The sequence below is a fragment of the Anoplopoma fimbria genome, chromosome 21, assembly GCF_027596085.1.
Source record: "Anoplopoma fimbria isolate UVic2021 breed Golden Eagle Sablefish chromosome 21, Afim_UVic_2022, whole genome shotgun sequence".
Taxonomy (NCBI): domain Eukaryota; kingdom Metazoa; phylum Chordata; class Actinopteri; order Perciformes; family Anoplopomatidae; genus Anoplopoma; species Anoplopoma fimbria.
In genome coordinates, this window is record NC_072469.1 from 11969984 (window position 1) to 12042072 (window position 72089).

Genomic DNA, 72089 nt, shown 5'->3' on the forward strand with positions numbered 1-72089 from the left:
GCATACATATTCGTTAATAGACACAAGGCTGGTGCGGAGCTCAGCTGCTCAAAGCTACAGATGAGGTCAGGGACAATGGTGATTTAGAAAAGTTAGTTCACTTATTTTCCGTGTTAGAAATTTGTTACTACATGCAATGATCCACATAACAATTATCAGATAACCAGAAACTTCAACTATAATGCTAATGTTGCTCATCAATTTTTGAACCGATGTTAAACCAAATCTGATCAGCTCTTGTTGCAATGTTTTATTTCATGGGATCAGTTTTTTAAATACTTTTACTACATACTACATTCAGAAACGAGTTTGACGTTTAAGAACATTGAGGTGGAAACATAAGGAAATAATATCAAATGTTTCAATTCACTGCTTCTTCATGACGAGCAAATGTTCTGCACCTTCAAAAGGATAAACTACATTTTTGTGTGGAGCAAAACTCAAACAATTTCTCCCCTGCACGGCTTAAACTTTTTCATTTCTTTTTTTAAAAGAGAAGCGTGACTTTTAATTTCAACACTGGACCGATAACATTACATGTTCTCTAAAAACATTTTCTTAAAAAGACGTTTCACTCGATACGCCGTCACAGAATAATGACTGGCAAAGTGTGGAACAAAACTGCTGCATTCAGGGTAAGGCCTGTCAACAAGCAGAACTGCAAAGACATTTTGACACTGGAGAAGAATTATGGATAAAAAACCCTGCAAAAAGCACATATTTCAAGCAGACGTGTGTGAGTAACTTTTAGTCTGAATGGGAGAGACGTTCAACAAAACACACATCCCCGCTGCTGCCTTTTGGGCCTCTACAGTCAACAAACAGGAGCCAAAACAGTTTATAGTGTGAGGTCTTGTATTTATTATTATCTCAACATCTCAAAATACATTTTATTCATACTTTTTAAAATTTAACATATTCAAAAATGAAAAAAGCAATAAAGAGAAAAAAAAGATATCAGTACAAAAAGATTATTTAAGCATTCTGTTACAAAAACGTTGCAGACATAGTGAGTCTTCAACAGACATGTAAACGTGAAATCTCTTATCGGCACAAACAACCAAACATTCTTAATTATTATTTTATGAAGCTTTTGAGGCTCCTCTGCTCAAAGTTTAACAGGAGACCAGTAGTACTGTGTGCTATTTATACCATTCTGATCTCACGTTAGTCTGGAAATAGCTTTATGTGGATGTAGATGTCATCTATGTGTCATATTCAATGCATTTCTTCAGCTATTTATGATTTTATGTTATATTGTTCACTCTTTGCAAATCATTCTTATTATTTTTATTAAGAGTGTTTGATCATTAACTTCAGAATCAGAATATTTGAGATGTAATCTGGTTTCAGATAAGGGTGATCAAAATTTCTGCTGTGACTTGGTTGAAACGTGAACATTTTTGTAGTAAAAACAAAGTAGTGTTAAGAGAACCATGTGTGCTCTCAGTGTTGGTGTTTGGACTACAGCCAGCCCTCCATGCTGCTGTATGTTACCAGGTTTTATGAATAACAGTAATCCTGGAATCATCCATTGTGCATGGGAGCAATTTGGGTAAACGCATCTTGCCCAAGGACACATAGGCATGGACTGGAGGAGTGGTTTCAGGTTCACTGAAAACTCACTTGTTCCTCTTTCTCTTCTCCATAACTTCATTACAAGAGCACTCTGTAAATGTGCTCCTCGCTCTTATTGGTCACAGTCACGGAAAGACATCGTGGAAGTTTTGACATTGTGCCCCAAAAATCATTTTCCATTCCCAACAGCCCAGAGCTGTTGGATCACACCGTTGTCTGGCTGATATCTTGTACCTCTTGTTAAAACCAAGGCTGTGGTCTATGAATCCTTTTTAGCTCGAGATGTTTTCGTAACTGTGTGAAATGACCCAGAAGTATCTACATAGCAGCTGCGATAAGAGACGCTAGAACTCTCTAGACGCTAAGGGAAAAGTGCTTTACTCCTTCCTTATCTCCTTTAGCATAGGGAACACTGGGCCATCCTTCACCAAAGGGAAAGGAGATAATGTCGTCCCAAACTACCTTGAGGCAGCAGCATTTAAAGCTATGTACCATTTGGTCATCAATAACATTGGAGGTCAAGGAAAAGTTGTTCAGAAAAGAAATAGGACTAATTTTTTGGACTATTTGACTGCTGATCAAGTCTTAAAGCCGCACAGCATTCTGGTCTTTAGAGTAAAAATCCCTGTCACCTACAGGTTTTTTTTTTTTCAAACATAGCTTTATCCAGAATTACAGCCAGATGTCAGTGGAGAAAAAGCTAGTTAATGGAGCTAGAAGGAAGATTTTTGTCAAACTATTGTTGAATGTACTTTCACACTCAATACACAGATAAGTACCTTGAAACCATAAATACCATCTACAATGTGTTATAAGCAGACTCACAAAGCATTACAACATGCTCATATCACTGTTTTGTTATAGCTATAAGCATTTAATTAATTATGACTTATAAGATGAAGTATCATAATACTTCATAATTGTGGGTCACTTTTTTGTAAGCTCATGTCTATAATGCATTACAAAGCTACTTAAGTGTTATAATGTGCTTATTGCACTGTATGAATATACACGTAAAGTGGAATTGTTTTAGGTATTTTATATATGTATATTCCTCAATTAAATCTTAAGAGTGTTATTAGGGGGCACATTTGTGAGATGTAAATTTTATCAATATTTTGAGGGTGCTGCGGAAAACTACGAGTTGGCAGCATTATCTCGATCTCACAATAAATTATCCTTGAATTCTTTAATTACCTGCCAGTGCAGATATGAATGGAGTCGAATTTCAACATTTGCAATACAAATAAACATGCTGAATCTATTTTATATCGACAACAAGACGGGGAAACTGTGTCGTACCTCTCTGACTTCTTCCTTCTGCCAGTAGAGTTTATGAAAGTGTTGGCCTTTATGAACTGAAGACATCCATGACAGGATTTCAGTGCATGTTGTGACGGTCATCTCGCTAGCAGCGGGCACGTCATGTTATGTTTTGGTTGCTAACTAGATAGTATCACAACAGTAGCTTTAGTAGCTTTAAGTGCACTCCTAATTTTTTTGCATTTGTATCAGGAGTAATATAAATAAAAGCAACAGAATATTCAAGAATTCCAACATCTTTATATTAAAAAAGCCAAATCTGGGAAATGTCCATGGTCTTTGACTATGTTTGAGCACCAAGCATCATTGATGTAAACACAGGGTCTGCCTACTTTTGTCCTGCAAGTGCAGCTTGAACCGGGATGCCATGATGGAGCTAGGTCAGGGAGCAGGCAGGTTGTTGGAATAGCTCAGAACCTCCATCTCCGCTCTCCTCCTGAGGCGGTCAAATCCGCTTTAGCTGACGTTAGGTCCTGCAGGTCTGGCTGGTCGGTAGGAAGATGTCGTGAACGGTGATCTTCTCAAGGTCCGATGGACTTTATCCAATCTCCACGCTTTAGTTTTCAATTTTTTATCTCTTTCATTTGCCTTAACTGCTCCAGTAATAAACACGAAAAGACAACAAATTCAAACAAAAATGTAAGTTCATGGGAGATAGGCCGCTGCAGAAATTTAAGCAGCCTTTACCGTAGCAGTGCAAAAGTTAAGACACAGCTTCCCTGTTTTCTAAATGTTTGTTGTTTTCATAAAATATATTGCAATTGTTGAAATTCTATACTCCATTCATATCTGCACTGGTAGGAAGTTAGTGTTTACAATGATCGGGCTGAACCTTGCGGTTTCCTGAGGGTCCCTTGCAGTATGCACCTACATGAGCAGGTTGCAGTTTTTTTTTTCTTCGTCATAAAGCCTCCAGAATCATATCAATGTTTTAAAAAATTGGTTGCTTAGAGTAACTTACAATCAAATTATAATGCATTATTAATAGTGCACTATGCATTAAAATGCATTAAAATGAATTACAACAACCATGGTAATATAATACACTACTATCCCTGCAAAAAACAAACAAACAGTGGTATAAGCAGTTTATAACACATTTTGAGTACGTTTAATATGCATTTTTAAAAGGCAGCTAAAGGCCAGATTTTTTATGTATGATTTCTCCATCTATGGTTTCAAATGCATTCAATTTAAAAAAACTTCTTCTAGCTTTTGGCACCGCACAAGGTGGACTGTAAACACCAGGATGTGGATATTTGGATGGCAGTGTTGGTTTTAGTGATGCACAATCAGCACTGGAATGGTGGGCTGGGATTTACTTCTTTGGCCAGACAGAAAGTAAGAAAGTAAGAAAGAGAGAAAGAGAGAAAGAGAGAGCGCTTGTTTCGTGCATGGTGCATGTCTGAGTGAGTGGGCATCGGTTCAGAGTCTATATTTAGATGTGTTGGAGAGACAACTGAGAGTCTGTTGTTAAGACGGTTCCATCCTCTCCACACTTTAAGAGGCGTCTTCCCCGTCTCTCTGCTCACCGGGCTCCACTCTCTGAGACAGGAGGAAGGACTCCCACACAGCCAGGCACTGGAAGAGAAGACACATCATCATCATCATCATCATCATCATCATCATCATCATCATCATCACCATCATCATGATTGAGGTTTTGGGCCTTTACACTTCTGCTGCGCAATGAGTTGCCAACACGAAAATGCGGAATACTGCACTTTTTCAATAAAAGGTTCCTTAAGATTTACACAGGCTGAGACCAACTTACAAGGATCCTGTGTTAGATAAACTGCTGTATAGCCTGAGCTACTGTAAAGTAGTTTATTGAGATTCATTTTTAGCAAACTGCTTTAAGTGAATTTGAGTTCTCTGGTAGACAGTTACACAGTGTATATGTCTCGGGCTTTTATTTTGAAAGGTAAGAACGGAAGGAGAGGATCTGGTCTGTGCTGCCTTTGTCAAGGCTGTAAGGAGTTTTCCACAAAGCGATTGGTTGATGCCTAAATTCTGCAGTGTAAAGTTTGCATTCTGTGTGAATGTTAATATAAGTGCCCTGTTTTTTATGAATTAAATTGATTTTGAATGGAAAATAAAATCGTAATCGAATCTGTCACAATGATTAGAAATCAAACCTAATCGTGAGACTCTGTAGACCCCCCCCCACCAACACTGGTCTTTTGCTGCATCATTACCAGCTAGCTATGGTTGTTGCTACATGCTAGCTTCCCTCCACTAAAGCTTTCTTCCCTTAAAGTCCTTTACACACCGGGGGGGCGTTATATTTTCAGGCATTCATTTGAAATTCAATATATTGTGTATGTGTTTTGGTATTTCTGTTATTTTTGGACATGACTACTTTCACACAACACAAAAATATTATGCAGCGTTAAAGCAACATAGTTTTATTCGGTACAAGGAGGATTCTTCTGAGCTTTTGTTCTGCGAATAAAGGAATTAACCAAACACGTTGTACAGAACGTGTTGCGTTATGAAACAGCAACACAGAGGCTCTGTTGTCATAACCAAGACAGAAAACTTTATAACTCCATTCCATCTTGACAAAGACAGCGCATTCCAGATCCACAACTTCAGTTCTTACCTTTCACAATAAAACACCTGGACGCATAATATTCTAAGGCAAGTTTTTTGCATCTTTGTGCCATTTATTCATTGCTCCTCTGGTGTGTACAGCCTTATCAACACTGGTGGTCTGTCAGAGTCTGAAGAGCTTTCCATATCATCTCTCCCCTCTTTCTCTTTGGATCTGCCTCACTCTTCTTTCCATCTCTACCATCCTCGCCATCTCATCAGTGATTACGTTATTGCACCGACAGAGGCTCTGAGGGAGCCCCATTGTGAGGATGCAATTGTGGATGTGTGTGTGTGTGTGTGTGTGTGTGTGTCGCAGAGGACTTGCCAAAGCGAATCACACTTTTATGGCATAAAAGCAGTTATCTAGAAGCAGAGGCAGGAAGCCATGCGACCAGAAAGTGGAAATGACAAGCACACACCAACAGGCACAGACACTTTCAAAAACTAATCTATGAACTTGGGTTCCACTCTGTCAGCACACATCAATAAAGCTCAGTCAGTTTGTTTGGAGGCGGCAGTAAGTCAAAGCCTAGGCCTGTCAACTCTCCATTTAACAGACAATTTATTCCAAAAGCACCCACAGCAGCTTGGTAGCACAGGTTGTTTGGAGGCAGAAATGGCTTTGGTCAAGTTAAACCACAATTTACCTTTCCTAAGTCCAGCCCCTTTTTAGTCTGGGCTTCAATAACAATTTAGCAATCTTTGAAACTTTGAAACCTCGGTCAACTTTCCCCTTTCATGTTATACTTAGATAATCTACGTCCGTTTGAAGGGTTTCAAACTGATTCAGTGGCTAAAAGATAGAGATGTAATCTAAAGCCTACAGATCCCAGTGTAAACGAGTATCACCATTACACAATGTTCCACCATGACTAGCTCAAACCAGCTTGAAATTGAAGAAAAACTGGTACGATTGCATAAGATTTTAATGAGCAGAGCCAGATGATTGGCAGACCTTGGTCAGAGCTGGCCAATGCTAAGTTATGATTGGCCAGTCTGCGTCGAGGGGCAGGCCTTAGCAATGGGTCACCTAATTCATTTTTGGCAGAACTGGTTCTTGTGGCTCGAGAAGAAAGATAAACCACCAAGATCCTGTGTCCCAACAAGCATTTTTTCAGCACCTTTACATCAAAATATATTGTTTCAATAATTTATATTTTTGATAAATTGTTCTGCACTCTGGGACATATATGCATTTATCCAATCAAATGTTATTTGAGACAACAAGCTTACCCCTCCCTTCATTTGAAACTACACTTGGCTGTTTAGCTAAAATGCCCAATATTCAAGTGCAAATATCAAGCATGTTTGACAGTAGCGGATTCTTTCAAGTACGTTTCAAAACAAAACTGCCTGTACACACAGAACAGACATAACCATGAAAAAAGCCAGGTTCATTCAGCTACATGTTAACACACATACACACACACTGGCTGTAGCAGACAAACCCAGCTCTAATTACAGGGTTCATTAGGAAATCAGGGGCCTGAACAACTGACAGCTATCTTCCAGGCTCCCCTGGAGCTGAACAGGTAAACACAGAGAACCTGGCCAAACACACACAGATGGCATGGCGACACACTGCCACCTCTCTAACACACACACGCCACACACACACACACACACACACACACACACACACACACACACACACACACACACACACACACACACACACACACACACACACACACACACACACACACACACACACACACACACACACACACGGTGGAGTGGCAGAAATCCATTTCACTCAAACACTTGAAATCAAGGCCTACTTTGCTCATTACAGACTCACAAAGCAGCTACCATTACAGTGTTCAATATGCTCTCTCGCTCTCTCTCTCTCTCTCTCTCTCTCTCTCTCTCTCTCTCTCTCTCTCTCTCTCTCTCTCTCTCTCTCTCTCTCTCTCTCTCTCTCTCTCTCTCTCTCTCTCTCTCTCTCTCTCTCTCTCTCTCTCTGCTCAGTGAGGTTATGGGCGCGCTGCAGCGTCCCCACTTAATTGCTCACTCGACCCGTCCGGTTGTTTGAGCTGGACAGAGCCATCGGAAGGACATCGGAGGCGCATATTACTACCAGGTATAACTGTAAGCAGACCTGGATACACGGTGCATTTTAATACAGGCTGTAGAGGGAGGACAATGTTTCTTACAATGTGGTCTTAAAGTCTTATGGTCATTGTACGATAGGGTTGCACAACGAAATTAAGATTGTAGTCCCAATTTGCTTTATATAAAGAAAAAATATATACTATATATGGAGGCTGGAGATCAAATTAATGATGAAAGAATTAACCAATTTGTTAGACTCCAATGACCCCTTTAGGAGCTTGCAATGAAATATGTCCCATATTCAGATTTTATCAAGATATGATTTAACGCTGTTAATTTGTGTCCCCCATCTAATTGAGATTCAGTCACTGTCCAGCTCTGCTGCATACACACTATGCTTGCTTTTTGGGGTGAGGGAAGAAAGCGAGGAAAGCAGAGGGGAATGCTGTATAATTGGGGACGGCCCATGAAACCCCTAATGTCCGAAAATTGTCCCATGAGGTCGAAAAAGCTAATTTGTCCCCACAGCCTGTTATTCTGAAAACTGCAGTTGCCTTTGTTGGTAGGGTTGGTCAAGCTTCGGCATTAAAAGTGAGATGGTTAGGGTAAGAATTCCAGGGATAGTAAATCAGAGGTAGAAAAGGGCAGGTCAAGAAGGTCCGATGATGTCATTCTGTATAATAATTAGCCATGTGCTTGTGTTTGTTGCAGAGAGTTTGTATTTTCAGAGCGGTGGTAAATTTTTCAGAAATCAGGGTTTTGAATAATTGGCTGTGGGAACAACGGCATGGCACAGATTAATGCAGCTGTTTCTATTTCAGCTGTGGACAGTAGCTTTGCTCGCTCACTGGATTATGGCTGGTTTGGAAAGGTCACACGTCATATGCATTTCCGCCCACGTACATGTATGTGGATTGAAAACGCGATTGCATTTATACTTGTGTTCAATGTGGTCGCAAAGTGACCCTGACCACCTCCGGACGTAGTTTGGAGGATCGGATCACAATCAGTCCTCGATGTTCTTTGGGTGTAATTTCACCTGTACTTGAATGTGGTCAAGCACTATTAGATGCAATCAGATCACAAAAACTAATTTTAATGCAAGGTGTAAAGGGATCAATGATAGATCAAATGTTGACTACAAGCAAACTCCAAAGGGTAGGGCAGATAACATGTTCCATACAGCCTTATACTTCCATCCCTGGTGTTTTTCTACATTTATTAGTTTTAAGCGAAAATAATGTAAGAGCCAATCAATCAGCTTGCCATGTTAAGAGTTTGTAAAATCTGAAATAAATGTTTGTTTATTAACTTATCAGAAAAAGAAAAATGTTATTCTGACCAGAGTTGACAAACACATCCGGATCCCAAAACTGACATAACATAGTCATAAGACCAGTGGAAAATACACAGCACCATGATAAACAACAACTATGCATGGGCAATGGACTTATAATGATACATTAAAATGTTTATGAAAGCATCAGGGGTGGCAGGGTGTTATAAAAACTATCAAAAACAAAAATTTCAAGTTGAATCCATCTATCATTTGTTTCACTGTGCCATCCATCCATCCATCCATCCATTTTCCTCCGCTTATCCGGGGCCAGGTCGCGGGGGCAGCAAGCCAAGGAGGGTCGTATTAGGAGCCATATTCGTATTAGTTTGTTGCACTTATTGCATTCATATTAGTTTGTTGCACTTATTGTATTCGTATTAATTTGCTTCTGCACTACACTTTTGCTCTGGTTTATGCTTTTAGATGCTTGTTTAAGAAAGGAGATGCACTTATGACTCCTGGTGACTAGTAGTTCTCTTGAATACCTATGTTGAATACACTTATTGTAAGTCGCTTTGGATAAAAGCGTCTGCTAAATGACTGTAATGTAATGTAATGTCCTCCAGACGTCCTTCTCCCCAGCAGCACATTCCAGCTCCTCCTGGGGAACCCCGAGGCGTTCCCAGGCCAGACGAGATATGTAATCCCTCCAGCGTGTTCTGGGTCTACCCCGGGGCCTCTTACCAGTTGGACGTGCCTGGAAAACCTCTAAAGGGAGGCGTCCAGGAGGCATCCTGATCAGATGCCCGAGCCACCTCAGCTGGCCCCTTTCGACGCGAAGGAGCAGCGGCTCTACTCCGAGCTCCCTCCGGATGTCTGAGCTCCTCACCCTATCTCTAAGGCTGAGCCCAGCCACCCTACGAAGGAAGCTCATTTCGGCCGGTTGTATTCACGATCTCATTCTTTCGGTCACTACCCATGATTATGTAAATGTTGAAGCGGGGGATTTTACATCTAACAAACCTATAGTTTTAAAAGATACTTGTCTCGGTTCAGCACCTAAATGCTCATTCTGCAGTATACGAGCACAGCTGTTGACACCTTCAGGCCAAAAACAAGAACATTGCCCTACAACAGATGAGAACCCCCCCTTTAAGCAGTCCATGTTGCTATGAGGTAACCATGACAACACGGACAATGCTCTGCCTCTGCAATTCACGGTGGAGGTAGAGCACCAGCTCATCACAAACCTGCATCTGAATAATGATCACTGCATCCGCAGTGTGTGCTGGATTTGAGGAACATATTATGCTTTTCCACTTTAGTGTGTTATATATATTTTTTTTTTTTACATGTAAAAGGTCCGTAGAGTGTCAAACCTGAAGTCCACGCCTAAAAGGAGTTACCCTCCCCCTCAGAATCACTGCTCCTGAGCTGCCTGGAACGGCTCCATTGAATTCTCTCCTTCACTTCCGTAACTTTATGAGGTCATAATGTTACGGAAGTGACGTAAAACTCCTTGAGGCTAGTTTGGCCCACCCTCAAAGAACAAAAGAGAGAGACGTAGCTGGAGCTCTGGAGGAAGAGTTTTTTGAAATGTGAAACGTTGAACAATCACAACAGAGGGGGCTAGGTGACCAATCAGGGCAGACTTTGCTTTCTGGAGGGAGGAGCAAACGCTACAACGGAGTATTTCAGAGAGAGGGTGAGAAGAGGTGCAGCAGGACAGCCAGGATGAGAAAAACAAGGCGGATTATGAGAATTAACACATGTAAACATGTTGTAACTGTAACTTGAGATAAAAATATGCAACTGGAAAATAGCATAATAGGGCCTGTTTAATACATCAGATCAGCAAAGTTCTCAAGCAGGGAGCAGGAGGTTTGTCACATCCATACATGAACTGAAGATAATCGTCTCTCCATTATGTACTACTACCACTAAATGAGTCTGTCCTCCATCGACCATCAGTGAACATCATCAAGATCTTCTTCATAATGATCTAAAAGAAAAAACGAGGATTGATGCATGATGGTTCACCACTGCACATCTCCAAGCACTGAATGTTCCAGAAACTCTCCAGACACGCTGCATTTGATTAAAGATCCACCAGATTGACGCATACCAGCGACAGCACATTTAAGGACTAGTTCAACATTTTTGTAAACGCACTAATTCACTTTCTTGCCCATGGTGAGATGAGAAGATGTTCACCACTATCATGTTTTTGTGCCAAGCATAGAGCTGGAATAGGTAGAAAATTAGTTTAGCTTTGCATAAAGACTGGAAGCAGGGGGGATAGCTAGGTGCAAGTAGCTCTGTTTGTCAATCGCTATTTGTATTCTTTACTCCATGCAGTCTAGGGCTGCAAATATCCAGTTTTCACTATACTGTATGTCAATCTGTACATCATGCAGTCTTTCTTATTTTCATTACCCATTATTGTGCATTGTTTAGTCAGAAAATCATCCATCTGGTCCATCACCAGAGTCCATGGTGACGTCTTTAAATGTCTTGTTCTATGATCACTAGTCTTTAAACCTAAGCTATTCTGTTTGTAAAATGAAATACGAGTGAAAAGCAGCCATTCCTCACATTTGAAGTTGATTGACAAATCAATCAACCAATCAGCCCTTATGAAAAACTGACAAATAACATTCCTGTAGTATATCAGCATATTTAAAGAGCTTGGTTCTTGAGGTTGCATTTTCAAAATGTATTACCTCAGCTAATTGAGTATCATAGGGTGACCATCAGGACCATCTCAGGTTGACCATGGTCCACTTCTTCGCCTTATGTTCAACGTTCTCAGGGTTTTCCCCAATAATATGTATGGTTTTCATTCTAAAATGCGGTATCACCTTCCTCATCGACCTTCCTGTCTACAGCCATCTCTACATTACGCCACAACACTGTAAGAAGGGCAATATACTATTTGTGTGGGTATGCAGAGGTCTGAAGGTACTATAAGGTCATGGGTGCACTAAATGCTAATCTGAAATAGCATCTAAGGACACCCTCGGGGTGTTTATACAAAGTTTAAACAGCTCACTACGCTCCTTTAACACCTTTTCCCTTGTAAATCCTGATTCGCCCTTTGGTCTCCACTGAATTGTCGGTTCTCCCTGTGATCACAGAGCAGCCATAAACCCCATGAAGCCACCCCCCACTCCTGCTAGGTGGAGATAAAAAAAACTCTGCAAAGCAAAAGCACTGACTGATCGACTGCCGCTGATTCTGAGGGGCAGTTAGACCAGACACACCGGATGTAATCTCTGTAAAAATACATAGAATCGGTTTCCGTTGTAGTATTGACCAGTCATGTCGAGCAGGGTTCGATTGAATGAAGAATAACAGTCCGTGTGGAGAGCTAAAGAGTACACATTGGCAGAATCTAAATCTGGGAACCCTCCTCTATTGTCTGAAAATGATTTGGCTTTTTATTGGTTTAAAATTAGCTTGTAAACTGGCTACTTGGGAAATTCAATTCAATTCAATTCAGTTTATTTTGTATAGCCCAGAATCACAAATTACAAATTTGCCTCAGAGGGCTTTACAATCTGTGCACAAACAATCCTAGTTGCTAATTGGACTGAAAACAATGAGCAGCTTGCTTGGCCTGAAGTCTTCCATGGGAATCTTGAGGCGTTTCCGGGCTACACCAGATGAATGATCTAAATAAGAGGCTTTATACCTCTTTATACCTATAAGGGGTTTTGGCCAACTGGATCAAAATGCTTCCTCAATGCGTTTTGGGTGCATTAACACCTGTACTTGCATACGGTTAGGCACTAACGGATATCAGTCTGATCAACAAAAACTTGTGATAAGGGATCAATGATAGACTCAATGTTGAACGTCAACAAACTCCAGGGATCTAAAGGGTACCTTTTAGATCACATGTTCCATACACCTTAACACGTTCATCCCTGGTGTTGTTCTGTATTTGTTAATTCAAGGACAAATAATATAAGAGACAAGCAATCAACTGACACATTAGATTTAAGGAAATCAGAAATGCATGTTTGATTATAACAGTTTCTGCAAAATTTTAATTGCAATGCATTGTCAGTCAAACATTTATATTTACTGACCAGAGGCCACCAACACACCTGGCTTTCTGGGAACCCTCCGGTTATCGTCTGAGGATGTTTTAAGATTTTTATTGGTACAAAATTAGCATCTTAACTGGCAACTTGTTTGACAAAGCGACCGTACACATCGTCTCTCAACTCTTTACACCTCTCTCCATTGCTTTCACGTACATGGTGTGATGGTCAAGGCGACTTGTTTTGTTTCCGGTTGGCTACCTCTACTTCTTCTACTGTTTACTGGTGGAGTACACTTTGCGTAGCCTACATTATTTGCTCTAAACCACTGGCTGGAAACGTAAGTTTGCTTACAATTGTCTTGACAATTGTGTTGAAACCTTAGTATTGAGACATTGGTCTGCGTGAGGGGTTTCCTGTGCATTGAGGTCAAGGAATGACTGCTTACCAACCTGTTCATTAGTGAAGTGATGTTATTGATGCTTCGGGTGAAGCTGTTGATAAGGGAGCAATGGTGTCCGATGGGGTGGTAGACGTTACCAGAACGATCTGATCAAAACTCAGTTTGCTACAATAGAGGGGATTGGTGACCCTATGGCTTTATGGTTTTATTCAACTTCTAACGGCTGAGCCAAACAGAGCCAAATCAACAACAACAAAAAAAGAAAATCGTTGTGTAAGGTAAGGATTAGATTGTCTTGTCACTCACTTCACACCTGTCATCCCCTGCCTGCTCCTCTGTCATTCTGTGTTACTGGTGCATGCATGTCATATGGGAATAACTGTCAGAAGGACTAAACAGTAAAGAGGGATGACTTTGTGGTGTTGAAGCATTGACAAATGTCTACATCCCTCAAGATGTCATGACTGAAGCTCTTTGTTGACACAAGTGCTGCAAATAACCATTTTCTTTATTGAGTTATGTCTTGATTATTTTGTCAATTCATTTTTACAAAGATTAGTCTATAACATGACAGTAAAAAGAGAAGAATACCTAGTAAAATGTTCAAAATCCTCACATTTGACAAGATGGATCAAGCAAACGTTTCAATTCTACTTGACATTGGTCACAAATCAGCTTTCATACTTAAAACACTATGCCCCCCTACTCACTTTACCATTTTCCTCGATCACCCCATCTACCGGCATTAATCCTCGCTCTCTATCTGCTAGTCCTCCCCTACAGTCCGCCTAGGTGGTATCAAACCCTCCAAGGTGCAGGGGTCTTATTAGACTCTTACAGTCCTCCACTCCAATAAATCATTCACGGGCCCCGTGGCTACACTAGCCTAGCCCTGAACCTGAATAACAATATGAGCACATAGCAGAGAGTGATCGCATCCTTTGGTTTCACTCTTGCCGGAGAGTTATCGTTTGCTCGCTCGTTGCTATGGAATATAAAGAGAATAAAAGAGGTGAATGCATTTTAAATTCATTGCAACTGGTCTACTGTGTGCCATATGAGTCACTGGGATGAAATCAATTTTATGCAGTTATCAATTGTTTTCATAAAATAGTCTGAAGCCCTATCTGGACAGGAAGCACATTCTTAATTGAGGTGTGGGCATGAAAATATGAATTGCTCCTTGGTAACTAGACTCATACTTTTGGATGGCACCCAAAGGACACATCATATTCCTCAGCTCACATCTTATTAATTGGTTTATAGGAGGACAGCCTATTACTTCATATCTTAGACCAGAGGTTTTCAATGTCTGACACTGTAGGCCCCCCTTCAGACAACTGCTCAATTCCTATGATATTTTGGGAGATATTAACAAAAAGCATGATGCTGCCACAGTCAGTGGGTTATCTGTGGGCTAAAAAAGTATTCGGAATTCCAATGGATGCTCAGGCAACCATCACTTAATTACTTCAAATCATGATGTCCAATGTCTTTTTATTTGCAATAGACATGGATGCACCCTCAGAAACACTGTCACTGACACTGATTTACATATAAACGTGTGTATATGTGTGTTTGTGTGTTCAAAGACGACAGAAAGAGAAAGAGTATGATGTTTGATGCAAACGGCACCCAAGGTTAATAAAGTAGCTAAATTGCTTCCATGAGCTATTAGTCACAGCCACTGCTGCTGCTCCAACTGCTCCAATCAGCATTGGTATGTAGAACAGATCAGAAGGATAAACTATAATAACCAACTTACCTGCCTAGCTGTATATTTGCCTCACGTCCAGCCAGACCCCGGGAGAGAGTTCACTCTAGGCAGCTAAATACACGAGGTAACTGCTCTTACTGTCAGTGTACATAGTTATACAATAGCATGTGTAATCTGGTTATAGTTCTTGATTATCAAATTGTTCTGGCAAATACAACTCTTAAGGTACGGACGTTTGGAGACTTGATTAATTTACATTGTATTACGTTGCCTCACATCTATAAAGTCCTGGTTGGAATTCACAGTGATTTAGGAAGCTAGGCTGTCCCACTGGCCCCTGGGTAATGTTGTCCATTAACATTTCACCAGTTGGAGTTAAGGAGCCTTCTATGCAGGGATAATATTACAATTTGATCCCCGGCTTGGATGTAGCAGATATGTGTAGCTTGTATCATTGGAGACCTCAGACTCAGCTGATCAAATAGAAACAATTCTACCCTCCAGTGGGTCGGAATAATTCTTCCCTCTGTAAAGCTCTACATTTTTTCAAAATCCATCTTAGTTTATGCATAGGTTTGGAAAACTTAATCAAATCTTGATAATGACACGTATTCCTCAGTTCTCCGTTCTACACGCACCATTTCCTCATTCCTTCACCTAGATTAATAGTAAAGGGCTAACGGTTTATGTTGGTATGTCATAATTATGTGAAAAACATCTTGTTATAACAATAAACTTTTCATGTCAAAACGTGATCCCCATCCAGTGTGCTGAAATGGCAATGTTCATCTCAGGCAAGATACAGGAATTATTAATTAATCCATTAATTTAAATGGTTGTATGGAACACCATTTTTTTATTTTTTAGGCTAAATTCGACTTACATTCAAAATAGTTACTGCATTTACACCTTTAGCACCAATGCAATGGCGTCAATTGAAAGTTAAATTCACTGGATAAGCCAATGACTAATATATAATCAAACATTTTGTAGACCGACTTTCTAAAAATATGCACCAGATTTTAATATACTGTACACTATTGATAGAATACAAAAATTGCATATTCTGAAGGCCTCTGGATCTAAAGGTGTTGTTCATCACAACACAGTATGTTGGGATTCCAAAGAGGATTATTTTGTTGGAAATGTATATTCACCAGGTTATTTAAAAAACTGTCAAATTGTCTTTCATTACACACCACACACCAACTCAAACAAGTATAGAGTTGATGATACAGGAATTTCTGCTTTTCATATGCTAAAATTGTGAATATATTTGGAGAAAACAGGTACTATCCAAGTAGAATAAATCCTCAGAGGACCCACAAGTGTGCCAAAAAACAGCAGGTATTTGGGGCTGTAATTAATACTGGGGGAAGGGGTGGGGGGCGTAAAACATACACACATGCTCTGGATGGGGTTTGAAATCATTGAATATGCAATATTAAAATCATCCTACCAACCATACAGAACTAAATCCCGTTTGAATAGGGCTTGGAATTAGAACTCAATGACAAGATGTTCTCACCAAAGATGGGGCAAAATAGAATCAATCTTAGGGTATAAAGGATTGTCTCCCTGAACATAGCCAACTATCCATCAAAGAAATAACTATTCAATGCCTTAATCAGATTTAACCCTTCTTTGGACAAGATGTGAGATCCTCCTCCATGCACTGTTTTTACACGATACATGCTCCATTTTAGCACTGTCCTGGTTTACACGCATTAACATCAGATACATGCCCAGTAGAACCAGTCAATCGTCCCCTACTTCTACACAATATTTGTGTTTTTGTACATTCATGTAATTCCAATTGAAGCCACAAAAGTTTACCCTCATGTTAAAGTGATTTGTTTTTAAGTCTTTGTTCACATATGTAGACTCGAAGTAACAAGTTTTCTCTTGTCTCCTACAGGTCTGAAGCTTATTGATGAGTTTGTGTTTTGCATTGCCTGGAAATAAGGGGGGGGGATGCATCATCCATTTTTATACAGTACATGTGGTTAAGCATGTCATTTTAAAAACGCAGGTCTGATGGATAGCTATTTTGCCACGACATTGGGCTCAAGAAAAAGGGACTTTTCTTCTTTGCTGGGTGCTGGTTGCCTGTTAAGGTTTATGAAATAGAATGGGGAAGCCAAGGCCTCAACATTCCGTTTTTATCTCCATGTTGTTTGGTTTACTTTTACGTAGTTGAGTGGATTAGAAACCAGCTGTCCTGCGTGATTGTTAGTCTCCAGTTTGGTGCTCCCGCACATTCGAAGGACGTTTGCATAAATCTGAATGTTTCTCAACTTCTCCAGGCCAAGCCATTGGGCTACTTCTGAGTCGGGAGTCACTGTGGTGGTGCCAAGATGTTATTTGCATGGCATCCTGCCATGACCAGATTTAACTTTAACCGAACCATCTAAACAGACTCATGTTTGAGTTAAAGTTCAGTTCAGTTTCAAGTTTTTTTTAATCTGTTCAATGAGCTGAGCTAGCCTGAGCAGCTAATTAGCCATCTAGCCTGCAAACTAACTTTAGCTTCATTTGAATTTCAGTTGGACTATACATAGTCTTTATTTATCCTTTATTAAGAGAATGCCAGCGCAGGGGGGTGGGGGTTAGCCTGTTAACATTAACTGCTGAGAGTTTATAACCTACATTAATTATTGTACTGGAGTTTCTGTCTTTTCACTGTGACCGAGCGGTTTTCTTGCAGAGGCCACTGCTGCATTATAAATTCTTGTTAGCGCTGTGTTTTCTACAAGTGAGTGGCCGAGCTGTGTCAAACAGATGTACTGACTTGGCAGTGTAAGCATCTAATAATCAATATGGACTCTGTACTTTGTGTTTTTAATTTGTTTTTTTCTGTTTTTTCTCTTTAAAGGCTGGATTGATTAACAGTCTGTGCTAGTTGGCAGAAACAAAAGGAGTGACATTATGGTCTGGTTTCCAAGAAGCTGTCAGGTAATCGGTAATCATTTAGTGCTGAATTTACTCAGGCCGCAACAATAACTTTGGGCCCAAAAGCTGATGCAGGCAACCAGGCATCCCGAAACTGGAAGTAATATTTTTAGTCACCTTATATTTTAAGTAACTCAGAAACTTTGAAGTCCTATGTCAGTTCGATGTATAATAATGAAAATGTAACATAAAAGAATGAAAGCGTTATTAGAGTAACTGAACAAACTTCTTTGTAGGTTGTGTTACATCTGATATTTTAAAGAATTTAATAAGATGTCCACCTTCAAGTCCTGCTATGCAAAATACCAGTAGAGCAGCTGTTGTCCTGGTTTGGTTTTCTAGACCTTTATGCCGATTCCCAGAGACACCAACATCAGCTTGTCTATCATCTCCACTTTCAAAGATCTGCCAGTCTGTCTTGACTCTGACAGACAGCTGAAACCCCTCTCACAAAAAGATGAAGGGACTGGGGTATATTACATTACATTACATTACAGTCATTTAGCAGACGCTTTTATCCAAAGCGACTTACAGGAAGTGTATTCAACATAGGTATTCAAGAGAACTACTAGTCACCAGAAGTCATAAGTGCATCTCCTTTCTTAAACAAGCATCTCAAAGCATAAGCCAGAGCAAAAGTATAGTGCAGAGGCAAATTACTACGAAAACAATAATTGCAACAGACTAATCCGAATATAGTAAGTTCTACAAACTACTACGAATAGGATAAGTGCAGTAAACAAATACGAATGCAATAAGTGCTACGAGGAAGGCTCCGGGTAGTACTTCTTGAAGAGGTGAGTTTTCAGCCTGCGCCTAAAGATGGGCAGCGACTCTGCTGTCCTGACGTCGGTGGGGAGTTCATTCCACCACTGAGGGGCCAGGACAGAAAAAAGCTGTGACCGGGTGGATTGGCCGCAGGGACCTCTGAGCGACGGGGCAACCAGTCGCCCGAGGCAGCAGAGCGAAGTGGTCGGGCGGGGGTGTAGGGCTTGACCAAGGCCTGGAGATAGGAAGGAGCTGTTCCTTTCACTGCCCTGTAGGCTAGCACCAGAGTCTTAAACTGGATGCGAGCTCTTACAGGGAGCCAGTGTAGAGAACGGAGAAGGGAAGTTGTGTGAGAGAACTTGGGGCGATTGAACACCAGACGTGCTGCAGCTTTCTGGACAAGCTCCAGAGGTCTGATGGCCGACGCCGGGGCTCCGGCAAGTAGTGAGTTGCAGTAGTCCAGGCGGGAGATGACCAGAGCCTGGATGAGCACCTGCGCCGTCTCCTCAGTGAGGAAGGGGCGAATCCTCCTGATGTTGTAGAGGAGGAATCTGCAGGAGCGTGTGACCGATGCAATGTTTGCTGAGAACGACAGTTGGTCGTCCAGGGTCACACCCAGATTCCTCACAGTCCGAGTTGGCGTCACCACGGCATCATCAATGGTGATGGACAGGTCTCGGTGCGGGCAACCCTTCCCCGGGAGGAAGAGTAGCTCGGTTTTGTCCAGGTTCAGCTTCAGGTGGTGTGTCGCCATCCACTTCGAGATGTATATGTTAAAAAGTTGTTGACTCTGAACCAAAGGCCAAGACTGGGTTGCCAATGGCAACCATGATACTCTTTCTGTCAAGCTATGTTACTACCCACAATCTGATGGATTCCTCATGTCCTTCTTTTATGATATACAGTGGGTACGGAAAGTATTCAGACCCCTTTAACTTTTTCACTCTTTGTTTCATTGCAGCCATTTGCTAAAATCTCTTTTTTTCGCATTAATGTACACTCAGCAACACATCTTGACAGAAAAAAACGTAGAAATGTAGAATGTTTTGCAAATTTATTAAAAAAGAAAAACTGAAATATCACATGGTCATAAGTATTCAGACCCTTTGCTGTGACACTCATATTTAACTCACATGCTGTCCATTTCTTCTGATCCTCCTTGGGATGGTTCTACTCCTTCATTGGAGTCCAGCTGTGTTTAATTAAACTGATTGGACTTGATTAGGAAAGGCACACACCTGTCTATATAAGACCTTACAGCTCCCAGTGCATGTCAGAACAAATGAGAATCATGAGGTCGAAGGAACTGCCCAAGGAGCTCAGAGACAGAATTGTGGCAAGGCACAGATCTGGCCAAGGTTACAAAAGAATTTCTGCAGCACTCAAGGTTCCTAAGAGCACAGTGGCCTCCATAATCCTTAAATGGAAGAAGTATGGGATGACCAGAACTCTTCCTAGACCTGGCCGTCCAGCCAAACTGAGCAATCGTGGGAGAAGAGCCTTGGTGAGAGAGGTAAAGAAGAACCCAAAGATCACTGTGGCTGAGCTCCAGAGATGCAGTAGGGAGATGGGAGAAAGTTCCACAAAGTCAACTATCACTGCAGCCCTCCACCAGTCGGGGCTTTATGGCAGAGTGGCCCGACGGAAGCCTCTCCTCAGTGCAAGACATATGAAAGCCTGCATAGAGTTTGCCAAAAAACACATGGAGGACTCCCAAACTATGAGAAATAAGATTCTCTGGTCTGATGAGACCAAGATTGAACTTTTGGCGTTAATTCTAAGCGGTATGTGTGGAGAAAACCAGGCACTGCTCATCACCTGCCCAATACAATCCCAACAGTGAATCATGGTGGTGGCAGCATCATGCTATGGGGGTGTTTTTCAGCTGCAGGGACAGGACGACTGGTTGCAATTGAAGGAAAGATGAATGCGGCCAAGTACAGAGATATCCTGGAAGAAAACCTCCTCCAGAGTGCTCAGGACCTCAGACTGGGCCGAAGGTTCACCTTCCAACAAGACAATGACCCAAAGCACACAGCTAAAATAACAAAGGAGTGGCTTCGGAACAAGTCTGTGACCATTCTTGACTGGCCCAGCCAGAGCCCTGACCTAAACCCAATTGAGCATCTCTGGAGAGACCTGAAAATGGCTGTCCACCAACGTTCACCATCCAACCTGACAGAACTGGAGAGGATCTGCAAGGAAGAATGGCAGAGGATCCCCAAATCCAGGTGTGAGGAACTTGTTGCATCATTCCCAAGAAGACTCATAGCTCAAAAGGGTGCTTCTACTCAATACTGAGCAAAGGGTCTGAATACTTATGACCATGTGATATTTCAGTTTTTCTTTTTTAATAAATTTGCAAAAATTTCTACATTTCTGTTTTTTTCTGTCAAGATGGGTTGCTGAGTGTACATTAATGCGAAAAAAAATGAACTTTTTCGATTTTAGCAAATGGCTGCAATGAAACAAAGGGTGAAAAATTTAAAGGGGTCTGAATACTTTCCGTACCCACTGTACAACTGATGGCATCAGATAGGATGTCATACGGTACCAAGTCAGTGATTACGTAGCTACGCTGGCTTTCCAATGGAGCATGAGAAATGGAGGTCAACCATTTTGCCCTCCAAACAATCGCTGTGTCAAGTCACGGTGTAGAACTCGGCACCAGATGAACCCAGCGACAGAGGAAGCTGGGATACATTGTAATGTTCTGTTTGGAGTCATGGTTTCTGTCCATGGACTGATTTGCGGATTCTGCTCAGCACTCCCTGTTAAGTGATGCACAAGACACTTTGAAATCGGATTATTGGAATCGGCCATTGGAATTGGAATTCAAACCACCTACAAATGGGGTTTGATCCAATTTGCAAAAATCATGTTGTTTTTAGCTGTCCAGACCATAAATGAATCTGGATGCAATCTGGCAGTCGGAATTCAGCAATAGCGCTTTGAAATATAGTTTGAAATAATAGTTTATCTTCCATTATTATTATGTTATTGATGAACACAAGACGCCATTCATGCAGCACACAGATCTGCTCTTCATTTCTGAGTGCTCAAAATAACAACCTTTGACAATCATTAACATATCATTTCTCAAATCTTCAGAATTAAGAGCTCAATGTGTCTCATGAATGCCTCAAAAATATGCTGAGAGCATTAGCCTCATTTGTATTGCTATTTCCATGGCTGTTCAATTGATCAGGCACAGTCAATGAAAGTAAAGCTCAGTTTCTAACAAATAGTTTCACCTGTATAAGAAATGCTGTCACATTCAGAAGCCAAGAGCCCTTTTGGCTGCTTCTATATACGCATTTTCACATGCACAGTCCGCCATGTGCACACACACCCGTGCTCATTTGCTTTCTGGGGGCCACTGTGCTATGTGATGAGTGGTTTTGTCAGGCCTGCTGCAGGGAGCGGCTAAGGAGAGACGGCCTGCACCCTGCAGGGAAAACCCAAATATATGACAAGGACACACACTCCACTCTAAATTATTCTTAACCATACCCATGTACCATTTTATTCTGATGCATTACCAGCACTAGACAACCTGAAACTAGAAAGGCTGCCTCTCACGGTATCAAAGTAGATACAAAACCTCTCCGTTGTACATGACAAGGCCAAAAGTACACGGATAGTCACCCAAAGTATGTGGATACCTGAACATTCCAGACATAAAGTCACAAAGATGTTGGATGTGATTGAGGTCAGGTCACTGTGCAGGCCAGTCAACACTTCTTCTTCTTCCACACAAGCAGGATAAAAAAAACATTTCGATTTTTGCTATTTCAGATTCAGAAATTCAGCTTAAAGTGTTCATCATAAATGTTGATTTCTGAAGAGGTGAAACGCTAAGTCAATGAATCATTCCAGGATTTGATCAAATTCACATGAAGTACTTGCTTGATTTTTTGGGGTTTTGGACTGTTGTTGGGGAAAAAAAGAAGATTGAAATATGTCACTTTTGACTCTGGGACATTGTGACATATTAACATACGTCTAATTAGCGTTTCTCATAATCAGCAGAATTGAAAAGTCATTTAACAGCTTCCACAGGAAATAGAGTGTAAATAGAGCTGGCAACCCTTTTTACAGGCCGGCTGTTTGAGGAGAAATAAAACATAAAGCGCCGCTACCCTCTGCTGGCAGAGCTCCGGCCTCCACGACCAGAATACCTCCAGAGCAAATAGAAGCATATTTCTGTCATCGCTGCATTCTTAGACTCCAGCGTGACTAACAAAACCTTTAAAAGAGTAAATGATGGGAACTGTAACGCCTTCATTGTCTCCTTCTCCTCCTGCTGTAATGCTCTCTCTTCCCATCTAGCTCCATTGTTCTTTTTCAACATCTTAATTCCCCCTCTGTCTCTGCCGGGCTGCCTGCTCCTTAATCTGGATATCGGATGTCTCTTTTACACTTCTTTTCTCTGTTTCACTACACTATGTATATCTCCCTCCTCTTCTCCCAGGTTAAATCCTCTCCCTCTGAGATTGGTCACAAAATACACGAAACCAGGAAGGTTTCTAGTTCCATTATTTTGTGCAGATTCCCAATACAACAAGCGGCCAGTGTTCCATCAAAAAGACTATTTACAGAGAAATATCAGGACTTGCTCTGAGAATTTGACAAACTTCTGCTCAAAGTCCACTTTAAGAAGAGCACCTTATTCTGGGGCTTTCTGATGCATCTTATGGTCCTCATCAGCATACAGTGTATTGGCTTAGTTGTCATCATGTGACCAGCTGAGTTACATTAACAGGGGGTCTTTTAAACATGTTGTTCAAACATGGTTGTATGTGAACTCCATGATACCAAACTCACATGATCCATCTACATGACAGCAGAGCAAACCTCCCCTGCTGATGAAGACCATGAGATGTGGTTGAAAGTTGGTGCAGAGATGAGTAAAAATCAATAAAAAACTTTTACATTCTAATTTAGGAATATCATAATGATATCACAAATTACATATGAGTATATTCAATTACTGAACACTATAGTAATAATATATAAGGATTTGGTTGGTGAGCTGACTATGATGTATGAGCGTTACTCTACTGAAAAGAGAGGGAGCGGTGAACAGGTGGAAGTGATTGGACATGTGAAAGGACAACAACTTTGGGGCAAATTTACCTTACTTGACAACTGTGAATTCTGAGCTCCGGCTTTCACTGGAACGCAGCATTACTAATCACTGTGGACTTAAATGATCCAATCAGCTGCTCCTGTATCACACAGTCTTGTAACACAACTAGCACTTCATGCTGATGTGTAAACTTTGTTCCCCATTCCTACAAACCATTCCATTGATTTGTGAAGACAGAAGAAGTTACAAAGACTGATGATGGGTTATTATAATAGGGAATTAGCTCCAGATGGAGCCCATCCTAATAGCGCATGTGTGCCAAATCAATAGACTGTTGGCCTCATTAATTCTAGTCTACACTGAAATACCTCCCCTTAAGTTTTAGAGCAGAGTTTAACAGTGTTATTTCATCTATAGGACTGTTTTTTCCGCTCTACATCTTGAGCTTACCTGCTCGTAGTACTCCACGTTCTTCTCAGCGGTGGATAGAAAGGCTGATTTGAGGTCAGATCTCATGCTGTCCTGCCAGCGGGACCAGTCTCCCTTCAAGGCATTGTTGGCCATCTCCACACGGTCCGCCAGACCATCCACCTCATCCTGCAGCTGTCAGTGAAACACAAGGAACAAACGTCACAGTCTGACAAATACATTATCTGTTTAGTAAAAATGTTAATACCAGAATAAACAGAAGATATTGTCCATTATTCAGAAATAGGACAAAATTGATTGTCTTGCAAGTCAAACTTAAAGTCTAAAGTTCTGGTTATGGAGACCAAGTTTAAGGGGGATTCCACAAACTTTGACTCATCAAAGTGTGTTCCCTGGTGTTGGGTAGGTCTACTTTGAGAAAAGTAGCATAACGTGTCTCTAGAGGGAGCTGAGTGGAGAGTCTTGTACCAGACCTAGAGGCTTCAGGCCACTCTTCAGTTCCAAAGCTAAGTCTCCATGGACTGAGCTCCTGCTGCCTGACCGCTTGTCCACCTCACAGTCAAATTGTTGCCATGGCGTATAAAAGTGGTTATAAAACAAAGGATCATTGTATTGCATTGGTTATAAGTGGGGGCTGAATGTCTGATTTTACATAGAACTGCTTGGTTTCTCCCAATAAATCAGGATATAGATAATGTTGGTATAAATATCAGCCTATTAATCACCATGTTGACCAAGTTGCACTATCTAAATTAGCTGGACCATCAGAGCAGCATCTTGTCGATGGCCTCAGAAAGGATGTATTTGTAAAAGGTGAAATGTGTCAAAAATAAAATAGCCACAAAAAAATATATAGCCCCAAACTGTTATTTCGGATTCAAGCCCTTTCACGCTCAATCTGGTCGGCGGACTTACATGGTCCTGCAGCTTTTTGTTGAGCACCTTGAGCTGATAATGTATGTTCATTTTCAAGTCAATCAAACGTATCTTGCGAGGGGTAAGCCGATTCCAAAATTGCATCTTTTGGGCATTAATTACAGCACCACCTTGTGGCCGCTACAAGTAATATGTTTGCATTATCCGTCAAAATAATTGCAGTTACACATTTTTTCTAAATCATTCAGAATTTAGGGGACTTTAGCTGAAAGTAATACCCTTTCCCAACCCTCATTTCCTCTCCGTCTCAACTATCAGGTTTCCAATGATGCAAAAAACGAAAAACGAAAAGACGAAATGCAAAAACACTACTACTAATAATACATTTTTACGCTTTACAGTCCCATTATGCCAAGTAAGAATAATTGATATGGCTTCCTCTGTCAATCTTTATTTTTGGTTCTATTCATTTATTTATGTCTTAACATTAAGGCTTTAAGAATGTTGCTGAGTAAGCCTCTTGCTCTGATAGGAGTGCCAAATCTGACAAATAAACCCAGACAACAAAGTGAGAGAAGATGTTAAATATTTAATGTGTATGTGTCATTTAGAGCCTAAGATAGTTAAGTCTATCCTAGATGGGCCTCTACACAAATACACACAACTCAACTAGAAAACACATACAGAACAATACCAAGGACACAGGATATAATAAAAAAAGATATAATGTAAAATATAAATAAAAGTACCGGATCAATCATGACTGGATGAGTGATCCCTTGTCAAAGCTGCACTAGTCAATACATTCATATAAACAATGGTTCCAATGACCATGTAGTCTATGATAGTCCTCCAAGTCTGAAAAGTGAGTTCAGTGTGTGAATGGGTGAATGATATGTAATATACTACTGACTGTAAGTCGCTTTGGATAAAAGCGTCTGCTAAATGACTGTAATGTAATGTAATGTAATGTCTGAAAAGTGAGGCCAAAGCTGAAGTGTCTTAAAACTTGCACTCTCTCTACTGGCCAGCAGGAGGCGACTCCTCTGGTTGTATAGAAGTCTATGAGAAAATGACTCTACTTCTCTCTTGATTTATTCCCTCAGTAAACATTGTAAACATGAGTTTATGGACTCAATCTCTAGTTTCAAGTCTTCTTCAATACAGCAGGATGTTCATTTAGTAAATTATGCTCCATTTAGAGTAATATAGACCATAAAGCAGGGTATGCTTTAGGGCGGGGCTACACAGTGTCACTTCTACAGTTTCGCTATCACAGCGTTGATCAGAATTAAGTTGTCTGTTATTGTTTTCCCCAAAGTCTTTTTTGTTTTAAGCATGCTTTCACTGGCCAAATTTAGCATCCCAATTAATATCACAGTTAACGAGACGTATGGATGCAGCTTGCTAACCAAGCTAGCTTAGTGGGCCTCGCTCTACCCCAGCTACACCCTCTCGTCCTAATCTGGTCACTTCTGGCTCCAAAAAACCAAGATGGCGATGTGACGGTGACTACTTCTACTTCAGTCTATGAAGTCTTAGTCTAGTCTACAGTCAGTCAACACTGTAAGGCTATATTAAGTCAATGATATGTATAGAGATTGTCCTGCTGTGACCAAATAGTTATTCCATCACTTAGATGTGAAACTAGAGTGGAATGCATGAAACTAATTTCAGCATGGAACCGTAAGCAGTCTCCGATGAGTCTAAATATATGTGAATGTACGTTTGGAAATCTTGCTAACCATTTGAATAAAAAAAGATAAATGTTCTATTTCAGTTGGTGTAGTTTTTCTCTCTACGCACAAAGTAGGTAAACTGCAGCTAAATAAGAGGAGGAAGTCGGGGAGCTACAACTAAACGTGTATGGCTCACAAGATAGTGGCCTACAGACCATTAGAGCAGAATTAGATAACCAATGGAGGATTACTGGAGACACTGAACAAACATCCACTTTATCAAGCTGCCTTCGTTTCAGCGACGAGTTAGCCTCACAGTAAACCTGAGTGAATAGTAGTTATTAGGTAATAACAACTATTAGGTGTATGTCAGCATAAATAAATGAGCGCTATGTTTAACCTGACACTGTGTGAATACTCTGAAGTACACATCATATTAGCTCTCCACTGGATGTTGTCATGCGGCTGGATTCACTGAGACTCAGCAGGGATTAGCAGTCTGACATTTAGACTGACAATATACATTTACTCAAGTTCAATAAACTATGCATGCTGAACATGGACTTATACCCAGCACACACACACACACACACACACACACACACACACACACACACACACACACACACACACACACACACACACACACACACACACACACACACACACACACACACACACACACACACACACACACTGTGGAAATCTCAGTGGCCTGCTTGTTACTGCAGTGATATCGATCCAGCTATTGATCTCTGAAGAGATCTGTCTGTGTGTGTGTGTGTGTGTGTGTGTGTGTGTGTGTGTGTGTGTGTGTGTGTGTGTGTGTGTGTGTGTGTGTGTGTGTCTGTGTGTGTTTGGTTTTCACCCCCTGTGTGTGGTGAAACAACAACAAGTGTTGTTGTCCTCCAGTTGTAACAAAAGAGCCAGGGAGAGTTTCAGCTGTGAAGCAGTGTGAACGGTGTAGTACAATCCGGCAGTACAGTAGAAATACTTTTAGGTTGCACTAAGAGGCCAATTCTCAAAAGGGCTGCGCGGCTTTTGAAGAATCTGAACCTGCACACATAAGACGACATGAGGCCATATTCTCAAAAGTAAATACAAGCAAAACAAATAGCGTCTAGGAGCTCTTGTGCAAATGCGCCTATATAAATGAGGTAAAATGCGCAGAATTGTCCCCGTTCTATGCAAATGAGCCTCATAGCAAACACAGTCCAAAGATCAGTACCAACAGTCACACACTGTTACAGTGGAACTATTAGCGTCTACAGAGAGTTGGTGGGAACTAAAGCTTCTTCATGAATTAAATGAATTAATAAAGCTCCCCTACATGTCATTTTTCATAATACGCAAAGCGTCTTTATAACAGGGAGAAGCACTTGACGTTTCTGCTGCAGTGGGATCGATTAAGGTATTCAGTAAACTCAAAATAATGTCTTAAATGAAAATGTATGAATGTAAGATCTTTAGTGAATCAGACCTTTAGACGGGGCAGATAGCGGTTGCAAATGATGAATAATTGTGAATTCTTCCCTTAGTCACTGTATAAATGTGAAAAGTAGAAAGAAGAAAAAGCCATCATATAAGAACGCAGAAGAAACGAAGCTAATAACACAATAAGACACTGTACATGTTGGTGCTATGCCTCTGCTAGGATTTCTCTGCACAGTCAATTTACATGCACACTAGTATCCAAGTTATGGTCCTGATTATGGTCCTGATTAGGATCCATTTTATGATCCTGGTTATTGTCCTGGTTTTGGTCCTGCTTATGGTACTAGTTATGATCCTAGTTATGGTCCTGGTTATTGTCCTGGCTATTGTCCTGGTTATGATCCTAGTTATGATCCTAGTTATGGTCCTGGTTATGGTCCTGGTTATTGTCCTGGTTATGATCCTAGTTATGGTCCTGGTTATGGTCCTGATTAGGATCCATTTTATGATCCTGGTTATGTGCTGTGCATGTAAACATCATATCCTGGCTTTTGAAACCTGGAGAAGCCCCTTTCCTAGTTCAGTGAAACTTGCTAGCTGAGGTTCAATTCTTCACATTTAATAATATATTTTTTCTTCTTTTTTTACTGAAATATGTATTTTCTTTAAGTTACAGTACTGTTTTCTAAAGTCCAGCTAAATTCTCATTAAGTCGTCCCTTTGTGTAATCCAAAGTAATGTCAAAGTGTATTGTTAATAGTTCAGTATCATTAAAAGGAGGCTCAGGCTGGCAGAGTGCTGCTGTTCCACCGTAGGGAACGAGAGGTGGAGAAATCACAGGAGCTACATGTGGTGGTGGGCAGGCAGCCTGCTGTTGGTGCTATTGAAGAGTGAGGACCACAGCAGCATCCACCCAGATTCAAGTAAAGCTGAAGGACAAGACCAGTGTTCATGTTTGTAAGATAGATAAGGAAGAGACGTTGTTGTGTAGCAGCTGCTGTCTGCTTCAGTGTGACCAACAGCTCTGACTTTGAGACAACGCTGACATTACTGCTGTACGAAGGATTTGATTGGCTGAATTGAAATAAGTTCTCCATCTACTCAGACGGAAACATGATGTTATCTGTTGATTTAATGCAAAACTAGGGGGCGCCATCATGAAATCAAAAAATATGAAATATTCATTTCTGATTTATTTTCTGAAAGGACACATTTACAGAGCAGATATGGACATAGTAGATGGACATCTATATAGGGATTTTCTTACAGATAGTTACTATCAACTTACATTATAACCAGTTACAAAGACAAACACATACAAATAATCTCATGTCCATGAGTCCTTTGCCCAGATGCATGCTGGGAGGCTTCCCTACACACCTACATCAGGGGGCTACAATATAAACTCAATAACATGGACACACAAGGACTTCTGATCCCATTTTTACCATTTTATCTATTACTTTCTCTTTTTTCTGAACGAACAGAAAGGAGTTTCCTTTTGGGCCTATATGAACCATTAACTCAGCCGGGTCACAATTACATCAGTGTCTTAAGAGGAGACATCCTCATCTGCTCTGATGAAACACACCGGGTTCCTCAGTGTGTGCTGCTACTTTAGAGCGACACTGCCCCCTCCTGGCTGTGTTGTGTCCTAGAAACACACTCGCATAAAAAGCTGAGTATTTTAATGATATTGAAAGGTCAAGTAAATGTTTACAGAAGGCAGGAATTTGATTCTGCGCTGTTTGGGGTTTAGAAGGATTGCCATCATACCGGTCAGAACAGTCTGACTACAGTCTGTAGTGCAGACCTGACGGCAGTGTTAAAGACACACAGCGGCCCACACAGTGATGATAACAACGTGTCACACGTTTAGTGTTTCAGACGGCTCGGTCATGGAATGTGCCTCCCAGTTATGACTGAATAGATGCCACAAACCGATCAGATGTCTCTGTTGTCCGTGCTGACAACGCTGGAGCCCAGCCGCTTTTGTGGACCACTTCTAATTATACAATCCACTCAGCAATTTGTGGGTCACGTGAGAAAACATATGATCACATGCAAGGAAAAAAAGAGAAAGAACTGATGCTCATTACTCTTGTGCATCAGTACAAGGAACACAAAGCCAAACCCAACACAGAAATAGATTTTTTTTTTTTAAAAGACAGCAAAAATAGGTTACATTTTTAAGTCTATCTTGTGTCGTGTACTATTAAATTTGACCTGAAGCCAACTATAGATTAGGCTACAAGTTATATATTTGTGTGGTTGTATTTAAGAATTGTAACGCAAATTGGTACGTCTGAACAGAGATGTGCAGCAGCAGTAAAGAAGTCAATGCGCATTATAAAAAAATGAAACATTGTAAATTGGCATGGGACAAGGGTGGCTGATCCGCTCTATAATCTGTGACATGTTGTTTATCTCGCATTACTGATGTGCTTGTGAACTAAAACTATGAAATGACATATGTCAGTTTGGGGGAGGGGGTCCCATTCTCTAGTGTGTAACCGGTAAATTCATGCTTCAAATTCATATTTAAAAAGACGCTCCTTATGACTTCAAATATTGTCTAATATGTTTCAGTTTTTTTAGACCTTTGTTCAGATTCGCCAAACCGTACATCAAATTTAGGCTAGAAATAATAATAAAAAAAAAATATATATATATATATATATTTAAAAAAATCGAAATACCTGAAAAATATATTTTATAGTAATTTTCTTTGCCAGAAGTAACATGGTTTTTATATAACACTGCCCCCACAGTCCATTTATATAAACATATCTATAGTGTGTTGACATGAAGCCTTCTTTTCATAATAAAAGTCCTCAAACACCTATCGTATCCATGACGTGCCCTCCGATGGAAGTGATGCGGCCTGCTGATAACACATGTATCAACTACAAAGAAGACTCCATCTAGTCCCATTAAACTGCACCCTGAGCCCTGCTAATGAGAAATACCGTTTTTATCCGGTATCGCAGGTGGCCTTCCCGATTCCCTTTCAAATCAACATTTTCCCAACCTAACTAATACGTTAAATAAATCAAACTGAGGCCGGGCGAGAGCCGCTTTGTGTTTCCTGGCTCTCGTTCAGTTCGGCGTGTGGCCACGTCGTCTCTTTGACAAAAAAAAAAACCTCCCGTTGGAAGCAGTAACAAAGGCATCTCTTTGACATTTCCCTTCTCATTAGTGCAGATGTGTTAAAGGCAGAAGCAGACTGATACGCATTAAAGCGCGCACACACACACATACACACATAAAACACACACACACACACACACCTAATTAAAGCAGGAATACAATACAAGTCTGTGGGGGGAAATCTCAGTCCTGCTTCTTAATTAAAACCTCACAGATGGATTTGATATCAGCTGGGTGAGTGGGGATACACACCTGCAAATCTACACATCCACACACACACACACACACACACACACACATACAAAACATTCTCTCAGATCCAAACACCTCAAATAAAAGCTCCTAAAAATAGCTCTGTCCTTTTGCTCGCCTAACTTTCCGTCTCCCGTTCTTTGTCTCCTGACATTTTGAGGCGAGTCGCCATCTACAGAGGATGTGGGAATTTTCATTACGCCGCGATTAGCTGCCGGGCTTACGGCGTGAAATAATATTGACAGCTCTTATTCCCACTGAGCTGAAGACCCTCTTCCAAGCAGCGAGCCTGGATATTTCGATAATCCCTCCCAGGAAGCCCTGTTTTCTCCCCAATATGAGCAGAGCGTGGTGCCCCCCCTCATGGGAGAGGTCCCACTCCATGCTTCACTTTATTACACCTAATCTCTGGGAAGATGAGTGGGGGACACACAAACACAGTGCTCATTTGATGGGACGCGAGGAGGAGTAGGGGGGGGGGGATGCTAGGTTGCTCTTACCGCTTCCTGGTCCACCCTCCTGGATGTCAGGGCCTCGTTCTTGGCTTCAAACTCTGCCTGGATGTTGTCTCTCCGTCTCATCACAGCCTAGGACAGATTGACACACAACAGTTGAGTCTCGGCGAGCGTTTTGAAGTTGAGTTTCTGTGAAGGCGCTCTACGGACGATAACCTGCGTCTCTGTTAACGGAACCCAGGAAGGAACAAACGGGTCTTTGCGCGCATCTCTGTTTGTGTTCCCAACACATCTGAAGGATTAGGCAAATCACACAGATAACAGGCTGGAAAGCTGTGGATTTGTCGAAGATGTGGTGAAACAACAAGTGTTGTTGTTCATGATGCATGGAGTCATGGAGAGCTGTAAAGAGGAAATACAGTCCTCTGTCAATCACCAAACGGTGTATCAACATACTGATGGCTCTATAAAGGTTATGTCAGTCAGTGTGTTGGTCATCTACCTTGGTCCAAAAACTATTGGTTGAAGCCCAATCTTTAGTACAGTTATTGAGGTTTCACAGAGTCCTAAAGACTTTGGTGATCCCCACATTTAAAAGGTGTAGCTGTTAGAGGGATCTATTGTTAGAAATGGAATATGGATATTTTCTTATAGTATATAACCACCTGAGTCCTTGTGTGTTCGTTAGCTTAAAGTGAGTCCTTTGTATCTACATGGGGAGCTGGTCCTCTTCACGAAGTCTGCTGTGTTGCACCGCCATGTTTCTACGGTAGCCCAGAAAGGACAAACCGAATACTGGCTTTCGAGAGAGCCTTTCAGGTTTTCGCATCAGCAGTGTAGTTCTCCTACACAGGCTTGGCATGCAGGAGGAGCTTCAATTAGTTGGTAGATTGATTTGCATCAATTTGTTCATGTTCCCCTCTCAGGATGATTGATCGTAACTTTTTCATCCTCAGGTCAAAAATTGTATTTCTCTGGTTTGTGACTAAAAACCTCTAGCACTGAAGACATCCCCGTCAGCCCCAGCTTTACTTTCTGTTCAGTGCATATTAGCTACTGTTAGGTAGCACCAACATGTTTTGTGTGATGACCATTAAAATATTTTTTCCCTGTTTTTGTGTGAACACAAATATGACTTGGCGAAAAAGTGATGTAAACATTTGTTTTGTAGCGTGACAACTGTTGCAAAATCTCAATACTACTAGTAAGAATATTTTGATGCAAACTATTTGCAGCAGAGTATTTATCATTTTTGTGTCGTTTAGTCGTCACACTCCTGGTGTGTTAAAGGCCTGCAGGCGACTACTTGGTTCTGAACATCATTGAAAAGGGCGAGATTCAATATGTCGGTCTGTTGATTCCAATGGCAAGCCCACTGTTTTAATGGCTTTGGGTTTGACTAAACAAAGTCCAAAGTGCAGTACTGTTAACTTCCTGATCAGGGGGAGGAATTTCTGGCACCAGACTCCGCAGACAAGGGGATGTCTGGTTCATCCGGTAAGAACACAGGTAAGATCACTAGAAAGAACATATGACCTGTTTAACTTATTGGCAGTAGCCTTAATGATCTTATAATACATAAATAAAACTACTAATGCCTTTTTTTCTTTTTTAAATCAACTGAATTGTGTTTTTATCCACAAAATCACTATAGATGACAATAACAAAGAAGAAGAAAACATCCAGAATTTTTGACGGTTTACACTGACTTCAGGACAATTTAAATTATTTAGAGCAACAGTGGTGAAAGAAAGTTAGTCTTGAGCCTTGAATACCAGCGGCTATAACAAAACAAAAAACTAAAGATATATACGGGTCCATATGGCTCATTGATGATTGGCGGGGCATCTCTATCTAGAAGTAGACCAGGTCTTATCTGTTGGATGTATGTTTTCATCTGCAGTTGCTTCCATGCATCAAATAACAGCTGGATTAGTATATTTAATAACGTAATGTAACAGAATAGTGTGGTGTAATAGTGTGAACTTGTTGGTTCTTTCCTTCCCTTTAACTCAGGCTATTTCAGATGAATGTTCATAATCCACATAGGCATGCATTAATATCCCTGGCTCCACTGGATTACCACAGAGGCTTTGCTCTTTATTGACCCGTGGTTTGATTAAAAGTGCTGACAGGGCCGGTTCTCAGCGTGGTCTGACTCACCTTCAGGGTCTCAGCACAGAGGACGTACTCGTGCAGAGCGGGGACGAGGACATCAGACAGGTGGTGGATCTGCTCCTCCGTTTCCTTACTGCACCGTTCCACGCAGCCGGCGACACCATTCAGGGGCTCCGTCAGCTCCTCCTCTGACCCCGCCCACTGGGCGTAGGTGGGGCTGTACTGCTTCAGCTCCTCCAGATACTCTGAAGGTAACAGAGGAGATGTTTAAACAAAACCAGCTGGATGGATTCAACGGTTACAAATGGCTGACAAGGGGTGGAATGTAACAAGTACATTTACTGGAGTACTGAACATGAAGCTACTATGAGAAATTATCATTTGTGTTGATCTTGGCGGTCCCTGTGGACAAAAGGGGTTGTGTTTCCGAGCACCAGAGTCCCTTTAGAAAAGCTCTCATGGTCTGCCCTGCGCTTAGTCCTGGTTCCCCCGTGCCTTCCTTCACTCCAGTGGGCCCAGCAATACGGCCTGGGTCTCCAGCTCATGGTGTTGGTATTGGCTCCCAGCAGGGAGAAGCTCTGCTCCTTGAGGAGGAGACTCTACAGCAGCCTTTCACCACAGTCAAAGGCTGCTGTAGAGTCTCCTCCTCAAGGAGCAGAGCCGATCTGGGTCCGTCCCAGGGGGCTGATCACGCTGGAGTGAGCCTGACCTGGTGGCCCCAATGACGAGCATTAAGAAGAACTCTATGGAATTAGCCAAACTTCTCACTAATGGTCTCGTCGACTGATGTCAGTCATAAAGACAAATCAGTATTAGGCTGTGACAGTTTCATAACCAGTTAAAAGTTCCTCAAAAAGAAACTTTAAATTAATGTTATTTATCAGTAAATGTCAGAATTGAAATTGTTTTTGTACAATCTTTCAATTTATGAATTACTTTTCAATCGTTATTAATACGTTATTATTAACATTTGGCCCCGCTTGGTTCCAATGCAGTGCTTCTGATTCTTTACAGAGCAGAAATTGTGTGAATGAACTCCTCAGTACCTCTCTCTTCCTTGATGATCCTCTGGGTGACTTTGTCCACGGAGCAGATCTTGTTACTGAAGTCCTCCACATACTCCTGCATCATGGTGAACTCCTCCGGCCGGCTCTTCAGGCCTCGCACCGAGTTGGCCACGGCCCTCACCGTCTCCCCCATCCTGCTCAGGAAGCCGGGGCCCTGTTTCTTGTGAGACAGCAACTCCTGCCAGGGTCAAACACACCAGGGCTTTAATTAAGATGTGCACCAAAGGTGAGTTCACAAAAGTCACACAGGTCTCAATGCATTTCATATTAAATGGTTTATAGAGACCATAAATAAGATGCCTGGTTGGTAGAATAAAGCTGAATGAAGAGAGAATTTGTGATGAGCTGCAAAGATAAAAAATACACCTAGCAACAGCTCTAAATATCACTGATAAGAGTGTAAAATACTAGACTACACTAAGTAAAATAGCTTTATCAGTAAAACCAACTCCCTGGGAAATGGAGTTTAAGTGTGTGTGTGAGAGAGAGAGAGAGAGAGAGAGAGAGAGAGAGAGAGAGAGAGAGAGAGAGAGAGAGAGACCTGTGCTGTGAGGAAGACTTTGAAGTGCTGGCTGTAGGACAGTATGGGATGCACAGAGATCTTGTTGAGGAAGCGGTGCAGGGCTTTCCTCCTGGTCTCGATGAAGTCGTTGTTGAAGCGCTCCACCATGCCCTTCATCACAAACTTCTCCGGCAGCGGCTGAGGACGCAGCGAGACAATCACCCAGGTGTTATTATTTGTGCTTGGTAGAACGCGCGGCATGTATTCGGCATTCCATTCATCTCAAAACATAGAAACCAAGCGTGTGCATGTGATCGCACAGAGCAGAAGTCAGGAGCGGTAGTAGTCACCTCCCTAGTAATAAGAGTGGAGGCACTTTCAACACCCACAGTCTCCCACCAGGATTTTTAAAAGTTTTTAATAATGAAAATGAAATGTTTTAGTTTTTGAAAGAACATCTATTAAAATTGCATATGAATATTGTATTATGTTCATGCAGGTGTGTGAATACATATATTTATGCAGGTGTGAATATATAAATTTACACAGGTGTGGATATATACGTTAATGAGGTGTGTGAAAATATATGTTTAAGCAGGTGTGTGATTATGTGTTTATGTAGGTATGTGAATATATGTGTTTATGCAGGTATGTGAATATATATGTTTATGCAGGTTTATGGATATTGTCAATATGTTATGCAGGTGTGTCAGATGAATGTGTTTATTTTTCAAATATTATTTGAAAATGTTAGTTTCTGGAAAGCCCTGAGGAATATTAGGTGGAAAGAAATATACAGTCAGAAACCCTAAACTCTAGTGGGTGTTTTGGAAAACTTCTGGCAGCGATGTCAATGTGTGACTTGCGGTAAATGAGCAGCAGCCTGTAGATGTGTGGAGCTGACGTGGCTTACTGGTACGTACATGGACAATGAGTGTCGGGTGGTTTTCTTCCAGTTTACTTCGGAGCCACAGGAAGTCCTGGTAGCGCCGGCGAACCTCGTACTCGCTGGAGTCAAACTCGCCCCGTGTGGTCTTAAGAGAGAGAGAGAGAGAGGATACAAATCAGGACACAAGGCAGCATGAAGCTTTATCCCTGGTCCCCCTCATACTTGCTTGCTTTGTGTGCAAAGAATCACTGTTTTGAATAATTAACGTTTAACAACACCACATTATGCATAACAAAAAAAAAAAGTAATACATGTTCACTTCATTATGTAATAACACCAGCATCTTCGCATAGTCTGCCGCATTTTGGAAGAACAGTCCGAACGCAATATGCAATAAAATACCTACATTTTGTTTATAAATTATTACGGATTGCTGTGACAAAATGTTGGTGTTATTACATAACTAATTGAACACAACAATTTGTCTAGTTATTGTATAATGTGGCATTATGTGATAATAGGCACTTCTGAGAACTTGGTTACCTCGGTTACATGCTAATAATATAAACCTTAATAATGATGAAAACCAATGTCATGTGTAGTATTGTAGACTCTGAATATTGGTAAACCATTTGGTGGCTCACAAAAATGTACGTTTGTATGTATGTATGTATGTACAATGTAGGAAATTTGACTCACACTCACTCATCGTTTTACAAAACGTGTGTAAGGGAACAAATGCTTATCTGAAGCTAATCAAAGATTGATATATTACTGCCAAAATAGTCGACAGGACAGAATCATCAATGAATCCTCTTCCCCAAGGAAAGATCCCGTTCCTAAGACCAGCAGAGACGGGACACTGGGTAAACGAGGACCGGCTCACCTTGGTAGCGACCCTGTACATGATGAAGGTTTCGATGGCAGTGACGTGGCTCTCTGGGTTATCCACGGTGATGAAGATGTCGTCGGCGTCGGCACCCTGCTGCTGCCCTTCATCCTCCTCCTCCTCCAGTCTGTACTGGTTGACCATGGAGCTGGGAGAGTTGGGCATGGGACTTCCATCGGCCAGTGATGTGTTCTGGACCAAAGAGAGGACGCTACTGTTAGTCATGTCTGGGACTTTTCATGTGAACAACAGAGGGCGACATGAATGTCTTTAAAGGGAGACCGTCACAAGGTGTGTGCGTTTTTTTTAAGGGGCAACGTGTAATGTCAAGCCACATGCTCCAAGCTAGCTGACCCAGCTGGTTCGCATGCTCATTCTCTGTGACATAACACATCTTTGACATCGCCTCAACACTGAAACCTCATCACAGTCTGGTTAAAATGGAATGTTCTAAATTTACATTCTGGTCAGATCTTACATGTGGCATCTTTGAACTAAATTGAGAGATGTCCGGCACTTTCTGTCAGGAAGTCGGTTGCAAGATAAGTTTATAGAAAAAACTTTTTATTACATGCTGAACAAAAGCGCAGGAATCAAAGACTGATCTACATATTACAACCTTTCAATACCCAGAACTAGCTCCTGGGGTTCATGAATGCTTTAGTGTAAAATTGGCATAATAAGCATTTGAATTCTTGGGTTGAGGCCCAAAAGGTGCTTTGTGAGTATTATCAGTTCAATCTTGAGTGCAAAAGTACGTTTGTGCCAAATTTGAAGAAATTCCCCAAAACAACATGGGTCGGACGTGAGGTCCCTGTGACCTTGACCGCAGGAATCTTATCAGGTCCTTCGGGTCTATGTTTTTGCCAAATTTGAAGAAACTTCTTTCCTGAGATACCACCTTCATGAGAACGGACCGGTTGTACGGACAGACAACCCAAAAACATAAAACAGGATATAAATTCAAGAAAAGCTTTTTCCTTCACTTAGGTCTTGACATGAAAAACAGCACGGGCAGCTAAATCTCAAATCACAGCTTTCCCAGCAGCTCGGTCCGTTTGTCACGTCCGCCCTACAGCATGAACTGTCAACAGTGTCGCCTTTGAGGAGCTGTGATAGCACAGTTAAAGAAACAATAGTTCAAATTTGCAGAAGCTTTTAAAAAGGGGTGTAGTGTTGGTAGTTAAGAACTGATGCTCACACACACAAGAATGCTGCTAATCAGATCTACACAGAGGTTTACAGATTGCACTGGAAGCAGATTTCTACTCTGTGGGCATTCTTTCCACCGCCATCATAGCAAGAACCGTTAAAAAGTTCTACATCTTATTGGCTGCAGTATGTGGATTTATAAGTGAATAAGAAATCTGTTCTCTATTCATACTATTCTGTTGGCTGACCCATTAGTTGATTTCATCGACGCATCTGTGAAACTGAGATTCTCCGCTAAGATCACACAAAAGCGCCACTTTCAATCTCATATTTACCAGGGATGTGCTCTTTTTTTTATTTGGACATTCGTCATTAAAACGGAATTAAGAAATGACTGATTGACTAAAGAAATATTAGTAGAAACAAAGTTTAATCTTTGCAAAAAGTGTAAAAGAGACATTTCACAGGGGGTTGTGTGCCAGACTGTTTCTTGGCTGAGGTAAAAACTTCCTAAAGTCTCCGCTGGTTGGCTCCTGGAGAAATGTTAGAAATATCAATACACTTGAGTATGTAGTTATTATGTTGTGTGATACTTTATTGATTCTCAAAACTCTCTCCCAAAGAAATGTGCTGGATGTCACTCAGACTTTCAGGTTCAGGTTTGTTCTTTATACTATGACAGTTTCTCAAATATCACAAAATTCTAATTGGTTATAGTATATCAATATTTTAAATGGTAAACCCTATCTCTGAGTTTTGCTGCCCTCTTTGGGATACCTCAGGTGGTAGCGCTAGTCTGTAGAGTTACAGCGACGGATGCAAACACGCTGGAATGCTAACATTAAAGGCTTTGCTGCATTGCATCAAGATTGTGATCTTAGAAATGACAAAGATGTGTTTATGGTCATTAAAAAAAAGTTTGTCCACCAGAAACTACTGACTAGTACATTAAACTTACTGCAGGGTACTTTGGGCAAGTAGCTGAGGTGTTGGACTTGCCAAATAGCAAAACGTACGAAAATATACGCCTATAAACAAAAAAGTACATTCAACAGAGATTTGAACATTGAACAAAAAGAACGTCAAAAAACAAAATGTTATCATTCAACTTTATGACTGTCATTCTATAGTGGTTATTTACATAAAACACACAATTCAAAGGATTAGGAAATAAATTATTGTATTTTGATATTGAGCTTGAACGCACCATAATGTGTTCAAGCTCATAACAGAATGGAACCTCCGATAATGCTAGCCGTTAGCTATTTCATAAGCAGAACTGTGCAGACCCGATATTTGCGTATCGGCCCCTGATAATGATCACATTCTTTTTTCTTTTTTTTTTTTTATTACTGGATGAGACATTCCACTTTTCCAAACTACGGGGTTTACTTGTCACAGGTAAACGTAATGTGGAGCCCCTGCTTAATGATTCCATCCAAAATGTGCTGCATGGAAACACACAATAAGACAACTCCCACATTTTAAGGAGCATATTGTCGTTGTAGAAGACTGTGACTGGAAGTTTCCAACAGTTATGCAGCCAATCTTTGACTGCTAACTGAGGGAGCCATCTGGGTCCTCTGGCCACATTTAGAAATGTACAAACCCATCCAGATGGTGTGTGGGGTAAGAATATGATGGAAGTTAAATATGCTCGGGATTAATCCCCATTTAGTGGATTCAATCTTACACACAAAGACTGTACTGAACAGCCAGTGATACGGAGTGAAACTGTTGCCGCGCTTAAAGTTGAGAACATTCACAGCAACCGATACTGAGGAGCAAAGCCTCCGGTGAAAAATCCATCCTCCTACATGATCCTCAATGGTGCACTGCAGGTTTCACATTTGAAACGCAAACACACAAAAGCAGAAGTATTTTAGGAAAAGGTCTGTATTTAGGCAACATTGGTGTATATAATAGATACACCTAAACATATTTTTTCTAATTATTGATATATTGATATAACATAGATGAAAAGTATAACTAGATATTGTGGAATTGGCGTCACACGATTTGCTAGATGGAAGATTAATCACTCTGTTTGGAGAGTCTTCTAACTGTTACACAGAGTGAAGCTTCTTTTACCTCATAAACAATCTTTGGCTGAGTGCAGACATTTTCGCAAGGAGCACACCAACCGAACATCAAGTTACAAACTGAGTTTATTTCCTTAACTTTTCATTCATTTCAGCTCCCTCCAAACCGGTAACGCAGGAAAAAAAGATACCTTTTCTTTAATTTGACGCTCCAAAATCGGTCTGACACTTGCTTGGTCATGCACCCTTTTTTTGTCACTTGCCGTGTGCGATCAGGTGACTGTCGGTGTGTGTCATCTGATCTGGGATGAGGATCAGCACCGGTAAAGAGAGGCATGTCACCGACCACCATGGATTGCTTGGACTCCGGGAATAGGAAATCCGGAGACCTTAAGCCCCAGTAGTGCGGGTGAAGGAGTTCAAGGTACCTCGGGGTCTTCAACTCACACCTCCGAGTGAGGTCTATGGACACATAGTTCACTGATAAAAGCACTGTGTACATGAGAAAATTCGTTTTTTAGATGCTTTAAAAAGAGGAAGTCTTAAAAATCTACATTTGAATAAATATATTGCAGCCAAATCAAATTGTTTCAGGATATTCAACCTTTGTTTTTTAATAATGCATGTAATACTTGACTTGCTTCTTTACAGGGCTTGTAAAAAAGTAATAAAGTAGTCCATGAATATGAAATATGAGTTTACTGATATTTGGAGGTTGGTTTTCAGTGTTTTGCCAGTCACACCTATACTCTCTGGGCATATCTATGAGTTATACTGGTTGTCTTTTTGATTCTTCATAGTGGCGTTTCAGAAAATAATGCAAAGAACAGCGTGTTGAGCATGAACGCTTCCTTTTTATTATTCTTTAAACCCAGTTCATCGAGCTGAGAAAAAGTATTTTTTCATGATTCCAATATCATATGAAAACAATACTGAGTTTGAGATGGTACTTGTAGATTTTTCATGTGGTCAAGAGAGTTTTGAAAGACTTTATGCAGCTATGGGGGTGGAAAATTGTATGAACTGATAATAATAATAATAATTATCAAATGTAATATGCTGTACATAATAACTTACGGTAACATTCATACAGTATATTTTCACAGAGGACTTTTCACATATCAAATGATCCAATAAGTGTGCTGCCTGCAGGTCAGTTAGCTGTAACATCAGCTGAGAAACTGCTGAGGTAAGCGCTACCACCCTCTTGGATTACTGCACACTATAAAAAATAACTACAAACCAGATGGCAACCTCCAGTTCTGCAGAGTGAAGCCGATGTGTCTTAAAACTTGCATTCTCTCTACTGACCAGCAGGGGGTGAGTCTTCTGGTTGCAAAAAGAAGTTTGATTGTATAGAAGTCTATGAGAAAATGACTCTACTTCTCTCTTGATTTATTCCCTCAGTAAACATTGTAAACATGAGTTTATGGTCTCAATCTCTAGTTTCAAGTCTTATTCAATACAGCATGATGTTCATTTAGTAAATGATGATCCATTTAGAGTCAAACAGACCATAAAGCAGGGTATGCTTTAGGGCGGGGTTACTGTGATGGACAGGTCTCTACCAGAGCCGTATACGGCGTCTCTAAGACACTCCTCCAAAGCCCACTCCTCTGTTCATATGTTGCAAAAAAACAACATGGAACTAGATGGCTACAGCGAAATTGCCTAACTAACTAACTGCTTCAAAACGGCAGTCCACAAACCAACGGGTGACGTCATGATTACCAAGTCCAAATCTTAGAAAACTTCAAATTCAAATATCAACCTACTATTCATACTAAGCATGGCATTTTATGAGTATGTAGAATGGATGATTTTCAATATTTCGCATAGTCTAAAAAAAAATGTAATAGTTTAGGCGACTACCGGCTGAGTATTGATGGTAAAAATATATTTTTCCATCACAGACGCTGCCTGGTAGTAACGTGACTTCCAGGTTCAACTGTGTGTTTATGTGTGTGTACATACAAACACACACTCCCTGCAGTCCTCACTTGTTTTGTACAGAAACAAACACTGCTGTATGTGTGTTAATAAGAAAAAAACAACTAAAGGTTATTTAACCCAAACACAATGCAAAGCGTGGCCACAATAACCAGCTGTCTCTGCGGTAAACTGGTTATTTTGGTTTTTACCTCCAGTAGCCACAGATATCATGGTGACGTGTGGCAGAGCAGACTGGAGCTGGTGGAGGTTTGTTTGAGGATTTTTGGTTTTTGCGCCGTGTTGTCATAAAATATGACGGCAGACGTTTAAAGCTTCATTCTGGAACCTCAAACGAGGAATCATAAAAGTGGACTCTACAGCAGAACAGTTGCACTGGATTGTACATAATAAAGTGGCCACAGAGTGTATGAGGACTGCGACTCCGTACCGGATCATGGAACCTGACTGGTGTTGATTTGCAACTAAGTAGACTGAGGCTGCACTTCTGTTTGAGACCTCCCTTTGTTCAGTCTGACCTAAATTGAGCCCGGCACAAACACACACACAATAAAGACCACTTTCACTCTGATCCTCCAATGACTCTAAAGTTACCCTACCATGTTCACACATTTCAGAATCTCACATTGAAGTACATGTATATTAAGTAAATCACAGTTGCCAGTAAAATGCATTATATATTTTAGTTATTATGTTAGTTAGAGTCTGATGGTGGCACCTTGCATGGTAGCCTGTCATCAGTGTGTGAATGGGTGAATGACATGTAATATACTACTGACTGTAAGTCGCTTTGGATAAAAGCGTCTGCTAAATGACTGTAATGTAATGTAATGTAATATTTCATTGTCATTTGTGGACAGCGTACATGGAAATGTTTGATTATTTATGTTGGTCTTGATTGTACTGTCATAACTGTCTGTGAACCATAAACTATATGAACCAAGAAAAAATGTGTTCAAAGTTCAATTATCAATGAAATCAACTGTAGCCCAACATAATTATTATTCTTTTTTTTTATTTTTTTTTTACAGTCGTGTGATTCCTCTTCTTCAACATTTACAATCTTTGAATCCAGTGTTTAGCTCGCATTGGAGCTAAGGAAGAGCTTGGCAAGAATAGTTATAGGATTCATAAGTGAGTCGCTGCAGGAAAAATCATTTGCAACTTTCTCGCGTTCCCCAAAAAATGTCTTACCAGGCTGCATAGAGAAATGTCACAATATAACGTGTCCTCGTTATTTGACATAATACACGACCCAAAAATCATAACTGTGGGCATCTGGTAACTCTACAGAGGGGCTTTTGTTTAACTCAGCTTGTATAAAAGAAACTTTCTTCAACTTTTTTTCTTCCAGTTTCCAACTAGTCTGAGAGTTAAAAGGCGTGTTCATTATTGTTTTGGAGCTACACGGAATTGAAAAGGGGGGAGTCTTGTAGAGAAGTAAAAGCTGTTCAAAGTATTGTTTTTACCTGCTGTAAAGTTTTGAAAAAGTAAATAGACACTAGTATTAATCAAATATTCAACAACTGAACGGACTTAACGTTAATGTTTCTATATGTATATTTAAAAAAAAAAAAAATCATCTATTACAATATGGTTCTAAGGTCAGCTCATCAGCTGATCCGGGACATTTGGCTTCCTTCCTCTTTAAATGACAGTATGTTGGTCGGTCACTACAGACCGCACGGACCGCAGAAACACGTAGAAACTACCATGACAGTCTCCTGCAGGTTAAAGTTAAAGCGGGTGTGTTGGTACCGGGGGCTTACATCCACGTAGCAAGAAAAGGCAATGGAAGCTGTGGAGAGTCCCAAGCTTTCGCCTCATTTTCCGGCAGTGCTTTTACTTTACCTTGCTGAAAACCTCCAGGTCGTCGTCCTCGTCCAGGTCCAACATGTGTCCCGAGAAGTCCGCGGGGACCGTCTGTCCGCTCATCTCGCTCTCAAACTGGTCAAAATGAACTCAGCTCATCGGGCAAACCTGGAAAAAGGTAAACTTCCAGTAGAACTTCGGAGCAGCAGAAAGACTCCGAGAGCAGCAAGACAACCGCACTTCCTCTAACTGATTTCAAAATAAGAGCCCTCACTACAATCACTTAAGGGATAATGACTAGTTCAACATTCACAAAATTGTTTAAGAACCTATTTTAAGGTTAATAGAGCATTCATGAGGTGTCACTTCTTCTTAGCGTTTACACGGTTCGAGATATGGATTAGTATAACAAATAATATTTATTTTTTATTTGAGTACTACAGGTAGCATGATTATTGTCTACTCTATTTTCACTGGAAGTGTGTGTACTATTGATAGCAACGAAACCGGAGTCAAATTTCTTTTTTTTTTTTTTTTTTTCACATACACACTTTTCGCCATTAAAGCTCATTCATTCCGATGAGCGATAATAAAGCGAGTCGTTAAAAATAATCAAGACTTTTATTTTGACGGGAAATCAGGGTTCTTCCGGCACAGTGCTGGAGCTGGACTGCAGCTGAACTGTTGAGCGCGCAGATGCGGAAATCACTACATGAACATCTGAAGGGTTGTTTAGTTTTCCACAAGACTCAAACCACAGAAAATATAACCACGATGGAGATATTATCTACTGTGACATCGCCTCAAATAAATAACGTATAATTATTTATTTGAAAGAATGACATGCAGTCCACAATTACTTGGGGGGAGCCTCCGAACTGTCCTACTACTGCAGTTAAAAACATCAGTTAATGTGAGCTCTAAGCACGACCTTTCTGGGAAAAAAAGGATAAATGAGTGCTCCAAATTCAGACACATAATGAAATTTAGAAATAACTGTATATTTTTCAAAAAATAAACTTAGTTCAAATAGCCTACCTTAGCGTTTGTTTTTTTGTAGTTTGGTTTTTCTAAACTACATTTGATGCAGGCAGGAAACTGCCCGGTGAAGCCGATAAGGAAGTGTCTTACAACTTGCATTCAATGTGTTGACCAGCAGGGGGCGACTCCTCTGGTTGTGTAGTAGTCTACATTACATTACATTACAGTCATTTAGCAGACGCTTTTATCCAAAGCGACTTACAATCAGTAGTATATTACATATCATTCACCCATTCACACACTGATGACAGGCTACCATGCAAGGTGCCACCATCAGACTCTAACTAACATTCATGCAACATCCAGTCCACACCGATGGCAAGCCTTCAGGAGCAACTTGGGGTTAAGTGTCTTGCCCAAGGACACATCGACTGCCGAAGCCGGGTATCGATCCACCGACCCTCTGAATGGAGAACTACCTTACTCTCCACTACGCCACAGCCGCCCACTATGAGATAGTCTATGAGAGAATGACTCTACTTCTCTCTTGATTTGAAGTCACTTTCCCTAAAAAGGCACTTCATTAGGTACGCAAATCATACTGCCTTAGAGATGATGAGGAGGAGGCTCAAGGAGAGGAGGAGGCTCATGGGGAAACTTTCCACACATTCAACAAAGGAATTGTCTATTGATGTAAGAAAGCGGCATCCTCAACCATCCTTGTATCAATGGGGAGCAGACACAAACACAGATTACAAGTACCCATTGGCATTGTGCTCAACCATCAGTTTGAGTGTGACCTGTGGACTGACCTTGTGTATATGTGCTTTTTGTAGCTAATTGCTATTCTTTATTGTCTGCAACAAAATGCTCCGAATGTTTAGCTGTGCCTTTATGTATATGTTTGATGCTTCATCATCATCTGCTGGTTTGATAATGCTCAGGCTGCAACGTCTGGCTCTGAAAAGTGAAGCCAATGTTGAAGTGACTTTAACCTGCATTCTCTCTAATGTCCATCAGGGGGCAGCTCCTCTGATTGTATAGAAGTCTATGAGAAAATGACTCTACTTCTCTCTTGATTTATTCCCTCAGTAAACATTGTAAACATGAGTTTATGGTCTCAATCTCTAGTTTCAAGTCTTCTTCAATAAACTTTCTTTTTTACTTAAAAACAGTGTGGAGGATGATTTTGCTGACAACACCGTAATCCTGCTCTGAAATGAGAGTAAGATTAGAAAGTGAAGCAATGCGGAAGCTGAGTCCTAGTTCATTTAAGGTCACAAATGAAATGGAACTATGCACACAATTCTGAAAAACCTGAACAAACAAAAACAAAAACACTCCAGAGTGCAAAAACGCACAAGCACAATTCCTTTTTTTATCTAATTAACTAGGATTTAAATCTTAGGGTTTGCCACTTTAAGACACCGGCCATATTAGCGGCCCTAAGAGTTCACTGGTGTTTCTGTTGCTGCTATAACATAATGCACTTTATTTTTAAATTCACCACGGGGGTGCACTTCTGTTTTTGTTTTGTTTTGTCATCTCTTGTAAAGCATCAATGGGCTACAATTGCATTTGGTTTTGCCACCCTGTGTTGCAGAATAAATGATCCTTGAATCCTTGAATGTCCAAATCCGGGCTTTTACTTGCCGGCTGCTTCGGCTCACCTATGTAAGCTCATTTCATGCTCAGCCAGCGCACCGCACCTGAAACAACATAATTTATTCCTGCGTATTTGTCAGAGCAGGACTTCCTATCACCCTCGGCCTTGTCAACACATGGTTGCACAGTCATACTCACCGTCGCCTCGAGGACTCAAATGACTGTCATAACACAGAAGCGAGAGCGCAGGCTAACACGAGGGGAGCCGTGTACAGACGGAGCGGCCATTTGCATAATGTGATCATAATCTTTATTTACTGCGGCGTGGCTGGGCCGGCGGACAGCCTCGGCTCCACCGGCAGAGGAGGAACCAAAAGATGTCACTGTTGCACAAGCCGAGCAGCGTGTCACGCCTCGGTCCATCCCCGATAGACGCCGTGCTGGTCATTGATCACAGGCTGCACTTCTCTCTCTCCCAGTGTTCATCACCACAGCTGCTGCCTCACACATCCACCATCCCCTAAGTCCACAGCCAGCACTGCTCCTGCAAGGAGTGAAAAAAAGTCAAACATATTCTTAGAATAAGAATTTGCTTTTCGAGGCCAAAAGGAGGCAGACATTTTTCCCTTCTTCTGTCATTCCTTCATAGAAAATAAGTCATTTTGTGATCTCCTTTTCTAAGTTATTTAAACATGCACGCTGTGAGGTTATATCACAAAGCTGCATGTAAACATTTCCCTCATCCTGTCTGCGTAACTTCATAGAAAAACAAATCTAAGAGACTTTAGAGGGAAAAAAGAAAATAGAAGCGAAAAATGTAATGAAAACAAACAAACATTGCTATGTTCAATTATGTACTGAGACCTCTGAAACCATTTCCTCATGTTGCATGCATAGCCTTATAAAAGACAATTTAAAAAACAAAATAACCAGCAAATCAAATCAGTTTTGCAAAAGACATTTCACTTTCAGCTTCAGATGTCAACACGTACAAATGTTGATGTTTATGTTCACGCATTCTACTTTCCTTGAGTGTCAAAGTATGTTACAAAAACAAATAAATGTAACCATTAAGTATGGCAGAGAAAACACATCTGTGATACAAGTCTTGTTTTTTCATAGCTAGAGTTTTTCATTGGTCAGCCATACATTATTTTATCTATATGTACAACACATTCTGGCTATTATTCCCTTGATTTAGCTTCATGGGCCCATGCGGATATAGCAAGGCGACTAGTTCTTCCCACCAACTCTTCAAATTCAGTTGGTTAGGTTCAGGAAAAGATCGTAGTATTGCTTTAAAATAATAACATTTGTTACATAAAATAACTATGCTTGTTACACAACCGATTGGTAAGGGTTAGGGTTATGTATGGAAGTTACGTAACTAAACCACGGTAAAATAAACCAATGATGGTTTGACACGGGACACGAACACTGGTCTCCTCGGTGTCAGTCGCTCTGGGCGTCTAATAATGAGGTGGATGGGTTTACATTGGAGTTAGTTAAAAGCCCAGTGCCTCTCATCCAGACACTAAATGGCGCCTTGATGCGTCGGTTTCAGACACCAAGGGGCTCTGATCAAGCGTCGGTATTTGACGAGTTGGGAGTGAGTTGGACATGTGAAAGTTGCGCATTTGGCATCATGGTATGTGCTTGTAATTGCCTTCTGTTTTCTTACATGTTTGTCCTATGTAGTCCTTATTTGACGGACAACTTGGTTGAGGGTGACGAGAAGTAAATGGACATTAGGTGGGAGTGGATAAGGGATGAGGGGGCTATGTGATGTGCTACTTGATAAAAATATTCAAAATGATTGAGTGAATGCAGGGGTTTCCATATCACAGCTAAACATGTCTTTATTTTTAGTGTGTCAGTGAATGAGATATGCAAAGTAAGATGACATTTTTAGAGGTTCACCAGAAACTCCGTCAGCTCACACTCCAGCAGCAACTAATCTGCCATGGACAGACCCCGATCTGTCTACGGTGGGAGTTGGAGAGCTCAGCATTTCCTCCTCTGACCAGGAGCAAAGCTTAACCCCTCTGCTCCGTGGGTCCTCGCTGAGAGCCAGCACCAACACCATGCTGCTGGAGGCCCAGGCTGTATGCTGGTGAAGAGAGGCACACAAGAACCAGAACCAGGATTAAGCCAGGAAGACTGTCAGACAAATGCTGCAGTAAAATTAGTGGTATTCTTAAGGGACTCTGGTGCTTTGAAACACCACCACTTTTGTGGTCCACAGAAATAAAATAAAAATGTAAATAGGTTAAATTGACAGCAGTTCCAGTTCTTAAAGTAACACTCTGAGGAATTAATGTGCAGAAATGGAATACAATATTCACAACAATGTTTTTAGGAGTAAATAATAGACTGAATCCTATACACAGCTCTTTTAACCAATTATTCTCCAATGATTTTAAATTCAAAAATGAAGAAAAAGCTTCTTATCTCAAGAAACAAGAATCCACATCAAACAATTTTATAAGAAAATCCTTGGTTCTTTAATTCCTAATTGGTAAAATTCCCAACAATGAGTCTCCACTCGTATCGACTGATCGCAGTGAAGCAAATCTGTGGATGATCAAGTCGTGACGCATCAACTAAACTGACTGTCAAATTGTGCATTTTCCTCTGAATCGATGGTGTTTTACTCCCAGCTCACTTGCGTTGATGTGTCATCACGTCGCTCGCTCAAAACATCACCAATTATTCCTAATGGACAGGAGATAATCAATACTTATTGACCCATTCTCTCCTCTACAGTAACAATTACCGCTGGTCTTCCACTTGCCTGGGTCGGATTGTTTCGGTCTGCACTCAGCGCACGTACACACTCACATATGCACGCACGCACACAGCGCCGCACATAATTATCTATTCAAACACTCCACGGGATACTTTTTTCTGTATTTTCTCTAAATGCACAGCGGCATTGGCATTACAAACAATGTGTCGTTCCACTTTTGGCATTTTGCAATTCAAAGCGATGCGAGCGCTGCCTGAGCGGAATACTGAGGAGCAAGGGAGAGGCGTTCCAGCCGGCAGCATTAACATACAGGAAGCCATTATCACATCTGGCCTTTTGCAGCCAACAGGATGGCTGCTGTGGCTGTGTGTGTGTGTGTGTGAGTGTGTGTGTGTGTGTGTGAATATGTGTGTTTGCTTGCACCCACGTTTCAGATTGATTGCATGTTTCTACCTTGCACTTGTTAATTGTTTTCATGCATGCATGCACGTGTGCGTACCTGTGAACATCTACATGAGTGCGTGCTGTGTGCGTGTCTGGTACATGTGCATGACGCAGATGCAATACATGCTTGTGTTTTGTGTGTGTGTGTGTGCTGGTGCAAATTACATATGTATCTGTGTGTGTGTGTCTCCCCGTCCCCCACCTTTCAGATTAGAGGCTTCTGTAATGGTTCCACAAAGGTCAGGGTTTTTCGGTGGTTGGGATGTAGCGTCAGGGCCGTGTTTAAAGGTCACCATGCCACACCATTGCATTATCTCTCTGCCATTTCATACCAGTTTGTCTGTCTGATTGATTTTTTTAAATAAAGCTTCGCCTCCTCCAAGGCTCAGTGTGGCTGCTTTTCTTCTCTCCCAGTGAAAGCAGGGAGAACAGAGGAGGAGGAGGAGGAGGAAAGGGGGAGGAGGAGGAGGAGGAGGAGGAGGAGGATGTGTTGTCAGAGCTTTGTGAGTGTTAGAGAGATGTCAGTTTCCGTATCTCTGATGGTGATGATGACGAGTGCTCGTTGCTGTGCGGGGTGGCTGGGTGGCTGGGTTTTGTCCGGGGTTCACTGTGATGTTGTGTGCTTCATCTGACCAGGTGTGGAAATCAAACGTCCTGTCGGTTGCTGCTTGTGCTTGAGCATGTCAGCAGTAAAAAGTGAGGGAGTATTTGTGGCGGTGCATCATGGTATTTGCTGCTACTTGTACAGTTTTAGATATTTCAATGTTGATTTTTTTTTTTTACACTGAGTTTGTTTCATTTGCATTTTGTATGACTGTCAGTTGGTTGGCACATCTTTATGTTTCTGATGACACCTGCAAGTACTATTTGAGCCTGGCTTTGCTTGTACATAATGACATTAGCTTGATTTGATGGTGGCTTTCTTTTCAAACACAAGCCTGGATTCTTTTGTTTTCAGAGGTTGACGAAAAAGTGAATGTAATCACTGTGATGTCACCCCGTTTTTTGCGTTAAGCATTTCGACCATCTTGGTTTTTCGTCGTCATCTTGGTTTTTCGTCGTCATCTTGGTTCTTTGCAACCAAAAGTGACACACGAGGGTGAAGTACAACCAAATACCGCACATGTTCAGTGCATTATTACTCCAACAAAATGTTATTAACTTTCATATACGCCTTCCTTCATCATGAGAAACAATAGAAATACAGTGATATATCATATCCGGTTCACTGAAGCACACTTTGTTTAATTGGTTATTTTGCATTATGAAACTATTCAACTAGGCTTAAATTATTTTGCCCAGTCGCCATGGAGAAATGTTGGTATTGTCTATTTTTGCAAACCACGGACACGTTAAATGTCGACGTTTTGGCATTTGGTCAGAGCAAGGGACCCACAGAAAGAGTGTTGTAATATATTTAAAAGTTACGTTGGAGTTATGTGGAATAATAACAAGTATAAGAAGCAATAAAGTCCACATAGGGCGGGTGGGTGGAACAAACACAGGACTTTCACCCAGGAGACCATGGTTTGTTTTTTGCGGGAAACCAAATGTGAATTTTGACTTTTTTTACATAAAGTTTAAGTAACGTTGTTTTAAATAGTGTTTTAAATAATATTTTCAGATACGTTGCTATAAGAAACGTTGTTTTACGCAACGTTGTTTTGCGCAACGTTGTTTTGCGCAACGTTGTTTTGCGCAATGTTGTTTTAAGTACTGTTTAACCGTTGTTTCACGTGCTATTGATTTACGTGCTATTGATTTACGTGCTGTTGTATTACGTACCGTCGTTTTACGTACCGTCGTTTTACGTACCGTCGTTTTACGTACCGTCGTTTTACGTACCGTCGTTTTACATAACGTTGTTTAAAGTACTATTGTTTTACGTACCATTGTTTTAAGTAACGTTGTTTTACATAATGTACTTTAATGTAACGTTTTATATAACATTACGTAATTAAGTAATCTATGGGTTGTTGTTTATTTGCTGTAGTTATGTTGTTACGTGACATTTTTTGACATTTTTATTATTTTAACACAAACCCTGAAAAAAACTAAGGTTTTTCTAACTTTAGCTAGACTAAGAACACAAATTAGTTTTGTTGCCTAAACCAATCATTTCCCAACTTTAACCACGTGTCTCTGTGCATTTCCGCAAGTCTGATCGAGGTTCATATGAAACGTATTCATTTCATCTTGCTTCAATGCCGGTGTTTTTTCTGGAACTAGGTTGTTTTTTAACATGAGCTCCAAGTTGGCTTCATGAAACTGGAATAAAAAAAAAAATATGCACGTTTCAACTGTATATATATGTATTTACAATCTGAGAATATACAATTTAAAAGTAATTCATATGGTAATACTGACATATGAAACAGGGTGAGGCAGGTTTCTGTATAACCATCCTCCCTAAGCAAATTGATGCAATGGTTTGATCTGACATACAACAACAATAATAAACATATTGACTACCTGTCAATATGATAGAAGAACCTCATTATGTGAGAGCTGGATTGGACCTCAGCTGATTCTTAACAAAAGACAAGTATTGACAAATGGATGTATTGGTGTAACCCTGCTACAAACTCCCCACGTCCTCCACTCACCAGATAACTGGCACAGTACCAGGATCACCAGCAGCATAATAATCAGATCAGCGACCCCCCCAGGCCTCCTTCAACAATGGCTTGCGTAGATCACTGCTGTCAAACTGCTTTTACACACTGTCACGGCCATTAGCCCACACAGGCCTGAGTGGCTTCTTGCTAAGGAAGAAAAAATCTGAGCAAATGGAAAACATCCACTGTGACTGTTTGCCCTGTAACGCATCTAAAATGACTAAAGCAGAAAAGCATTACTGACAATTATGGCACAACTCTTGTTTTTGTCAGTTGATTTTCCTCTCTGTCTAATGTTGGATGAATTCCTCTTTTTTCAGGAGACAGACACAGAGAGAGATTAACCGGGGGAACTTGGCCACCTGGATGAATGCAGGGACGGAACAATTAAAAATCAATTTACCGTCAAAAAGCTTTGCCTTCTAATTAGGACCGCATGCAGGCCAGAGGGGCTTTTCTGTTGAAGGGCAACCCTTTTTTTTCCTGCGCGCACATTGTTTCATATTTGTGTTAATGTTTTCCTCCTAACTATCCCATTGTTTTTCATCCTCTGCTCCCATTCCCTCATAATGATAATGCAGCCGTAAATAGTGTTTTATTCAGATGCGGACTAGCGCAATAGGCCTAAATGTATCTGCTAAATGGAGAGACATTTGTTTTCATTCTCAGCAGGTGTGCAGTGTTTAGACCAGTCTTTATTCAGATGGAGATGACAGTGTCTTAGACAGGATGCATTACAGTGTCTCATACAGTGTGAAACTTGGAGTACTTGGAAGTACATGTGAGTATATAACATCTGGTTAAAGCACCTTTAGCTTTTGGTTCTATGAGTTTTCCCCAGTGAAACAGAAAACTTGAACGGTGGACCATAACATGTGGGATTCAAATCAAATCCTTCTGACTTGATTGTAAAGCTTAAAAAGTGGGCGGTATTAGAATGTAGGGATATATGTAGCTACAGAGGATTTGGCTACAGACACACACCTACCTTGTCGCTAAAAAGTTGCAGATTGATTGATGGATGGATGCCGTGACATTATTTGAATTGGTTTGTACGATCTTACGTGACCACATGTCATAATTACTTTTACAGGAAGAAAGATGATTGAATTGAAAATACAAAGATATTTTTTTCCAAAAATTGTTCATAGGTGCACAATAACACCAGGAATGTGATCTGAAATATTTCTAAAGACATTTTTCATGTCATCTTGACTTTAAGACACTTTCATTTACACTAACTCACATATTATTAGTCTGTGATGGTCAGATTGCAAATATGATCGCAATCTGTCTATGTTTTCTTGGCTACATGTAATAACTTTAACTGCTGTTATCAGAAGGACAGAGGACACAAACCATGTATTTATTAAGTCAGTGAGTGGCTCCTCTAGAGGTGTTTTGAACAATCAGATTTCAATCTGTCTTGAATGCTGAACTATCTTTGCAAAGATGCATATTTTTCTCACAAACCAATTGGAGCACACTGGGCTTTTTTGAGACGAGGGCTTAAAGAGACAGGAGCTAAAACAAAGCGTTTTACAGAAGGTGAATACAGGTATATTCATATGGACAGTTTCTGAAAGATAATGTGTTTTTAGAACATCAGAGCATATAAACATGTTCTTGGCAGAAACCCAAAATACAGGTATGAACCTTATTATGAGCATAGTTTGTCCCCTTTAATGTTGATATGCATGGTTCCCAGAGGGTATACCCTAATGTTTTTAGTGACCCACTGACCTTTCCTTTAGCACTGTCATAACAAAAAACATCACCATTTTTTGTTTTTTATTATTTTATTTTTTATAATCAGTACAAATACCACCCTCAGGGGAAAATGCCAACTTAGCATGCAAAATATGTCGAAATCTAACTCACAGATTTCTCTATGATAAAAGCCTATGTTTTTCTTCTTAACCCTCTGTTTTAGTGACCCTGTGACCTTTACTGCAGCACCCATAGAGCTCCAGAATAGCACAGAATAGTCTGTTGTTTTATTCCTTCTTTCAAATTATATGATGAATATTGCAGCTTGTATGGGCCACTAGAGGGGCTCTTAGCCATGTTTATTTAATTCATGCTAATTTATGATGTGTGGTGCGTTCCTTTCATTTCTTTTTATTCAACACTGCGATGAGCACAGCTGTCTGGGCATCAGTGTTTTGCCGTACTTCTGCTCTGCCCACCACATTGACTTTGAGCAACAACCCAGCAGACAGAAGTCTATCCGTCAGACAACAGAGACTTTCTGTGAGCCGCCAGTGTGGCCGCCCACTTACTGCATGTTAGATAGTGGTAGGGGCATGGAATAGATTTGCACAAATTGAAAAGATTTTTTCACCACAGAGCATTAATCAGGGGACAGTTTCTGTTAAAAGTATCTCATTAGAATGACTATTGTGTTCATCTGTATGCAATGCTCACATGCCAATAAGTCCCTGAGGCTATCCCTTCGTAGCATGGCTACATGTAAAAAAAATATGAGTGGGCATAGTCCAAACCCCCTCTTTGTGTTTCTAAAGAATACGTTTTTAGGTTGTGAGCTGCGGCGGAATGATACGCAGGGTTGATGGTGATGTTTATTGATACAACTTTCAAGTCCTTTATGTAAAATAATTTGTAAACTGCTCGTGATAACTATTTTTAATTCATGAACAAATATAATTAATGTGCTTTTGATTTACCGGTTAAGATTTTACAGGAACATTTTTTTACAACATAATTAAATGTTCACACAAGGTCTGTGATAAATAATAAATAATAGAACAATTATTATGTTAGATTTGGGGGCATTATTTATTGTAATAATGTTGGTCAAAAATGATGTGAAAATGCATTGATTTAAGTCAGAAACACTAGAAATTTTATAAAACTCAGAATGTCATAATGATTTGATGATACCAGCCAATACACACAGCAACAAATGAATAAACGGAGAAATGGCACTTTATTTTTTTCTAGCGTCGAGTCTAAAGGCTTTACATTTAAATATATTTATTTATATAAGCTACCAACCTGTTTCAACTTTTTATTTTCATTTTCATTTTATTTTTTTGAACTTTTCAACAGTTAGCAATTCTGCACTTCTGGTTTACTCATCTCAAAGTCAATGGGGTTTTTCAATGTATTTTTGGTTAGATGCCTGAAATGATGTCTGTGGCTAAAACAAGCTGAAAAGATTTTAATGTTTTGTTCTACGATAAAAAATGTCTGTAGATATCCTTCTCATCAATTTTGAGGTTTATCAGACTTAGAACAGGCGGTTGCTAATTAGTGGTGAAATTAGGTGACAAAACGTCATCACAACAACTAGTGTCTGCCTTCAGAGCCTCGTTGTGTAGACTCATATTCATTGGCCCGAGGTATAGTTCGTTTATAGCCTAATGTTATTTTCCAAAGCTTTTCTTACTTCTGGATATTGCATTTATGCTTCAAAAATCATAAAAGTGGTATTCAATTGTGTAGACTATCTTGCTAAACAAACGTGTAGGTCTCATAAACTTGTATTTGCAACAGATCTTATTTTCTGCAGTAATCCAAAATCCGATGAAATAAATCCCATTGCTTTTTATTCGAGGGAACAAGGTGCTTAGTTCCTGTTGGCCTCCAAACATACTCTATTCTAGGATCTACCAGTTTATTGTGCAAATTTTTGTTGGATGTTATTGTTTAACTGACATTACTGAGACAGACCTTATGAATCCTAAATTGTGCCACTATTTTACTATATTTTAGCATTTGTAATCTGTAATTGTATTGTAATTAAATACTTTCTGACTTCCTGTCCGTGGCTCTCAGCCCCAAGCCCATAGGTTCCTTCTGATAATGTAAATATTTAAACAGAGAAAGTCAGTTTCATTAATATAAAAGGCTCAGTCATTTCCTAAAAACTAGACTATTTACAAGGCAGATTAATCCACCTGTGTTGCTCTAGTAGTATTCGGGGCAGCAGGATGGTGGATGTGGGGTTGAGTCAAAATAAACTACAGTGTGTGTGTTTTGATGGAAGAACATGTCATTCAGTGCAACAGTGTGGTTCATTAGTGTGTTTTGAATTTTTTGTATTTATTTTTATTTATTATTATTTTGGCACAAAGTAAGGCTTTGACACACACAACACTTGTGATTAGCATCACTTCATTGTTTGATTGCATCTGCAAATTAGATTTATTGACAAGAATAATAATAATATATAATATCCGCAAATTAAAATCTAAGAATTTCTTCATTATTATTGTAAACAGTATTTTGTCCAGTTGGCTTTTTCTACAGCGTATTGCAGGTAACATGAAACACCCAAAATAAACATGGTAATATCAAAATATTTACATGGAAGAATTATCTCCAAGTAGGTGTAAAAGGCATGATGGCATAAAGCACATCACTCCTGAATGTAATTTAAAGGGAGCGTGGGTTTGGGAGTTGGGATAGACAGATGGTAGAAGACTCTTCTTTTTATTTTATTTTACAATGACTCCCAATAATGTCCCCAATGTCACTGCTGCCAACACACACTCCAACAAATGTGACTGCAGTTGTCCACTCCTTCAGACATACTAATTCTTAACCTGCTGTCAGGAGTGGGTGTAATTATCAACACCTCTCAGAGAGTCGCCCTGTAACCTGTGAAATCCAATTGAACCCAAGACTTTGTTTGGCAGCAACAAACAAAAATTGGGCATTACTAATCAATCAGTGAGAAATGAAATACATGAGAATGCAGATACAGGGCTGAAGTGCTGAGATAAGGACTTGAGAGAAAGAAGACATGGCAGCATGTGGAGTCCACATCAAGCTGCTCTCAGCGGCGGCTCTGGTACCAATAAACTCCTCAGAGGTCACCATCTCTCCTGTATGTATGCTAGTGATGTCCTCGTAGCCTCCGTCAGAATAATTTTGGTCATTTAAAAAACATTTCTTGCAGTTTCATGAGAGATTTGCGGGGTTCACGTCAATCGTAAATTGTAGTTCAAGCTCAAGTTGAAGACATGCTCCACTATCCTGCACAGCTGATCCTGAGCAGACCAGCTGTGCAGGATAGTGGAGCATGTCTTCAGCTTGAGCTTGAAGCTGGGGAGGGTACCACAGCTATGGAAGATATCCTGTGTGGTACCAGTACCAAAGACCCCGGGGGCCAAGGACTTCAGCAGCTTCAGGCCGATGGCTCTAACATCCCACCTGATGAAGACCCTGGAGAGGCTGGTCCTTGTGCACCTCCGCCCCATGGTGACCTCATCTTTAGACCCACTTCAGTTCGCCTACCAATCTGGCATCGGGGTGAATGACGCTGTCATCTACCTGCTACAAAGATGCCTTTCTCACCTTGAAAAGGCTGGAAGCACTGTGAGAGTCATGTTCTTCGACTTCTCCAGTGCCTTCAACACCATCCAGCCTTTGCTTCTGAGGGACAAGCTGGAGCAGACCGGGGTGGACCACCACCTCACTGCGTGGATCCTGGACTACCTCACCAACCGTCCACAGTATGTGAGGATAAGGGAGTGTGAGTCAGATCTGGTGTCCTGCAGCACGGGGGCCCCACAAGGAACCGTTCTGGCTCCATTCCTCTTCTCCATCTACACATCGGACTTCAAATATAACTCTGCTACCTGCCACCTGCAAAAGTTCTCTGATGACTCTGCAAACGTCGGCCTCATCTCCGCCGGTGATGACAGGGAATACAGAGAACTGAACCAGGACTTCATAGGACGGTGCCGGCGGAACCGCCTCCAAATCAACTCTGGTAAAACCAAAGAGCTGGTGGTGGACTTCCGCCGGGGTAAACACTGTCCTCCGGAACCAGTGAACATCCAGGGACAGGACATTGAGATTGTGAAATCTTATAAGTACCTGGGTGTTCACTTGAACAATAAACTGGACTGGACTAATCACACTAACGCACTTTACAAAAAGGGTCAGAGCAGACTGTATCTGCTGAGGAGACTAAGGTCCTTTGGAGTGCAGGGAGCACTCCTGAGGACCTTTTTCAACTCTGCAAATTTCCCCGCTGCGGGACTAATAAAGGATTATCTTATCTTATCTTATCTTATCTAGTTTAGCTGGAGGGATGTAGGCAGTAGATTCTCGGGCGTCACAGAGCATTCTCGGGTCGGTTCGATCCCACATCTCCTGCCATGTTTTGTTGAATTCAGAGTTTGTATTTTATAATCCCATGTCCCTTAGTTGTTGAAAGATAATAAACACCCCCACCCCTTCCCCACTTCCTACCCCCAGACTTGCGACGCCCTCGCTCTCATGCATTCAAGCACACAATGGTGGGAGCAGCAGAGGTCTTTGTGGGTCTAGGAGAGGTCTTCACAGGTCCATTTGATTTTCTCATAACAAAGACCCTGGACCTAAGCCTCAGACCAAATCCAGATGATAGTTTATTTTCTTGGGAAGGGTCCTGTTCTATCGCTCGAAATCCAAGCGAGAGTCTCTAAGCTCTGATCAGGTGGTGCGACATCATCATCACACGAGGAACGTGTCTTTTTTTAGGCAAAGTATCTGAATGCTGCTCTTTTTTATCGTGATGCTTCTACCAGTTTTGGTCTTCAATCTCTGCTGGGTTTTTATGATCGCCGCATATCAAATTATCGTCCGGGCTTTTGCGATTGGTCCGACTGTATGACCCTTGAGGATCGTGTCTCTCTCTCTCTCTTTCTTACTCTCTGTGGGTAGGTTTTCCACAGGTTGTATAGAAGTCTATGAGAAAATGACTCTACTTCTCTCTTGATTTATTCCCTCAGTAAACATTGTAAACATGAGTTTATGGTCTCAATCTCTAGTTTCAAGTCTTCTTCAATACAGCATGATGTTCATTTGGTAAATTATGGTCCGTTTAGAGTAAAATAGACCATAAAGCAGAGTATGCTTTAGGGTGGGCTTACTGTGATTGACTGGGCTCTACCACAGAGTAATCTGGTCTGCGAGTTGTCCAATGTTTTCATCTTAGAACTTTAACCCTTTCACAGTGTGTTTGAGTGTAACATTATGGTCGCCTAGAAATGGTCTTATTAAGCATTTGAAAGTCATGAATCTTTGACAATATTGTTGAGGGGACGGTGTTATCATTGAGAACCACTGTATGAGCACAGTTAGTTAGCCAGTAGGACATACACACAGCTTCCATGCACATGATGGGTATCCAGTGTAAAAAAAACAAAGTACTCTATTGTATCGGTATCACTTTAAGACTACTGGTATTAATACTGGCATTTTTAATCTTTTAAATGATACCCAGTCCTAGTTGAGATTAAGGTGGATCATGTTATGGATATTAACCTGCTTGAACCAGACTTAAGGTTGATGTGGTCTGAGACTGGTCAGTGCAGATTCACAATAATTACGATTGAAGCCAGTTGACATGCGAGTATCAAAGTAACCTTCAACCACAGAGACTCTGTGACAGCTCCAGATGATGAAGCACTTCTTGGTTTATACCACAATCAAGGTTTCTGTACATGCAGTACACAGGGGGAGAGCATTAAAAACCACAAGAGGAAGAATGACTAAAGCAGCAGAACAACACAGGGCTCTGGAGTGTTCCCAGTGCTGTCTCCCTAATGATCTCTCCCCATCCCAGATCCTTCCATTAGCTTTGGGCTTGAAAGCATTTAAGGCCAATCCACTTGTCCACCTGCTACCTGTGTATCCAGCAGTACTCCATCACATTACCATTCACACCCACTTTCTCCATCTGTCTCTCTTTCTCTTTTCAGCTCTCTCTTTCTCTCCGGTTTAATCTGTTTAGTGGCACAATCAGCATTGATCAGTGTTGAATTCATTAGAAAATATATTTCTAATGCCATTTTATTTCTTCCAATCTTATATTGTCTCCTTGTAGACTAAGATAACCTATTTTTCCCCTTATACAGTGTATATTATATTTGTCTCTTACCTACTGAGACTATAATATTCAACCTAACTTTGAGTGTTTGGAGACCAATACAATTATGAATATTGTATTTGTAAACAATATAAATGTGTTTTAAACTGTATTAAAAGTGTTTTGCAGCCCAATGGTTGCTTGGAGAGGTAAAGGCCTGTAGCTGCTGAATTATACACATAAAATCCTCTATTGGCTTATAAACCCAAGTCCATATCCTTGGACCCGTCTCAACGAGACACATTAGTGTGTTGCCGAGCTATATAGTGTAGTTTAAAGAGATATGATGTATTGGCTGAATCTGATTTTTAATATGAACGTATAGCATAAACATGAGAATTTTTTTACTGGTAATGAAACAGTCTCAAACTGTTTCAGAAACTCCATCAGCTCAGACTCCTGCGATAGCCCCCACCCGGCAGCAACAGCTCCTCCTCTGGACAGGAGTCCAAAACTTATGCCCCGCTACTGGAGACCCAGGCCGTACCGCTGGGCCTGCTGGAGTGAAGGGAGGCATGGGAGAACCAGAACCAGGACTGAGCGGAGTCAGACCCTGCTGCTGTTTTCTCAAGGTTTTCTAATGGGGGAATAGTTGTGAATAAAATATTTTAAAAACACTGGACTTTTTAACCAAGAGACCGATGTTCATGTCTTAAAGTGTCGTTGAGTTATTTTTAAGTTTTCGTACTTATTTTGAGCCCAACCATGTTTTTTCTTCCTGAAACTGAATAAGTGATTCTGTTTGAATTCACACCGTTAACCAAGTGTAGTAAACACTTGGTAAACTGTGTGAATATGAGTGTTTACTACACTTGGTAACTACGACTGTAGTGGAGCGTCATAGTTTGACGCGCTGGGCTACCCAGTGAGATAGAAAGTGACACCAAGGAAACTGACAAAGCATCAGTATCTGACGGGTTGGGATGCTGGGATGACCTCTGCCGCACATCTCTCCGGCTCTGGAGCAGATTTTATATACTGTATATATATTTTTATACTGTACATGACTGACTATGTTGACCTTGCATTGTGAGGAAGGCTCTTTGATGCGGATATAAAGGAGGAAGCTGATGAAGATTCAGTCACTTCGTCGGGTCGGCAGGTCAGCTTGTCGATTTTTTTACCTAACCTGCAGGCTGCTTGTTCCAAATCCCCTCTGGAAATAATTAACAACAGCGAGAATTATTCATCCCCACAGCTCAGCGTCAACCTCCGCATCACGGATCCTAATAACAAAGTTCTGCATGAACGCATCGAGTGTCGGCTGATAAGACTTGGCACGGCGTGGCTCAATGCACCCAGACAAAGAATTTATTTTCATCCTGCCAAAGGAACGGATGGCATTAATAAAGATGATGAGTTCAAGTGAATTTCATGAGTGAATGTAATAAAGATATCTCCATTTCAAAACATGGCCAAGTGGGGCTAATGTTGAACATAAAATTACCAAGATTCTCTTCCTTCTTCATCCACTCTTTCTTCTCCATTCCTTTCTCCTCCTCATTGTCTTCCTCTTCTCTTCATCTGGCCTCCTTCCAATTTTCCTATGCTTCCTCCCTCTTTTCCCATATTCCCTGTTTACTTTGCTTTACTTCATATCTTTCCTTATTTTCTGCTCCATACCTAGTTCTATAACTCTATTTCTGCGTGCCACTTCCTTTCCTATCCTCATCTTCCCATCCTCCATCTTGCTTCCTTCCTTTCTGGTAATCCTTTCATCACGTTCATTCCTGGGTTCTCCTCCTTTCTTTCTTTCTACTCCTTTTAATATTTTGATATACTCCTTTAATAATGCGGTTTAATTCGTAGCTATCCGACAAAATAATTGTGTGTTATCAATGTAATCGTGATGAGGAAGTATATGGATTCCAAAAGCCCACAAGGGGCAGTGGATGGGTCACACAAACAGTGGTCTTCACCCAGGTGAGATGAAAAGTCAACTTTGATGTTTTGGTCATGTGTTTTGCACACTTCCGTAGTTATTTTAACCAAAACATCAATGTTTTCCTTAATTTTAACTAAGTAGTTATTCTGCCCAAACCAAACTAAGTATTTCCTTAACCTAAACAGGTGGTTTTGTGGCCTAAACTTAAGCGAGTTGTTTCCTGTGAAGACAGAAGTTTACGCGGACCCATCCGAGTTCTTTTCCAGTATTCTCAAATGGAAACGCCCGCTGAGCCATTAGAAAATAAGCAGCGACCTAGGTTACCACAGTAAGCTAATCAATAAGGTTATGAGTAATGTGAATGCTAGCAATATCTGAGCCAAGTTTTGAGATAACTGAAAGGGTAAGTTTGGATGTGGTAATCCTTCCTGTTATCACTCTGAGCATAAACATTTGACAAAGGTGAGAAACTACACCGACCATAAAGACTGCAACAACAGAAATGTAAATAGATTTATCCTGTGCAGTGCTGCGTACAATGTTCCTGTCAACAACAATCTGTAGTATGTAAACTAGTACAATTCCAACAGTACTCCCATAGATTAAGTCCGCTCTAGTTTACCGCCGCTATTCCCTGTACTTTAACCTTACTCTGACTGTCTGTGTTGGTTTTATTAGCTGCTTGTGTTCCATGTGTATTACATCAAAATACATTTGTTATACACAATTTCAAAAATCCAAACAGTATAGTGAATGATGCATGAGCTGCAGCAGCCCCTCCTGTCTCCCTCCTTCCTACTCCCACCTCCTCAAGAGAAGGAAGCTGCTGTTCCTCTTCCTCCTCTAATTGTCTTCTTTTTATCCATTACTTTCGTGCCTTCTGTTCCCATCCTCTTTCCTTTCTATTCTGCATTAGCCTCCCCCCTCCCTTAGTTTCCCTCCTTCACCCCCCTCCTTCCCACTCTCTCCTCCTTCCTTCCTTACCTCTCCCTATGTTCCGTCCTTTCTGTCAAATCCTTGCCTCCTTCAACCATCTAATTTCTCCCTTGTGTTTGCCTTTGTTTTTACTCCTACCACCTCCCCTCCTTCTCCTTTTGTTTATTTTCTCTTCCTCCCGTGTCTCCTCTTCATCCAGCAGGACTCATTATGGCGGACTCGTAATTGTCCTGCCTGTGTCGCACACACACACACACACACACACACACACACACACACACACACACACACACACACACACACACACACACACACACACAGTAGTCATGTTTTAGGGCGGCTGGTTAATTATTCAGGAAAACAAAATACTGCAGTCCCATCTCGGGGGGGATCCAGCCATGTTTAATCTCCATTATGTTTCAGAGGATAAAAACACAATGAAACACACACATAAACATGATCCATGTATTTGGAGTATTTACCAGATATTTTGGAATCCTAGGAAAATGCTGCGTTAACTGGACGTGGTGCAGGTACAGCTGTCCGGTCATGAAACAGATCAGTACCTGTCCCCAGGTCAACACTGTGTCCTGCACCTTCACTGTTGGGAAAAAGCTGGTGTGAACTTTTTTTGTTTTCAGCTTGTATTTATGGTAAACCCAATACGACATGAATTAATCATAAGTGGACCCTGCAGCTTTTCATCTGCTCACATTATCGCCTTTAGTTTCGGGGCTGCATTGGTTGCCAGACATCAAATTTGGGGCTCAAACACTCCGCCAAAAAGCCACATGATGCTACCTGCCCGGACCCAATGCAACACAGGACGCTGATGATTGGCTTGGATTGGGTGACTTGTTTAGAAGAGTTCTGACTACCACAAAGACCCTCTAAGAAGTCTGCTTTTCATTTTTTAATGGTAAGTACATTACATTACAAGCCCTGTTTTTTCACCAGTCAAAATTAGCATCCCAAATAATATAAAAATGAACGCGGTGCAAACACACAGCGCGAATATCCGGAAGTGCACAGGCAAGAACATGAGGTGTATTGTTGAGGGATCGCTTTTGCACACTTTTAAATGGATCTAAAGAACTGAAAAAATAAACAAGCTCAGGCACAAGCAAAGCAGTTTTAAAAGATTTTGACTTATTAGTCAGGGAAAATACCCAAGTTGACGTGCTCATATAGATGACCTTAAATACAAATCAATCAGGTCGCTCCCTTAACAGATTTCACAATCAGCAGGAGTTCGATTGATGGCTTTCACACCAGTCCAAATGAACCGTACTTAGAACCTTGGTAGATGAACTTTAAGATGTACCAAGAGGATTAGTTTTGAAAGCACCGTTAATACAGCTCTAATACGGCTGTTAGCAAGTATTCAAGAAGGCTTCTATCAGTGAAATCAACAACAACCAGTAACATTGACGGACATGACGCATTTTTTACTGTGACACCCTTTGTGTGTCGAAACCTGCTCCACAGGAATGGCGGTTTCCACCACTTGAATGTGCTTTATTTTGATGATAAAGTGTGAGTTAATGCACTATTTGCATACTAATATGAGTGTTACATCTTCTTGTGTACATTTCTTTTCTAATTAGCAGTTTCAGTCCGCTAGTAGTAGGGCTCGTCATCAGGTGATGAAGGGATGAAGTCCTCCTTGTCTCCTTGTCCTCTTCCTCCTCTCTCTACCTCCATGATCAGACCTCTGATCAGATATGATCTGACCTTTTCCTTGGCTCCTCCCCCACCTCTCCTCTCCCTCTCCTTCTCTTTCTCTGAATCCTACTTGGCATTCTTATCTTCTTCCCCTTCACCCCCGCCCCCCCTGCTCGCTCTTCCTCTCATCTTCTTGCTACCCTCTCTACAAGTGTCTCTCTCTGAAAACATCCTTTCTCATTCTAGCACTTTCCCTTTCTGTCCCCTCCTTCAGTCTGACCTCCCTTTTTTTGCTTCCTCACTCTGTCCTCTCCTTCTTCCCCCTCTCCTCCCAGTGTCCCATCAGGCCGAGCCAACCTAATTAGGAGTGCTGTGCCTGTTAGAGGGCTCAAACACCACTCCTGTTTATTGCAATTAGCACGACCATTAACAAACACTTCACAACACCGGGGGGCGCCGCGCTCTGCATTATTTATAACACTTGGAAGGGGGGAGGAGAGAGAGGGGGAAGGGAGAGCAGGATGTAGCTACCATCTTCTATCCTGGTTTCCTTCACTTCTTTACTTTTCTCCCCTGCTCTGATCTCCCTTGTGTCCTTTCACCCCTCCCATCATCTCCTTCTCCATCCATCTCCCACTTCCCAACCATTAGAGGGAGAACTATTAATGTCTACATATTGGTTTTGCAGAGTTTTGAGGCTCTTCCTTCCTTCAGAAACAGAAAGTAACTTGGCATTTGTCACTGGTGCAACTGAGGTGAACAATAGCTGTGTCCCAATCCAGCGGCTGCAGCCTTCGGAGGAACCAGCCTTCGCGTTCTACGTCGGCCGGGTCCTTTGAATACCGCAAAGGCTCGACCGAGCGGTCCCCGAAATGAGACGGTCTGGTCGACAGGGGATTTCCTGTCACCAGCTTTCCGCGCCCCAACCCTTTTGCTGCTCCCATCTCCTAGCAACCAGCTGCGGTTGTCATAAAAGAGTATAAAAGAGGTAAAGCTAAGTTAAAAGATTAAAATGGACGAGCTGCTATAAATAGCGCAGCGGCTCTCGGTAGCGTTAGCTGGTTAGTTGATAGCGTCACGTAAATTAACCGATCATTTTAACATAAGTGTGATCTGATCAGGTCCCTTGTTTTTAGTTTTAACACTTGTATCTGTAGATATTCACGTGAGTTAAAACCCAATAATTACATTTAAATGTGAATTATCCTGTTGCTGATCCACTAGTCGCCATGTCATTACAAAAAATAGAGAGAACAAATAGAGTTTATTCACTTGCCATGGTGTGGCAATACAGTCATAAAAACACACACGTAGAAGCACATTTTATAAAAGTATTCCAGCAGAAAAAAGAGAGCTTGTGTGCGATGGCCATGGCAATGCCCTGCAGGATGGTGTTGTGTTGCATCAACATTTGAGCCAGCTTCAACTTTTTTGCCGATGACCCTGTGTTAGACAGACAGATCGACAGACAGACAAACAGCACCATTTGTTGTTTATGAGTACGGCACTGATGCAGATGTTTATACGTATAAATAGATATAGATATGCAAATTGGACCCCTGAGGGCCAAGGTGGCCATTTTTCAAAATGGCCGCCAAATAGGATCTGAATATTACTAAATGTTGAAAAAAAACAGATTTTCTGACTATTGATGATAGGGCCCTAGTGCAAGCTAGTAACTAGCTGTGATCAATGCACACATATTCACACACACACCACCAGGCTTATTATATATTTTACAGTCAAATTAGTTACTTAGGCTGTTGTATTGGGAAGGTAAAGTGAAACCTATCAGGACTAGCTTCTGTATATCATATTGTCTCATGACCAACATTAACATACATATTTCCCAGCAATCATCGATGCATATCTGTTTGCAACAAAAATACCAAAGAGAGGGAAATTCTTTGTATCCCTGTCCTCTTGGTTTATGACCGCCCATACAATCTAAAAGACTGTGATGCTAGTATTAGAGCATAGAACGATATAAGAAGAGGATGTAGACACCATTATGTCACCAATTGGTTTAGGGACTTCGTTTTGAAGCCTCTAGTTTGGCATTTTGTGTTTTCGCTGTCGCCATCTTGTTTTTTTGCCACCAGAAGTGACAGGAGAGGGTGGTGCTAAGTACAACCGATCGCTGAATGAGGCATTGTCCGGCGACCAAAGTGTTACACAATTAACAGTTAACAATGAACTGAAAACACACTGTGCACTGTGAAAAAGTTAAAGTTCTAAGACGAAAACATGGTCAACTCCCAGATAAGGACAATGCTGTGGAAGGGACCTGTCAATGCAACCTGCTTTATGGTCTATTTGACTCCAAATGGACAATCATTTACTAAATTAACATGATGCTGTATTGAAGAAGACTTGAAAAAAGCGATTAAGACCATCCAACATCCTGTCTTAAACTCAGGACCAGTCAGCTTCAGTTGGGTCAAATAGAGCCCAGCCCACTTAATGGAGTTGTAGTTCTGAAATATAAATCTAAAATGACGCAGTGTGAGCAGGAAATGATTCATGGAGCTGATAGGGTCTTACACTGGGAAGTTCATTAGATCAATGCTTATTCAGCAATACAGACTCTGAGTCAACATACAGTGTCCTGAGGGAGAGCAGCTGGGATGAGACACTAAATGATATGCTTTACCACATTTTCCAGAGAATTTACCTCAGAACGCTTCATGTGAATTCATTTCTTTTCATTTTTACATTCAATTTGAGAATGGGTGTTCCTTCTTGACCCAGCTAACATTTAGAACAGACCAGCACATATGGTTTTTGCAATATGTACCTATAAAACAGAAGATCCTATAGATGGCAATGTAATTTGACGTTCCTCAAATCTCAGGATGGTAGAGCCAGAGATCTGGCTCCTACTGTTTATTTGTTCCACAACCTTCTACACAACACAAAGTTGTATAGAAGGTTGTGGAACAAATAAACGCAAATAAATGTAAAAGTTAAGAAATTAACCCAAAATGTGAAATGTCTACCTGAGTGTGATGACGTCTGTCTCTGGTCGCTGGGGCTGAACATTTTGAAATGATGGGGATAGAATGTGTGGTCTATATATTATATTTTATAAGGGATGGGAAAAGTGCATTTAGTCCACTTCCTGATAGGGGCCATGGTTGGCCTAGGCACACAGCAGATAAAGTGGGGTCTGGTACTCTGCTGGAATGTTTAAGTGGGCAGGATGAGATGAAGGGAGGTTTATCAGTGAGCTCTGAAGGAATCTGGGTTCCACTTCACTGTCCTCTATGAGCTCAGTGGGCAGTGGTGCATCTAGAAAGACTGAATGATCCACAGAAAATACCGGAGACGGAGTGAAACGGTGGGTCATGGACAGCAGTGAGCCTCAGCACATAGCCTATTGGAATCACTCCCAAATCTCACTATATAAATTGTTCTGATAACAATAGTCAGGCCTAATAACTTGTATTGGAGTCATAGAATGAAAGATCCCAGTGAAGACGGGTCTTTAATCAGAAGCCACGATGGAACTGTGTCCCACTGGACTAAACACAGATGCCAATTTTAGGCCTTTGTACGCAACATTGGTCCCAAAATTTGATTTGAAATGCATTGCTAATAATTTTTTATTTTACCCCACAGTGTGTGCTCACACACAGATATTCTTTGGGGGGGTCATTTATGCTTATATGTTTTTATGATATGAAAAAATATGGGCCTTCCAACATATGTCCTAAACAATGTAAAGTGCTTTAAGTGACATATGCTGGAAAGTGCTAGGGCCCTTGATGTTGGGTGGGACATGCCAGTAGAGAAAGTGGGCCTTCCAACAATGTCCTAAACAATGAATGTTCTCTTGTGATTATGTTCATTCACTCTACCTTCCCAATACAACAGCCTAATTATCTAATTCCACTGTAAACTCCCAACACACTGTTGGTAAAATATATAATAAGCCTGGTGGTGTGTGTGTGAATATGTGTGCATTTATCACAGCTAGTTGCTTGCACTAGGGCCCAATCATCAATAGTCCTATTTGGAAAATGGCCACCATGGCCCTCAGGTGTTCAAAATTGCATATCTATTTTTTTATTCACAACATATAAACATCTGCATCTGAGCATTTTATCACAAAATGCACAACGGTTATGCTTAATTTGATCAAAACCATCTCGTATTTTAGTCTGCCTATTCTGTTTCACCATGAAATACAGCATCAAGATGCTCGCTGGCTCTAAAATGGATAACTTTAGGACAAAAAAGTGTCTTCCATGTTCTCCATGTTTATCCCCCCCCCCTTTCTCTCTCCCTTACCCAGAGCGTGGGTGGCCGAGGAGGCGGACGTGGCCACCTGGCCGAGCATGCGGGGATCCACATTAGCCTCCTGCTGTGCAAACGCGCTCCTGCATCCAACACCGCCGCTTTAATTGTCATGGAAATCAGGTATATTTGTGTGTGTGTGTGTGTGTCTGTAGTGTGTATCTCTGTGCATCAGCTCCTGGATGTGTCTATTTGTGCGTGTAAACCTGTGTGCACCTATCGAGGTCTGGACTGTATACATTGGGCATATGGTATGTGCATTTTTCGTGGTAATGAAGTGATTGGCGATGTACATAATTTATTGTGGCTTTGCTGCTTTTATGCTGTCTGTGTGTGGGTTCAAGGTTGCACCACAAGGCTGGTAGTATAAAACCCTACTGAAATCATATATTAAAGCTTTTGATAACAATATGTCATGACTGAGAGTTAATACTGAATGTGAGGAAAGGAGTTTCAGAAACATAGACAACACAACCATTCATTGGAACATAAACATCAGCACGAGGCTCCATGTCGATACAGCACAATTAAACCTTACAATATTTAACAGAAACAGGCAAAACGGTAACCCTTTATTTAAATTACTCTTATGAACATTTCTATGAAGTATATAAACATTTAATCAATAGTCTATAATATATTATAACACTATAAAGTAAGTGTTTATTGATGTATTCAGAAATACTAAGCTTCACGTGAAGCATCAACAACTGGTGTATGAACGGATAATCAATTATTGACAAAATAAGAGAGTTCAATCATATAAAGAGGTTGTCATATGAATATACCATCTGATGTATTTGTTTGAGAATCTTGCAACATAAGTGTATTTTATGAATGACACAAAACCATTCAATTGATCACTTAATTATTATTTAACTTCCTTTTCCCATATCATTGACAACTAAGCAAATTCCATTTCCTGATGGAGGCCTTTAGGTGTTGCTGAAAACTCAGAGAGACATTTAGTAAGTGGACACTGAGTTAAGAAGGTCTAGAAAGAAGCTCAGCACGTCTTTTATACCACTTTTAAATGATTATTATTATTACAGTTAATCAATGTGTCATAAGGACTTGCCAATGTTTCCACTGACTAGCTTTAGAGATAGATTTCATCAAACATTGGGAGTACATCCAAAAAGCAGTGACACCCTCTAAGTGTTGCGAGTTGTTTTCCCTTTAGAAATGAGACAAAAGCAAAAGATGTAGTATCGATGTGTATTTTTTTAAGCATGTGACTCAGCTGACTTCAGTGAGCAGATCATTCCATCACTGCAGAGCCAGAACAGAGAGGAGAAAAGGGATGTAATGGACACCATGACGGTTCAGCATGGGTCGGTGACCTTTATTATATGAAGTTCCATACCATCATTAAGGTTAATATTAAGTTTTATATAAACGCATCAAAATGTAAAAAAATCTCCAACAGTTCAGTTTTATTTTTATTTTTAACCTACCAAGCTTCCACCAACCTTTCCTTTAGTGATAAACAAATAGACAAATTAAGTTGGGAGGGTCTTTGTTTGGGAATAAAAAAGGATAAGAGAGAAGAGAGGGGGAAAAAGAGGAATAAAGAGGCTGCAGAAAGTTTAAACCCAGCACCAACTTATCAAACGCATCTTAGAAAGCCTACAGATACAGGTTAACTTTTGTGAAATAACCCCAAAATTATTATTATTTTGTGAATTTTTGACAGACCTTTATAACCACCATACAGTACACCATACACCAAGCTAACATAAGAAAACAAAGGGAAACCAAAAGTATGAAACCAATTACCTCACATGACCAGACATTTTTTTATATCCTTGACAAATATTAAACACCTTAACAGAATCATTATCAACGGCAGGGACTTGTACAAGTGCAAATAGGACAATATAAAACCAAATAACCAAAAACAAAAGAAAAGCAACAACCAGAAAAGAAAAGGAAAATGTGTCTTATACAGTAGTAGTAGAGTAGTTTCAAATGACATACAGTAATGGCAAGCTATTATACCTGAGAACCCACATTGCCTTGGAGGACAATATGGATTATCCATTATACACAGGGATCAGTCAGATATAGCATTCAAACTTGGGTTCAGAGGCCCTAGATAAGCAGTCAATCAGCTCTACGCTCAATGGGCCTCATGTAGGAAGCTATATAAGAGCCAGTTTCCTCTTAATTTTGTTCGTAATTTGTAAGTAGCCTTGAACTCTGCGATTCACCAATGTTTTCTTATTTCTTCTCTGGGTTAGAGAAAAATGGTCTAGAGCACCTTTACCAAGATAAGAATAAAACTTTTCGTTTTTATAGCCCACAAATTGTTTGTCCAAATCCAGGAAACAAAAAAAGAAACATCCTCATATATATCATATGCTCAAATTTTTAAATGTGTGGGCTTTAGAAATAACGCCGGCCCATTGATCCCAATTAAGACATTTAAGACCCTTCCATGGTTTACATATTGCTTTTGGATGCTTTTTGGTTTTCCGGATTTTAACGCCATCACTGATTCTCTGCA

The 72089-nt window shown here is 40.8% G+C and overlaps 1 protein-coding gene across 1 annotated transcript; it reads right to left on the minus strand.

Annotated features, from left to right (window-relative positions):
• Nucleotides 1–853: 853 nt before the first annotated feature.
• On the minus strand, nt 854–44743 carry snx7 (sorting nexin 7). The gene is made up of 9 exons (XM_054623396.1): nt 44550–44743; nt 37552–37746; nt 36700–36810; nt 35816–35974; nt 35254–35452; nt 34253–34452; nt 32135–32221; nt 24265–24417; nt 854–4482 (listed from the first exon to the last, which is right to left on the minus strand). The coding sequence occupies exons 1-9, from the start codon at nt 44631–44633 to the stop codon at nt 4402–4404; spliced, it is 1269 nt and encodes a 422-aa protein (XP_054479371.1). The 5' UTR covers nt 44634–44743; the 3' UTR covers nt 854–4401.
• Between the last annotated feature and the right edge of the window lie 27346 nt (nt 44744–72089).

Bases quoted from the DNA above. Each gene is read 5' to 3' on its own strand.
- snx7 (XM_054623396.1), bottom strand. From the start codon at position 44,633: ATGAGCGGACAGACGGTCCCCGCGGACTTCTCGGGACACATGTTGGAC. The intron at 32,222-34,252 runs GTGAGTCAGACC...AATCTGTCCTAG, and splicing joins TCTGTGCTGAGACCCTGAAG to GCTGTGATGAGACGGAGAGA. The intron at 24,418-32,134 runs GTAAGAGCAACC...TTTCACTGACAG, and splicing joins GGAGGGTGGACCAGGAAGCG to CTGCAGGATGAGGTGGATGG.